Below are 60,948 nucleotides of genomic sequence, written 5' to 3'. Positions count from 1 at the left end.
GGGCTTCGCGCTGGTCAGCGCTCGGGCCCTAATAACACACATCGATTACATGTTCACAAGGTTCACCAGATTGATCAACTAATCGATTAATCCACTAACTGTTGCAGCTCTTCTGGTTGTAACTACTACAGTTTTAACTCGTAGCAATGCATCAAATTGTATGTGTTTTGTATTAAAATGAACAAGTACAAAGCAGCATAAAATGGAAATAAAGTACACGGAAACTGAACTTAAATACAACACTGGAACTCCTGTTATGAGTGTCCCTATTATTTTGTCCATCTTCACGGACAGTAAACGGGGCCACGCCGTACCCACTCTGCAGCCAATCAGCGCCTTGAATTCCGGATGACGTCAGAAAACGACCAACTTGAGGAAGCTGGAAGTTTGTGACAGTACGACTTTTGTTTTAGCGACACTTTTAATTAACGTAAAGAAACCGAACGGCGGGTAAAAATAATATTATTTTGTATGTATTATCTTAGGAAGGCGACTGTGTAGATAAACTTTGTATTTCTTGAAGAAGGAGGACAGACAGGACGTAAAGTCGCCACACATCCCTGAGTAACGATGTTAGCGCCGAGCCTACTGGTGAACCTCTGCCCCGAAGTCCATGATGACCAAGTGAATAAAGTGAGTACATGAATAAACACTCCAGTAGGTTTCCTTTAAGGACATTTAGCCTATCATGACGCAGCATTTCACCGTGTAGTTCTGTTGTGAGGAAGTAAAAACAGGGGTCACACAGGTAGCTCGTATACTAGCACGTATGAAGCTAGTGACGTCTCTACGTCAGTTCTCTCCCAGTTCAAATTTCCGCCCCAAGCCAACCTAATTATCATCACCTGTGTGCTTGGAGGTAGACATGTTCAGTTGCTCACTAGTGGACAACAGTAACGATCATTTTGGGCTCACGGGGAAGCCATTTTTTTGGATGGGGGGCGGGGGGATCTTGTTGCTAACACTTTCATTTTTAAAGTATTAGATAGGCAAAGTCAATTGCTTTGTCTTTACTTTAAAAGATACGTTTGATATATAGTGCATCATTCAGTATATTCAGTATTAAACTGGGACACAGCTGTTGCTTGAAGAATTAAAGACAAGAAAAAGGGAAAATGTGAGCACTTTGTAACTCACCAGACATGATAGTTCAGTGATGGCTGTGTGATTCTGATGCCTAAAACTGTGTTTACAACAAGCCTCAGATGACAGCCTTATAACAGTTTATCAGGTCAAGATCATGGTAATTAGTTAGTCACAGTCAGCTCAGAGTTTTTAAGTTAGAATGTAAAGTTTGTTGGGAGAGTTAAATTTGTGTGATCAGAAAACTTTCTCACAGATACACACAAAGCTGTATGGAGCCTGCTGGAAAGCCAGATTTAGCAGTTCCTGTTAACTCACAGGTCGTCGGGCCTGTTAAACTAAACATCCATTACACAAAATTGCGGATTGCTATCTGATTGCGGAGCATGCGATAAAACAAAGCTGTCAGCCATGTCTTCTTACACTGAGAGAATGTAGGAGGACATGGCTGTTAGGACAATAGGACCTGACATAAAAGCAGATAAGACATGTCGCAGTGTGAAAGGCACGGGTGTAAATAGTGTCAATCACTGTCATGATTTACTGGGGTGATTGAATAGAACAGAGCAGGGATGTCCAGATGTTTTTTCCCCCTTTCCTTTAGTATTGCTTATTTGTCAATACCAAGTTCAATCTGATACTTACATTTATGTAGTAAAATATGTGTCTGACACATTATGATACCGGTGTAATGTACTAAATTTGGTGCACCTTATTTTTCACAAGCTAGTACACTTATCTAAAGAGTTAATATTATTACTAACACTTGTGCTTGTCCTACTTTGCCAAGTTTGCTGTGGAAAACTGTCTGTATTGCATTTTACTGCATTGTCTGTATAATGATAATAATAATAATAATAATCCTTTGTATCTCACTTTTCATTTGCAGTGAAAATCAAAGTGCTAAAGCGTTTAAGCCTATTTGATACCATTTCATACCAAGTAACACAGTGACTCTTTCTGAGTAATGGTTGAATCGATCTCAGCTGCCAATTGATCTTGCTGGTTCTTCCTATTGTGTTCCTTTTTCATCAGTGGATTGGAGCATTCATGGTTTTCCTTGTTCAGGATTCTCCTATTCTTTCACAAAGCCATTAACAAATGCTGCGTCCTTGCTGCTTACTTACTCAATATACACTTATACACTTAAGGAGATGGTCTCATTTTAACCACTCATTTATAAACACAGTTCACAAAAGGAGGGTCTACCAACAACACGCAGGTTGTCTTTGTCTTGTTGTTGTGGACAGTACACCTGATGTGGATTTCAGTTTTTCACATGGTCTCTGCTGTCACTGTCAACTAGGATTTAGAAATCTGAAATAAGGCAGTAAAGACACAGATAATAGATTGACCTTTTTTTTGCACAACTTCGTTACATAAATAAGAAACAAAACATTGCCTTTATCCCTGTTCCTTTGGCTAATACCAGGCCCATATTTTCATCCACTTATTTCCTCACCCGTAGCTCACCTGCAGTGTCAGACAAAAACATGAACAATACTGAAGACCTCAAACTATGAAATGACACATCTAAAGTCATGTAGTAAAGTGTGTAAAACTAAAATATGTTTCATTTTTTAACATCCTAAAAGTAGCCACAGTTTGCCTTGCTTACAATGATAATGCTATTAGTGTGTAAACACTAATAGCATTATCTTAACCAGGCAGTCACCTGGAATTGGCTAACTTTCTGCACTAGCACCAGCTTTCCTTGGCACACTGGCACACTGTTTTTCACCGTACTTGGCAGGATGTTTGTTGGAGAATTTGCTGCAGTTCTTCTGTGGATTTTAGCATCTCAGTTGATCCTGTCTGACACTGACTCGCTGATGCTGAGATCAGGACTGTGTAGGGGCCACAGCATCTGTTGATTGAATGTCATTTATAGTGCTTATATTATATTTTTTCAGTGTGTCTCCTAGATACATAGTTCAACCATGAAAAGTCCTTTTAAATCCCTTCTTCAAACATTTTTTTCTCATCTTTCAGAGTAAACTGGTTAATGGTAAATGGACTGTATTTGCATAGAACCTTTCTAGTCTTCTCAGCATTCAAAACACTCTTTTACACTACAAGTGTATACTGTACACACTCTACCATTAACACACACACATTCATACAATGATGACACAGCCTTTGGGAGCAATTTGGGGTTCAGTATCTTGCCTGAGGACACTTCAACATGCAGGCTGGAGGAGCTGGGAATCCCATTAGTGGACAACCCACTCTACCTCCTGAGCTCTAACAGCCTTTTATCTAAAATGTTAGTCATCCTTTTATCTGTTCCATCTGAATCTTTTTCTCTAATTCTAACAGAGTCAGCCAAAACAGACTGTTGTCTCTTTCACTCTTTCACCAGCATCATAAAACAAAGTACAACCCTGAACTTTCAAAAAAAAAAGGAAAGTACTGTATAGAGCAGGGGTGGTCAGACTTCTGGAGCTGCAGAAAAAAAACCCCAAACAAACGTTGAAGTGCACCATTTGTACTATATTTCATGGGCGGACATGTTTCAATTCACGTTGGCTTCATTTAGCTTGGCGTATCTAAAGCAGACCCGGGCTAGTACAGAAAACCTATAAGCAAAATGTAGAGCAGGAACCCATCAAAGGAAAACTACAATTCAGGTTTATTTTCTCAATGCTGATGTCTTAAATTTAAATTTAATTTGTTAGTGAATTAGTTCATTTGGATTAGCACACAAATCCCTTTCACTTATTCACTCACCATACTGCTGTATTGCCATATAGAACTTATTTGTTCACATGTAACTGTTTCTCTTCTTAAATGCTTTTAGGTGGACAAATATCTGCACCGTCTACAGCTGTCTGATGAGACTCTGATGGACATATCAATAAGATTTCGGCGGGAGATGGACAAAGGTCTGTGCAGAGACACCAACCCCACAGCCGCTGTCAAGATGCTGCCCACTTATGTACGCTCCACCCCTGATGGAACAGGTAATCCCCCTTTCATATGAATCGTGAGGATCTAACAGGTCTGCTGGACACAGTCAGCCCACATTCCACTCATTCATATACCTCTTGCAGCTATACCGATAGTGTGATGGTCCTCTAATGTTGAGGTTTTTAGATGTTGCACGTTTTCCAATTTTCCAGAAGTGCACAATGCATGAAAGAGCCAGCCTCACACAGAGCAAAGTGGCAACACTTTTAAGCTGCGGGAAATTATATTGAATGGTGTTTCAGTCTTTTCAGTATACATCAATTCAATATTAATTTTCTGATCACACAGCCTTTGACAAAAAAAAATTCTCTTGACTTAAACCAGGAGTGCTGTGTGGTTAAAGGCATTTTTTTAGAGGTAGACACTGCTCTTGGCTTGAAGATGCATTAAATAGAAGCATTTAAACTTTTCATTCTACATGGGATTGATAAATGGGTCTACAGCATAGAAACAGTACAATGATACCACTGATCAAGCTACTTGGAAAATATAATGAGCTAAGCTACCAATTACTCTACATTAAATGAAGCATCACTACACTGAAGCTACCCACCAGAGAAATGTAGCAAGCTGAGCTATAATAAAATGACAAAAGTAGCTTAACTACATCAAAGCTTTTTCTTTTTTTTTTAAACATCGAACCAACTTCATTCCAAGTCATTGCTATCTAGTGATCAATAAAACTGTAAGACAAACAGCTGTTCTCTCTCTGCTTTTACTGCTACAAAACCATGGCAACAAAAAACATAGTCACATTATCACAAAAAACAGGTGGTGTGTATGTGCTACTGTGGGGGAAGTACACCCGTGTTTGCATGTATGCTTCATTTAAGGCACATTTGGAGGACTAATGACTTCAATAACTTGGTTCAAACCACAGGAGCAAAATAAGAAAGACCTGCTCCAAACAGTAACAGCCTGGCAAAAAATGATGAAAAGTGACATCAAACGTGAATTTTAGGAAATACATTCAGGTATTTACCAAAGCTAACAAAAACAACAGAAACGTGAACTTGTCAAGATACGGCCATGGTGATTCATGAGATGAACTCGGAATAAACTTCTCTCCTCCCTCCTCTCTCATCTGCTGAGCGCTTCCCAGCCCTACCCCCCGCTGCAGCAGACAATTCGCGGGCATCAGCAGAAGGATATGTACGTGACGTCACATGGAAAAGCGTCTGTCACCTAGGTTACTGTTTCAGACCGCAGCAGAAACTCCGCTGCATTTAAGGTTTAGAAATGCCTGTGGAAATGTAGCTTCTGTGGACGCTACTGCATTATTTGATCAGTAAAATAGCTTCACTACTGAAAAGCTATTTGATGTAGAACACAGCAATGTTACGACCACGCTACTAAGAAATGTAGTTAAAATAGTAAAGCTGCTACTTGTAACGCCGATACTGCCCAACACTGCTGCTGATTTACATTGATTTCACAACAGGTTGTTGGTTTTCATATGTCAATGATGTGTGATTTTTCTGTGACTGTGTTATTATGTGATTTTAAGGTACCCTGTGGAGAGGAAGATGAATAATCCCCCCCCCCCCCCCTTGCTTTTTGAAGGAAAGGCAGGAATAGAGCTATTTGACAAGTATCCCCTGATATACAGTCTTTAGGATTAGGATTGATTTATGTCTAAATGTTAATCTGTATTTTTCTTAGCATTTAGAGATAAATGTCTTGGTGGCATTTAGACATCAATGGGAATCTTCAAGCCAGTTAGAGACATTCATCATGGTTTTCTCTGATTGACTGTTGGAGATGGAATGAAATGTAATTATACAGAAGGTTTGTTCCTAATGTTGTATGAGGAAGGAAATGTATTCAACATGTTTTTTCCTGGATAATCTGGTTAAAGACCTTTGTGTAATAACCTTTGTTAAAATTGAACTTCCTTGTGTGTGAGATATGTGATGTTATATGAATGTTTGTTTGTTTTTATTGAAAGAACAAGGTGAATTCCTGGCCCTCGACCTGGGTGGGTCCACCTTCCGAGTGCTCCTGGTTAAAGTTATGGCTGGTGGCAAGCAAAAGGTGGAGATGGAGAATCAGATTTATGTCATTCCGGATCACATCATGAGAGGCAGCGGGTCTGAGGTTAGAGACATTATACATTACACACAGATAATATGCACTGTACACCACAAACAACAATACTATTGTTGCCAGTCACCTGTTGTCTAGGTGTTCTTCCACAGCTCTATGTATGTATGATTAAGTTCAACTCAGTTGAATTAAACTGACTATAACCAGACTATTCATCAGCAGTGGATATACAATATTGTGCCAGCGTTTTAGGTATGAAAAGTAAAGTCAGGATGCTTTTTAGAAATAATGCCACAAGTAGTTTCATGAGTATCGATTAAATCAACCTTGAAAATTGAAATAATTAATTGATTAATGAATGTCTTTAATATTGCAATATTGCATTGCATTTTTTTTCTCTTTGATTTCCTCTAAAGCTGCTGAATTAAATTTGATGAAAGAAAACATAGAGTGATTTGTTTGGATCTTTTACTGATGTTACACTAAACCGTAAACCCTGTTTTTTTTGTAAAAATCATCTTTTGTTTTACTGTTTGGGGAAACATTATATTCCACTCAGCAGTTAAACATGTGTTACTGCAAGAAACATCCACCTCATGACTCCTGTTTCAAAACATTATTGTTTACCCACTATTTCTTGCTTTCTCGATTTGACTCCATTTAACTTTTTTATTGTAGCAGTGATGATAATTATAGCATGTATGCATAGACACACATACACATATACACAGAAACTTTATACAGAAACAGTTCTTTGTTAATAAGAAAACTGACCTTTTCTCCTCCCTACAGTTATTTGACCACATAGCTGACTGTCTGGCTAATTTCCTGGAAAAGAAGGGCATAAAGGATAAAAAGCTTCCTCTGGGCTTTACCTTCTCTTTCCCCTGTCAGCAGACCAAATTGGATGAGGTGAGTGATTAAACACAAGCAAAGGTCACATTGATTAACCGTAACTTAAAGTTGACACTGTTGGTGACGAGTGCACATATTAATAACTTATTATCAAGTATTGTCTTTGGTGTCACCTGAATTGTCTGAAAAGAATCTTCTACAGATGACTGATTTTGTTCAATGCTTTTCTTTCACTTATATTCAGAGTGTCTTGGTGTCTTGGACCAAAGGCTTCAGGATAAGCGGGGTAGAAGGACAGGATGTGGTCAGCCTCCTGCGGAAAGCTGTCAAAAAACGAGGGGTAAGTGTTCAACAGATAATTTTCAAACTTGTGTGCATTTGCAAAACAAGCTTAAAAAAAGAACCTGGCAGGTGTCACTGAGAAGCAGCAGGGTGCACCACCATTCATTTATGGCTGACTTTAATCTCAAAAGTCTTTCAGTGGAAATGATGAACTCAGTCCTATTTCCAACTCCCACATGACAAGAGGAAAATTGCTGAAATGACCTTGATTGCGGAAAGGTTTCCTGCTAACAGCGAAAAGTGGCTCAATCACTGGTTCCTAACACTGTAAATATAGTTGCCAACCTTTTCTGGATTTTGGATTTGATTAGCTTAGATCCCTCTACTTTCCTTCTAATACTTTTTTATTATACACATTGTTTATTTTAGGGATGATAAGAATTGAGCTGGGTCGGCTATGCACTGCACCACTCTGTTATGTCTTCAGCAGATACTACACATGTCTAAATTACTGGGGATTAAGGTGAGCTGAGGGAAGGTGCACAGCAACTTGGCAATAAATTAAATGTACATTTACTACAGGGGAGGACTGACATTCAGATTCATCAACTACTCTGGAAAGTAAATGTTAAACATGTCCAGCAGAAAGCAAACATAGATGCAATAGTAGTTAGCCACTGGACATGATTAGTTGCCTTTGATTTTAAATTCCTGAGATAATGAAGATAGTTCATAGTCCAGATTCTTTCCCCCTGTGGCTCGCCTCAGTGCTGCCATTTTTTATAGGTTGACACAGCTGCTTTTGTATGAAGGCTGAGTATCTCTAGCCAAATCCCAGCAGGCATGTGTCTGCAAACAAAGAAAATGGTTCTAAGGAAAAATATTGACATTAAAAACAAAGCTGAACTTTTCGTCATGTTGTATGGTCCAACTCTTACACATTTTGCACCTGCTTGAATGTAATTACTAGTGACCTGCCTATTTCCAAATTTCCAAAACTGTGTAAAGTCTGTGCTGTTTTTTAAATGTGTACAATAAAAATGAATCTCATTGCAGGATTTTGATGTTGACATCATGGCAGTCATCAATGACACAGTGGGAGCCATGATGACCTGCGGGTACGATGATGATCACTGTGAAATCGGCCTCATTGTGGGTGAGTTTAGTCCAACTATCAATGTGAAACAGAAGTAAGCAGCAATTCAGGTTAAAAAAAGAAGCATTTTCCTCAGAGACTGCCTGTCAATTAGTGGCCATTATATTCACATTTCATACCAGCACCAGAATTGTATTAAGTACCAGTGTATTTCAGCAGAAGTACTTCAGTTTAAAAAATTGATCGGTCTATGTGGTTAATAATATTATGTTGATGGAAATAAAAAGGCAGAACTCAGCCACGAGGGCACAGCGCAGCACCTGGATGGAGCATGGCCCGCACTGCTGTATTATGCTGCATCCTCAAAAAAGGGAAGTGTTGGGGCGCCTTTTGGATTTAATAGTTTTACAATCAGCATTGTGAGACAGTAGTCACCCAGAGACTAAGTGAGTGGAACGGAGCACCACACTCCAGGACTAACAAAGGAGTTGACCGGCCACCACACACTGTAGTAGTTTATAAATGTTAAACTAAGTCTAAACTAATTATCATACAGGCAGAAGACTGTAGGATGTTTCCAGTGAATGTCTCTAAATAAAAAGCTGCAAACTCTCACACTCTTTCTCACGACTATTAGAATTGGGTGGCTGCGTGTGAACATTTCTCTAACATCAACAACTTGACGTTCACGTCCATTTAACAAAACAGGTGTAGCCAGGTGTGAAATCTATTCTATAGCTGACTGGGTGTAAAGACTTTAGAAGTGGAGTGCAGTGTATCTGCATAGCTATGATAGTCAACAGAATTTGACCCAGGCAGCATATATAGGCTGAACAGAAGGTGTCCAAGAACTGATCCCTGAGGAACTTCACATGTCATATTGCTACCGCATCCATAGTTCTGTCTAAATCAGTCCAAATGTGTGTGGTTTACTATCTTATTACTTAGTACTTAGTACATACTATATATATGTATATATATGTATATATATATATATACATAAGCATAAATTGGCCAAGGGGGGGGGGGGTATTAATATTAATATTAATATATATATGAGGTGGACTGTTTGTCCACCTCACCTGTTGTTTCAGCTGGCTCTGTCACAGCAGCATGTTGGATGCTGTCCTCCTCTCCTACTCTTTCTTCAATGCCTAACGAATCTATCTCTTTCTCTCCCTGACCCTGTCTTTCTGCTTGAGCAGCACTGGTTGAAACCTGAAAATATTGTAAACAAATTAATAACATAGCTAATTACACTGGTCGGACTGTTCAGCTCTGTTTCAGACTGATACCTCCGGTTCAGGCTGGTCCTCATCCTCAACACGTCTTTTTTTCAATCGCGGAAAATATTTTTCAATACTCATCTGGATTGAAGCAGCAAACATTCAGTGTAAGGGTAAAAAAAACTACATAACAGTACTTATAACAACTTTATTTGATTCACAGCTGCTAGTGTTTTGACCTCGACAACCCAACTACATTTTACCGCAAACTTCCGACTAATTAACTTTATAAAGAAGGTGTAAGGGTCGGGTCGGGGCGGGACAATATTGTATTGATGTGATTGATGTGTAAGTGATTTTATAAAGGTGCACGTGATACCAACCTTTCTTGAATTTCACCAGCCGTCTTCTCTGCACTAAGGCACAGCTTCCACGCTTCTAGGGATGATCTCGCTGATGGAGACACACGCGGTGTGCACGGAGGGGAGGGGCTGTGTGTGTGTGTGTGGGTGTGGGTGTGGGTGTGTAGGCTATGTGAGAGAGACGCGTGAGTGACAGAGAGACGCAGGGAGAGCAGGGAAAGGAAATGCAGCTTAACGAATACGATGCGTATTTTTTAAATAGCGTAAAAAAAAAAAATTAATAACGAAACGCAATATGTGGCGGCCGGCGTTGAATCTGTGGCGCACCGCCACGAATTAGTCTATGTGTGGGAAACACTGATATAAATATATATATATATATATATATATATATATATATATATGTATATATGTATATATGTATATGTATATATGTATACATATATATATATATATATATATATATATATATATATATATATGTATATGTATATATATATATATATATATACATATATATATATATATATATATATATATATATATATATGTATATATATATATATATATATACATATATATATATATACACATACACATATATATATATATATATATATATATATATATATATATATATATATATATATATATGTGTGTGTGGTGGAGCTGGTGCTCATGGACCTGTGTGATCACTCTTTTGGGATAAATTGCCTGGGTGCCTACAAGATGTATATCAAGTCAAGAATGAACTTTTATTTTCCTACTGATTGAAGGCCCTGCACAGTCACAGACCACCCACACCAATCTCTTCACTTATGTTGTCTGATTAGATTTATTCTCACAAATTCTTGATTGACATAATAATAATTATTATTGTTATGAAAACACCTAAGAAAGCAGTCAATACACACAGTCAACAAATAAAATAACACATGAAACCGTTAAAAGTTATTATAAAATAATGGATAAAAGTAATACATGAAAATAGATACTATAAATAACAGATAAACTAATTAAGAAAAAGCCATTCGGTTTCGAGAGATGATTTAAAAGAAAGAAGTAAATGTTTCCTCAGGTAAGCTTAGTATGTGTGTATTCCACCAACGCACTTGTCAAGAACACTGCTCAGGTGTTCGGGGGATTATTTGATGACTTGTCATGTAGGCAAAGCACAGGTGTTGCAAACAACATTAGTGATTCATCTGTTGTATTCAAGTGTCCTATTTAGCCATAACAGTGTGTCAATGAGCCAGCATACATTTTTTGAACCGTTATTGGGTATGATATTATGAATTGTAGAAGAAAAGAAAGAAAATTTGAATGAGAGCTAGTTAGTAATTAACATTACTGACACTTCATTCCTCAAGGAACGGGGACCAACGCCTGCTACATGGAGCAAATGAGGAACCTTGAGCTGCTGGATGGTGACGAGGGGCGGATGTGTGTTAATACGGAGTGGGGCGCTTTTGGAGATGATGGTGCCCTGGAGGATCTGCGCACTGACATTGACCGTGAGATAGATGCAGGCTCTTTGAACCCTGGAAAGCAGCTGTGAGTGTTTTAGAACTTCAAGTAGTGGCTTTATTTACTATAACTGCAAGCAGGCTTGTGTTGGAGGAACCATTAGTTCTACTTTGTTTTATAAGTGTATTTTCTTGTTGGGATTTGCTGTGAATGCAAAATGAATACCTTTTTTTAAGATTAATTCAGAATAATATACATTCATTCATTCAGGACTATAACATAATGATGCCATACTGACCACTATGTAACGCCTACATTACATTGTAATAGACATGCTGCTCTCATTCTCTAACTAATGACACCACCTACAACACACTTAATTGTTTCAATACTGTGAGAGAAATGACTTAATGTAAATATGTCTATCCATTCTCCCTGATCAAAATCCTTTTTTGTATCCACTGATGTTATAGATGGTATATTGGGCTCTTTTAATGTGAATACTCTGTTGGAGGGAATGACTCTGTTTTGCTCAGGATATATTGGGTAATGAATTATATTTTTAGCTGCAGTGATGGTGATCTGCTTAAATTATTAGAGTAGATTTTTATATCTGTATTAATGGGTAATATTGGCATGTAACTTGCACAGTGCACATGTTATAGCAGTGTTCATACAGTAGATGAGGAGATTGTTTCCCTGAGGTGACAGAAACAGCTTGTCCTAGAAAGAGATGTACCTTCAACTTATCTACTATCTATCTTTCTTGCATTTATGTTTGTATGTGCATGTATATATGTACAGTATTTTGCTAGGTATGCTACTCTAAAAAAAAAAACCATGAATGTGACATCTAGTTGCTCTTTTCTGCTTGTGGATATGCAGGTTTGAGAAGATGATCAGTGGGATGTACATGGGAGAACTTGTACGTCTCATTCTGGTTAAAATGGCCAAAGAGCAGCTGCTGTTCCAGGGCAAGATGACAGCACAGCTTCTTACCACTGGAAGCTTCAACACCAGCTACACCTATGACATTGAGAATGACAAGTAAGTTTGTGTTGAATCTGTGCGTTTGAGAAAACTCAGATGCAGTAGTGATAGTATCAGTATTTTAAGCAGTAGGTTTTAGTTTAATGAGTGCCCGCTAACACTGTGGTCACACATGGACTCAAAGTAGCAAACTCTCTCTTGCAGTGTGTATCTGGAATGTTATTTACATATGCAGCTCTGATTGTACTTTTTCCCCCCGCTGCACACTACACTGGGGTAGGATTATTGTTTGCATGGAATGTTTTTCTTATTTGATTGTTACGACCTGGATGTACAAAAAAAAAAAAAACAAATTGCTCCCAATGGCTGTACAAGTGGTGTGTGAGTGTGTATGTACATGATAAGGGCGGCTGTGGCTCAGGAGGTAGAGCGGTCGTCCTCCATTTGGAAGATTGGCCACATGTCGATGTTGCTGCGCCAACCCTGAATGAGACCCTGCGTGGTAGCCCCCTGTCATCAGTGTATGAATGTGTGTGAATGGGTGAATGTAATGTAAAAGTGGTCATAATGACCAATGCGCTATATAAGTACAGTCCATTTATATATATGCACAGCATGAATGTGTGTTTATGTTGTAGAGATTGAATTCACAGTGAAGGCAGCATGTTGTGATAAAACTCCATACTTTCAAGGTTATAATGGAAAAAATATCTGCAAAACACCTCCAACTTCACAGCAAAGGCCTGAGAAGATTAGTTGGCATTACTTGCTGTACACAAAGAAATAATTCACATGCTAAATGAGCTTAACAGCACCATTTTATACAGAGTGGCCTGATAATAATATTTAAATTTCCCATCCATCCATTAATTTGTACAAGTAATAACTGTCTATTGTGTTCAGAATTGCTGCAGGCAATCAAAGTTACAGCGATTATGATTTCTATTTTCCTTTACCAGAGATGAAGAAGGTCTGGCGAGTGCTGAGAAGGTGCTCCGGGGCCTGGGCCTGGACCCATCTGTGAAGGACTGCATAGCCACTCAGAGGGTGTGTCAGATAGTATCTACACGAGCCGCACACTTATGTGCTGCTACCCTAGTGGCACTGCTTCGGCAGATCCGGGATAACAAAGCCGCTGAGAAGCTGCGTTCTACTATTGGAGTGGATGGTTCTGTCTACAAAAATCATCCAGAGTAAGTCATCCTGAGCACCATCACATCTGTCTTAGTGTATTTCAGAAACACACATGTACAGCTGAGCAGTGTTAAGTGGAAGGATCATACTTTCCTTCTGAGCTTCGTTCTAAAGGGAATTTCAGTACCGATGGAGAATGGCAGTAAGATTGAATGCTGAATTTAATGTCAGCATCAACAATTGTTGAGAAATGATTGTGTGTGTGTGTGTGTGTGTGTGTGTGTGTGTGTGTGTGTGTGTGTGTGTGTGTGTGTGTGTGTGTGTGTGTGTGTGTGTGTGTAAAAGAAATCCATCCATCCATCCATCTAGATATATATGTTATTCTTTATATATTTTTTCATCCCTGCACATGTTCACTATTCATTCTGTATAACTGCTTTTTTGCAGTTATTGTATTTGGAAGAAAACCATGCCTATGCCAACAAGTGAAGACAATCACAATACTCACGTTTGTCCTTGTTAAAGACTTATGAACACAACATGTTATACATTCTCTCTTGCTCTACCGAGCAAGAGAGAAGGTCATAGTGTAGTAAATATATCTTTCAATAACTTCCCTCCTCTTGTCATAATTATAATAAAACTGCGTTTTATTTATAGGCGCCTTCCAAATCACTCGAGGACACACATAAACAACAGGTGCATCAAAGATAATAAAACAAACATAGGGGTGTGACGATACACTCAGCTCATGAGACGAGACGATGCACAAAATGTAAAACAATGCATGTGCATTTTAAAATGCTTTATCTAATCATCTTGTAGTGAATGTCACTTCAGTTCTACTTTTTAAGTATGAATTATGATATGCAGTATGTACTATGCTAGCACCTTAACAAGCCCCCCCCCACCACCCACCAGATAGATAGTTGAAAATAACAACCATAAATGCCAAAATGATATACAATACCATAAATGAAGTATGAAGAATAGAAACAATTCTAGCATAGAAATATAAATGAAATAACATATACATAACATAACATGTATAATCACAATTATAACATATTGCTAATAAAAGTATATTGCAAAAATCCTATAATAAATAAAACAACATACTTATAAATTGTGTGTTAATTTTGGTAATGTGACTAATGTTACTTTCATACTATCATTAAGCTGCCATAGCCGCGCTACACTTTCAGTGTAGAGACCTGAGGTCAACCTCCCCCTGCTCCTCTCCCCATCATACTTCTGACTGTGAGATCTTAGCAGGTAGAAGCTGCTAGTTCACAAACGAGTGTAACGACTCCAACAAGGTTAACTGATCCACACACTGACATTATAAAGAAGTCATGATGTGCAAATGAGCGATAGAAAACCCATCACCTTTTTTTTTTGTAGTAGTAAACACAAGATCTCGTCACACTCCTAAAAAAACATTGAAAAGGAGTTAGTGCACTTGTAAAATAGATAATATGAATGTGATTATGTAGTCTGTGTGTCTTCAGGCAGGATTTAAAGGTGGAGATAAGTTAGAAGTGCGAATGTCTGGTGGGAGAGAGTTCCGAAGGCGGGGGGCAGATCGGCTAAGGCTATTGACCCCATGGTGATTAAGTTGGCAGATGGGGCAAAGAGCTGGATGGCAGAGGAGGATCAGAGAGTGCGGGAGAGTGTGAAGATATGGACAAGTTCAGGGAGATACGATGGTGCCAGGTTGTGAAGGATCTTGAAAGTGAAAGGGATTTGATAAGGAATTAATGAAGTTGCCACAGGGAAAATAACTTAACTGTCATGATGACCAGGTGTCAGAGGACAATAGAATGGTAAAATGTTGAAATTAAGCTTTGATAAAGTAGAATTTTCTGATAAGGAACAGAAGCAGCCTAAAAACTAATTACAGCAAAAACCGGTGTATAAGTCGCATTTTAAACGCAATTTATTTTCATTGAAAAGTGGAATGCATCTTATACACAGAGAGAGGTTTGATCTGGATAAGATTATAGGTATGTAAAAGGCTGTCCACACTAAGAATGATAACTATAACTGTAATTATAAAGATAACGATGTAAGCATCCACACTTATGAAGTATAAAATCCTATAAACAGCTGTGCACGCTCCAACTGTGTCTGCAGCTAATTAAAATAGTGTAGTGATGACCTGTTACTGCTGTATGCTGTACAGAAACATAAGAAATAAAAACAGGTAGGTTCAAAGGCAGGTGCTGATTCAATGTGTTTCAGTATTTACAGACCAAACTGACCCAAATGACAGCAGCAGATGTTGAAGCGCGATGCACAAAAGCACACAGACGATCAGCTAGTGCTGTCTCAGCGATACACAACATAAGCACAGATCTGAAGTATAAAAGATTCACTAACTTTGTTGTTTTTCCACTGGATGGAACAGATCTGGGATTGACACAGTGAGCTTGGTGAGACTCACTGCGACTTGGGCCCAATAACAACACAGATACACACTGTAACAAATAAGTAAAGTTACTATGTTCTTTTAAAAGGTTTAATTGAAATTCAGCCTTACCCAAATCCAGTCTGACCGGTCCAGTTCAGTTAAGCAAATCATTACTGGACCATTAACCCAAACTCCGTGTGTTTTATTGTGTTTCTAATAAAAGTCAATTGAAAAAGCTTTTTGGAGTATAAACATGTGTTTTAAATGAATAACTACTGATGCATTCAAATAAACCAGCCTTTAATTGAAAATTAAAGATTTTTTCCCTGTGTGACACCCTCCAAAATAGACTGCAACTAATACACTGATGCGACTTATACACTGGTTTTTACAGTAATCGAAAGGTAGTAGAGCTATCTCGTTGCATTTGTTCAAGACATCATGTAAATTGGCGTTATTACACTTTAAATATTTAATAACCCTGCCTTTGCAAGAGTAAAATGAGTGTATCTCCTTTGGCTAGGTTTCCCAGGAGGCTCCACAAGATGGTACGACGGCTTGTGCCCGACTGTGATGTGCGTTTTTTGAGGTCTGAAGTTGGCAGCGGGAAAGGTGCAGCCATGGTAACAGCAGTAGCCTACCGTCTTGCCGCTCAACACGCAGAGCGTCAGGCCATCCTTAATACCCTGCGCTTGAGCCGCGAGCAGCTGCTGGAGGTCAAGAAGCGAATGAGTGAGGCGATGGTGCGAGGCCTGTCGAAACAAACCCATGAGCAGGGGACCATCAAGATGCTTCCCACCTATGTCCGGTCTACACCAGATGGAACAGGTAACTTTAAGAGAAAAACTGACCCTGCCCTTCACTTGGTTATAATTTAAGTTCCCATTTCTCAGATGCTTTCATTTTGGTATGGTGACAGCAGCATCAAAAGTCTTGAAGGATTTTAACGCATTTGATAACAGATCCTGTTTTATTGATTCATCTAAGGCTTTTGATATAGTCGACCATCAAATTCTTTTGAAACACCTGGAATCTATTGGATTTATGAGAAGTCTTGCAATTGCTTTGAAAATGATCTCAGTGGAAGAACTGAAGCTGTTGTTGCCAATGGCTATAATGTCAAGCTACAGTATAGGAGTGTTAAAAAAGGTGTGCCACAGTTCTTCATTTTAGGTCCACTGTTATTCACTATTTTCATAAATGAAATTGATCCTAAATTACTGTTAAATTCATGATGTAAAACTAGAAAAAACAGTATTGTAGAAGTAAATCTTGGTACACTTAATGGGACAACAGTTGAGTAGTATCTAAACATGTAAATTCTTTGGTTTATGGATACATGGTACAACCTTTTAGTGCTTCTATTCTTAAAACCAAGATTTATAACTGATTTTTGACTTTTAGCTGACTGTGGGCAGTGTGTGAATGTTTTAATTGAGCTTTAACTTTCATGTGTATATATTGCTTTTTATATATGCTGATTATTGTTCCTTGTATTTCATATTTGTATTGTAATCAGGGAATCTTTGAAAAAGGGAACTTCCTCTCAATGGCCTATCCTGTATAAATAAAGTTTTGAAATGAAGTGAAATCAATGTATTGAGGGTTTATCCCTTTGTTGTTCTCATCAGAGCATGGCGACTTCTTGGCTTTGGACCTTGGCGGCTCCAGTTTTAGGGTGCTGCTGGTGCGAGTGCGATGTGGAAAGAAAAGCAAAGTGGACATGCACCAAAAGATCTACAATATCCCACAGGAGACCATGCAGGGCACAGGGGAAGAGGTAAAACATCTTGTAAATGTACATGTAAATAGTAATTACTGTAAACACTGTAATGTGACGTGATGTGTTTTAACGCCTAAAGGTACTGTATCTTTTGAAAAACTGAGGGTAACATAACTGATAGAGAAACATATGTTTTTTGTGAACTGCTGTTTCTGTACATTTTGTATTCTCTCTATTCTACTCTTTTGTCTCAGCTCTTCAGCCATATTGTGGACTGCATGAGTGACTTTCTGGATTATATGGGCATGAGAGGAGCATCCTTACCTCTGGGATTTACATTCTCCTTCCCCTGTGACCAAAGCAAACTGGATCAGGTAATGTTTTATTCAAGTGTTTTATTAAAGTCGGAGCTAGCTATCCTACAATACGTCACCAGCCACAATTTCTCAAGAGAATGGGAAAGTGTGTCCAAACTTTTGACTGGTACTGTATGTTATAGGGAATCTACTTGTATGTTTGCCCATTGCCATGCACTTCACATTAAGTGTATGTTCTCAAGGCTGCAACACCTGCATTTATTCTCTCTCACATTTACCGCATATGTCTCTTGACCTTCTGTAAGAGAACATTCATTTATTTAAGTTAGAGAAAGCACTGGGAAGCATTATCCTTTATGAAACACACTGTCACGAGGAGCCCAAAAAAGCCAGCGTAACACCGGGGAGGAAAATAATTATAATAGTGTATGCGTTTGACGTGCAAGCTGGTGAGCAGAATGTTTAGACAGCTGAATTAATTGACATAGAAGCTTACGTTTGTCAGACATGTGACAAGGACAACTGAAAAATGCAGCTGAGACTCATTTTTTTATTTTTTTATTTTTATTTTGTCTAATCAGGGACAGTGCACAGTAAAACATTAACCCTGTATAAAACAAGGAGAGATACATTGCACCAGGTTTTTAGCAAATTGCTATTTTCCACCCGTAGTCCCGTAGATGGAATATACAATAAATTAAAAATCAATTACAGAATTCACAGTTGTGTTGCAATGACAAAATTATCAATACACACATTCTCACATCCTAAAAACACTTTTTTTTTTTTTCAACCCACCGCCAATTTTTATAAATATAAAATGTAAGTCAGAACAATTAGTTTATGGCGAGTATCATTTAGCATTTAGTCCAATGCAGCATTAAAATATAAGATTAAATATATACACGTAACACTGGCACACACACGCATTAGCCAAAACACATCCCACTCATACCCATGACCACATACATGTCACAAGTTTATTATTGCACTTGGTCCTGGAGTAGCAGTTCTGTCTGTCTGTCTGTCTGTCTGTCTGTCTGTCTGTCTGTGTGTGTGTGTGTGTGTGTGTGTGTGTGTGTGTGTGTGTGTGTGTGTGTGTGTGTGTGTGTGTGTGTGTGTGTGTGTGTGTGTGTGTGTGTGTGTGTGTGTGTGTGTGGTTCAAATAATGCATGATTCAGCCACTGGTTTATACAGAGTGATGGATTATATATGTCAAATGGAAAACATTTTTTTTAGATCAGCCACACCTGAGAACAGCCCACCACATGGCCCATACATCCAATCAAGTGAAGGAAATGTTAATTGATGACAGAGAAAGCACCTGTTATCTGTTATCTGATTTCTAAAATGTAACATCTGGGAAAAGCAGGTGTGAAATTTGTTACACTAATTTAGCAGAGGCTTTAGAGACATCACAGCTTTCTGTGATATTTTTGACACTTTATATTTCTCTTTTACTCTGCCTGTTTTTCCTGACTGTTAATAGCTTCTGGCTGCTCTAGTCCAGTCTGATTTGATTGAGGATACCAGTTTTTAAGTTGATCATGAAATTATTATAGTAGCTCAAGGAGTTCTCCCACAGATTTTACATTACTCACTCAGTCCAGTCTGATTTGATTGTCCAGTCCATTCTGATTTGATTGAGGATACCAGTTATTAAGTAGATCATGAAATGATTATAGTAGCAGGGGTGCTGTGTGTCGGTGACCTAGCAACACTAAGGGGGTCTGGGGGTATGCTCCCCTGGAAGAAAATTTAGAAAAAATAATAGGGCTGCAACTAACGATTATTTTGATAACCGATTAATCAGTTGATTATTTTTTAATCAATGAATCAGATAAAAAAATATATTTTAAATTTCCACCCCTTCATTCAAAAACAAAACATTATTTCAAATTGACAATGCAAAAAAGTGCTCAAACAACATGTTGCTGCTTGGACGTCCCTGAGTTGTTTAAGTAATATTAAATTAAACAAAACAACTAAGTAAGTTAATGTCTGATAGCTTTAACAAAATAACATACACATGTATGCTACACAAAAAGAGGTATTTTCTGTAAATAAAAGATAAATAATAATAATAATGGTTTATTTTTGTAGCAGCCTAACCAGTTTTACTTTTTCCATCATTAGGCTTCCATACAAACTATGTGCGCTAGATTCCCCTGCTGCTCTCCTCATCTCCTGCTGCTGACTGTGAGATCTGAGCAGGTAGAAGCAGGTAGTTCACTAACTGTAACCAGGGAGCACACTGCACCAAGGTTAATGATCCATACAGTGACATTATATCACTGATATGACGCACAAAAGCCATAGAAAACCCATCGTTTTTTGTGCACGCGCGCAGTCACTCTCTAATGCGCGCTGTTGCTTGCTCGCTCCAGATTCCGGGAGGTTGTGTCTCATTTGCGGGGGTCAAGGAGCCGCTATCAATATGCGGGAGAGTTGTGTTGTCTGGTGTTGTCCGCCCCCTACCTCAGTAGCTTATGAAGGGAGGGGGCAGGTTATGTTATGAATGTACATATGGGAAACACTGAGTAGCTCAAGGAGTTCTCCCACAGATTTTACATTACTCACTCAGTGACAGATTCTATTGTTCAGCTGACAACATCACGATATTTAACTCAGATTTCCCGAGACACAAGTGCAAGAATTAAAGTTCAACAGGGCCGAAAGGTCACATATGAGTTCAATGCAGATCCGATGACAATTACAAAGCATAATAATAATATAACGTTTGATTGTTAAAGTGGGGCCCTCTGCTCTGTGTCCGTGTCAGCTGCTCCGCCCCGAGGCGGAGGAGAGGAGCCACTAACGTTAGCCTCTGCTGCTGTTTGCTGTCATCACGCTGCTCTCCTCCGAGAGTCTGTTCACAGCAGGAATACTACTACTTTATTCCTCCTCACTGTTCTGGATAAACAGTTCGGACACTGAATGAGGGACAGAGTTGCCCCGCCACTAAGCGGCTACAGAGGTAATGTAGGACGCTGTTGTGTTAGCTGTTAGCTTCCCCACACACCTCCACTCAACCCTGCAGCTCCACCTCAAACATCTGTGTGCTGTTTAAAAGTACACGACAGCAAAGTTGACTGATGAGCTGCTAATTTGTATTTTTTTGGTATGTTTGTGCTGCCTGTCCTTGTGTGTGTAACAGGAAGAGTGTACACTCATTGTGCACCCGCCTATTAAAATCTTTAAAATGCGCCTTTAAATAACAGTCCAACACGCCCACAGGCACACAGACCGGTGATAGTGCATTTGCTAATTAAATAATGTGGCGGAGAAGCGCGAGAAAATGACAACTGCGTCAGTCTGAAATGAACAAAGACACAATGCATTGCGCCCGCCATCCACTGTGTGCTGAACACAAGATAGAGCCCATAGTGTTTCTCTTGTACAACCTGCAGTTCAGCTGGTTACATTTGTAGTCTTAGTAAATATAATTTAATTCAAATTTGAATTTGAATCACTTTTTGAATGTATTTAATATTCTTTATTTGTAGTGTTCAATATCCTAAAATAATCATTTCACTATTACAATGTGTACATTTATCACACTTCTTTTAATTGGACCTTTATTTATACAACGTAGGCTGGTTCAGCATACATGCAGCATACCTTTTTACAGTTAAATGAAATCACAAGGAAAGTAACAAGGATAGACAAAAGCATCATTAAAACTGAAATTAGACATGTACAATGTGCTGGCTCAGTTAAAGCAGTCACAATCAGAGGTTATTGTCTATTATTGACAGGTTCCTTGAAGTTACAGGGAGGTACAGGTGTTTAGATTTGTACGTGATATTGCATATTGCAGACTGTCATAGATCAGTTTGGGGTTTCCAAAGTGTCAGCCAGTCACTATAGCATGTTCATTATGTGCTGCAGTGCCAGAGATGACATCTAAAAGTGTTTCCCACTATTGGCTTTGGAGATGAATAAGTAACTATGTTTATGACAGCTCTTAGACAGGGAATATCAATCATCTTTATTTATAACAAAAACAATGCAGGGGTGAATGTTATAATTATCTCCAGTAATAAACCTGAGGGCAGAATGCTACATGGAAACGTGCTGCAGCTATTGCAGGTGCAGTTATTTTTCATACAAACACATGCTCAAACATAAATGAATACTGTCATTTTTCTTTCAGGGCATTCTTCTGAACTGGACAAAAGGCTTTAAGGCCAGCGGCTGCGTGGGACAGGATGTAGTCACGTTGCTCAAAGATGCTGTCCGCCGCAGAGGGGTGGGTACACACACATCAAATACATACTCAGAAAACAGGAATTGTGCCAGCATTGAAAATGTACATGTATACATAAGTATACACTGCTCTGTCATTTATTTCCTCTTTGTTTGATCTTCTCTATTTCCTCAAAGAATTTTATTTGAATTACAATTTCTTAAATGTATGCTACCGGTCAAAAGTTTCAGAACACCCCCATTTTTCCAATTTTAATTTAACATTTAAGAACTTCAAGTCAAGTGAATAACCGTAAATGGTACAAAGGTAAGCAGAACATTGCCAGAGGTAAGAAAAATAGATTTAGGTTACAGAAAACTGAAAAGTAATTTCAGAGTTGTATTAAAAAAAGGTCTTTTTCAGGGATGAAGTAATGGGTAACTCACAGCTTTTCACAACTTTTGTTGATTCACAGACTCTATGTCTGTATAAAAGCATGGAGGATGAGCATGATGGTCTGGGACTCCGAATAAAAGACAGTAGGCTTAAAATCATGGAATGGCCAGCACAGTCGTTGAGCTGGTTTGGGATGAACTGGACAGAAGGGTGAAAGCAAAGCAACCTGCAAGTGCAAACACATTTGTGGGAACTTCTGCATGTCTGCAATTTGATTTCCATCGTAGAAAGAAAACCACAAGTGTGTTCGGCTGTTAAACAAAAGGTTGCTACTTTAATGAGTAAAACAAGTTTAGATTAAATGTGTTAAATAATAATAATAATAATAATGATAACTTTATTTTGTATAGCGCCTTTCATGAAACCCAAGGTCACTTCACAATAACAAGAACACAGACAAAAACACACATTTAGCTGGCAAAAGCCTGCAGGAACAAGTGCCTTTTCAACAAGTTAAACAAAGATGAGATTAGATAATTTTTTTAAATCTCTAATTGTTTATTTGTTCTGTGATTTCATTTCAGATTACACTGAGGCATTAACTATGTACATTTAAATAAAAACTGGAAAAACAGCTTTCAAACTTTTGAGCAGGTGTTATGTGTATATTTATCTACAACTATATTCCCTCTCATTCTCTCTTTCTCCAATGAAATACATTTAAAGTTGCAAACTTGGAACTCTTTTTTTTAATCAATTGTTACACCTGAAACCCTTGCTTAGAAACCTCTTCTGATTTAAAAATCAATGGAGGGGCATTCTAATCAGTCATTCATTTGAGTTAAAGGATGAACCATTGCCATAAAAAGGGTTAAGTCAGCAGCCAGCGTTGAGGGTTACCATATTGAATCATACACAGAACCTCATATCACTCAGGAGATTATCTGGACCTTCCATGCAGGTTTCAGAATATCTTTCAACATAGACACTTTTTCTTTATTTATTTATGGTATAGGTATAGCAGGAATAACCTGAGGCCACCAAACTCTATGTAGTTATAGTGTATCTAAAATAACAACAAAACATCAACAAAACTATGTAAAATAAGAATTACAGTAATTTAGTGTGTTTCCAGCATAATTTTAGTTTTTAAATAGTTATTTTAATGTGCTTTAATAGAATTGATTGACAGTTGTCTGTTATCTCTGCCTCCAGGAATTTGACTTGAACTTTGTGGCAGTGGTTAATGACACAGTGGGAACCATGATGACTTGCGGCTATGAAGATCCCAAATGTGAGGTGGGACTCATTGTAGGTAAGTCTGTCCTCCTCGCCTTCCTCTTTTTTGTTTTTTCCTCTGTATAAATATGAAAGTAAATGCAAGAACTCTCCTGCCTTTTATTCAGGCACAGGCACCAACATCTGCTACATGGAGGAAATGGAGAACATAGAGGTGGTCGAGGGTGATGACGGTCGTATGTGTGTCAATGTGGAGTGGGGTGCATTCGGTGACAATGGCGAACTAGAAGACTTCTTCACCCAGTTTGATCGCGTTGTTGACGATTGCTCTAACAACCCCACGAAACAGAGGTATTGAACATGAAGAACAACCAAAAAGTGGCAGAACTCACATCAAACAGCATCACATGGAGACACAAAGCTCTGTATATAATGAATCAGAATAAAGGTGTCCCAAGATACAAAGATAGATTCAGCCAAAGAGACCGATATTAGCTGTGGACCTTCACATCATGTAATTTATATTTGACAATAAAAATGTCAATAACAGCAACAAAACATGTTGCAGCAGTAAAGGCTGTGTGAACTGCTCTTTAGAGGAGCTGTCTATTCAGCACCACAGGGCTCCTCCGTAACATTGAATAGCTTGAGAGAATGAGACAGTCTCAAAGCCCATTCGATTTAGTGATGCTACTCAGGCAGTGAAGCCAGCAGCTCTCATTCTTTACAGCTACACTGTCTTGTCAAATTTAACCCTGTAAAGTCTGAACCACCAGATAATTGCCAGAAAATGAAGTAATTCAAAAAATTGATTAAATAAGACGTTGCATCTATGATTTTTTTTTTTTTTTTTTGTGATCAACTTTTTATTGTCTTTAGTCACATGAGTTATTTGTACACATAATACATTTCCCAAGGATTTCACAGACAATAGCGAACAAACTAATCAAACAAAGAACTATGTACATACCACCGTTGCCTTGTAGAATTAAAATAAAAAGAATAAGAAAAGAAAAGAAAAAATATATTTAGAAATATAAATGACAGTACCATAAGTTTTCCAGGTAGACTAAATATACACACATACAAAAACAAAATGAAACCAGAATGGAAATTCAGACGGATATTACATCAAACCTATGACTACATGAACTTCCTGCATATATATAGTTAGACTCAGTGAGTAGACTTTTAGTTACATCAATTACTGGTATGAGATAGAGTGTGGATCTGAAAGAAAACCAATAAGGGTAGTCCAGGCCTCCACAGAGGATGCCCGGGCCTTGTGAATTACAGCCAGTGATTTCTCTATAAGGGCGATATCTCTGAAGTGGTTAATCCATTCCTTGATTGACGGAGGCTCGGTCAAGAACCATGAGTGGATAATTGTCTTTTTGGCAGCAGTTAAACCTGCAAATATGATCTTCCTGTGAGCCAGCCGTGTATTATCTTTAAGAACTGAATCATCATTAAGCAACAGCATACTAGGGAGTTTAGGAATTGGAAATTTCAAAGCCTTTTCCAAATTCTTAGTCACATTATCCCAAAAATCAGAGACTGGAGGGCATTCCCAAAATACATGAAGATAGGTACCTACGGTATTTTGGCTACACTTGCTGCAGTTAGGGCTGTCTATAAGTTTCATTTTAAAGCGCCGATAAGGTGTGAGATAAAATTTATGTACAAACTTGTAATGTATGAGTTGATGTGATGGGTTCTTGGAAGATATAAATATATTGGACCAAATATTGTCCCAGTCAAGTTCTATGCCCTGACCCTCCAAGTCATGAGCCCAGGCCTCAGTCACCCCAAGAGTTCGGGAGTTTTGCGTTGCTAGATGATTGTAAATATTTGATACTAAGCCGGCATAGGATGTTTTAGGCTCAACCCAAGTACTTAGTGGGTGAGAAGGAAGGGGTGTGTCCCAGGGTACTCCATGAGCACGAATTGCTGATCTTAGTTGGAGGTAGAGGAACCAGGAGAATCCGGGCAAAGAATAACTTTCTCTCAGCCTTTGAAATGAAAGTAGACCATTTCTATCATACATGTCCTGAAGAGTGCGGATTCCTCCCGAGAACCACTTATCATTAAAATAAGAACCAGAACCCTGTAGTAGACTATAGTTAAACCAGACAGGGGAATGATTACAAAGTGTAACGTTACAACCCATATGCTTCTGGACATCAGACCAAATTTGTAATGAGTTGCCAATAATGGGTCCGAACATTCGACGTGCCAGCTTAGGTTTCATTCCACAGAATAGTACATCTTCTAGCCTGTGCGGCTTTACAAATTCCTGCTCTATCCGTCGCCAGGATATATCTGCTTCTTCGTCGCGCCAGGCTGCCAACATCTTGATATGAAAGGACCAGTAATACAACTTGAAATCAGGTAAAGCGAGACCTCCCAAGGATTTTGGGCGTTGAAGGGTGCGGAGCTGAATGCGAGGTCTTTTGCCATCCCAAATGAAGTTGCATATTAGGCTGCGCAATTCATCAAAGTATTTAGCTGGTGGGGGGGCAGGGATCATAGAAAAAAGAAAGTTGAGTCGTCCTAAGACATTCATTTTAACTATTGAGACTCTGCCTTGCAGTGACATTTTAAGATTGGACCACCTGTGGATATCAGATGATATTTCCAGTTTGATCTTGTTATAGTTAGTATGTGAGATATCAGAGAATTGAGTTATAATCAAACCCAAATATGTGAAAGTAGAGTTATGCCACTGTATATGTGGAATAGCAGGTAGCGTGAGCTGTCTTGCTGCATTATTCAGTGGGACTAGAAGGGATTTGTCCCAGTTGATTTTATAACCGGAATACTGACTAAATTGAGTGAAGATATTCAGTATTTGAGGTAAGGATCTGCTGATGTTTGTAAAGTACAGTAATATATCATCCGCGTACAGCGAAATTTTATGTACTGTCGCTTTAATGCAGATAGGTGAAATACTGGGATTTTGCCTAATTGATTGTGCCAGTGGCTCTAGCGACAACGCAAAAAGCAGCGGAGACAGTGGACAGCCTTGACGGGTGCCGCGCTGTAGGGAAAATGGTTTTGATAGCACATTGCCTGTTTGTACCACTGCACAGGGATTAAAGTAAAGTGTTTTAACCATTAATATGAATTTGTTCCCGAATCCAAATTTCTCCAGAACCACCCATAAGTATTCCCAACCCACCCTATCAAAGGCTTTTTGTGCATCCAAACTGAACACAGCCGCCGGGTCCGCAGCCGATTCAGATGCATGTATAATATGGAAAAGCCGTCTGATATTATCCGATGCCAACCTCCCTTTTAAAAAACCAGTTTGATCATGATGAATTAACTTGCCCACAATTTTCTCCAGTCTTCTAACTAAAACCTTGGCAAACAGCTTTAATTCTGTTGTAATAAGAGATATTGGTCTATAGCTTCCACATCTCAAAGGAGGCTTACCTTTTTTTAAGAGTACTGTTATAAGTGATGTGTTTTGATCACGATGAAAGGAGCCAGTATCCAAAGCAAAATTTATTGAGTCCAGTAGTAGTGGTCCAATAAGATCCCACAATTCCAGAAACAACTCTGGGGGCAGGCCATCAAGACCTGGCGATTTGGCTCTTTGCATCGAATTGAGGGCTTCTTTGAGTTCTGGCAGGGTAAGCGGTACTTCGAGTTCTTCTGCCTCAGAACTTGTCAGTGACGGTAGATTTAGCTCTGACAGATATGATGTGAGGGCGGTCAAATTTGGGATAGATTCAACAGAATAGAGATGGGAATAGAACGATCGAAAGGTATCATTTATTTCATCTGGATTATGAGTAATGGAACCTGATATATTCTGGATTGCGTTTATTGTGGAGAGCGATTCATTTTGCTTTAACCTGGCCGCCAAAAGTTTGCTTGAGCTCTCACTCTGACTGTAGTACGTTACTCGAGTCCGATGGATTATAAATTCAGCTTTGGCCTTTAGGAGATTGTTTAGTTCAAATTTCAGGGCCAAAAGAGTTGAGTGGGTCTGATCAGAGAAGTTGCGCTTTTGGCCAGATTCTAGTGTTTGTATTTCATTTTCGAGTTGTACAATTCTGTGTCTTCTAGAGGTCTTTAAATAGGACGCAAATGAGGAGGATTCTCCCCTTATAAAGCATTTGGTCGTTTCCCATAATATTTGGGGGGAAGAGGCTGACCCAGCATTTATTTCAAGAAATATTTTGAGATTGTTTTTCAGACTCTCTAAAAACTTAGAGTTCTGGAGCAATGTTGTATTGAAACGCCATCTGTGTGTATGTTTACTGGGACTCTGTTGGATTTTAAAGTTATAAATCACTGGAGCGTGGTCGGATATTATGATGGGAAGTATATCGGTAGAATTGATCCATTGATTCAAGGCAGGAGATATGAATATGTAATCAATTCTCGAGTATGTTTTGTGTCTGGCAGAGAAAAAGGTATAGTTAACTGTTGTCTGATTACGTAAGCGCCAAGGGTCAATAAGACTCAAATCAGAAAGAAAGCAATTGATACCAGAAGGTGGTTCTTGATTCAGAGACCCAGTTGTTGATCTATCCAGAGTTGTATCACAAACCTGATTGAAGTCACCCCCAACTATGAGCTGGCAGCCTGGCACGTCCAGAAGTTTATTAGAAACCGTAGTAAAAAAGCTTGGGTCATGGATGTTGGGACCATATACTGAGGCAAGACATATTTTGACATTATTAATTGTAGTGCACACATACGTCAACCTTCCGGCATCATCTTTGCCAGAATGGTCAACATGGACGCACAATTTTCTGTTAAATAAGATAGCCACACCTTTCGACCTGTTTGCAGCAGAAGAGTAGGAAACACATTTATAAAATCTGTTCTGAAATCTATGGATATCATTTGTTTTCAAGTGTGTTTCTTGTATCAGGGCAATTGATACTCCTTTACGTCTGAGAAATTCCAAACATTTGGTACGTTTAACTGGTGAATTTAGGCCCCGGACATTCCATGACATTATGTTAAGAGGCTCATTCATAAATAGGCCCTCGGCATTGTGTGGTCTGGAGGATATGAACTACAAGTCTGCACCAGTGGGCACCTTTAGAACTTGGGGTACATGATATGGTATAATGAGTTTTACATAAGCGGCTAGGCTTTGGTGGGAAACAAATAAGAAACATAACCAAAACTTCCATCCGCAAGAGAATTTTACTCTTAGGTTGGAAAAAACAAACAAACAACAACAAAAAAACAAAACAAACAAGCTACAAAAATAGAATATCCACTAACTACCTGTGGCTTTCAAAAGTGACACACGTCCCTCATCCGAGTCTGTATCAGTCCAAAACAGAATTAGCCAGAAACATTGAGAAATAAGATGTGATGCTAGTCAGCATAAACTTCAATCGAACATATAGGAGCTGAGCCAGTACTACTCGTATGACCATTTCAGTAATTGCAGGGAATGGGGTGGAAGGTCTCTTTCCACTGTCTCATGAGAGATAAGGTCAAAGAGGTAATCTTACAAAAATAGGAGAGAAGAGAAAAAGGAAGAAAGAGAGGAAAAATAAATAAATAAATAAAAATGTATATATATGCGCATACACGAGCTACAAATACACACATGCACACCCACACACATACAAAATACTAGAAAATACATATACAAATAAAAAAAAAAAAAAATTGGGGGAAAAAGAGAAAAAAAAAGGGAAAAAATGTATATGTATGCGCCCATAAGCACAGATTTAAACACATGCACTCACCTAGAATAAAATGGATAAAAAATATGTAAAGTAGATAGGTGAATGGATGGACACATATAACCCAGTAGTAACCAATATCCAGTAGTAATCCAGTAGATACCAATCCGTTTACTCTGTCAGTAACGAGAGAGAAGGAAAGAAAGGGAGAAAAAAAAATAAGAAAAAAGAAAAAGGAGAGAGGGGGGGGGGGGGCACCATTTCTCCTATCAATTAAATAAGTAATATAGTGTAAAATATACATAAGGTCGTTTTTAGTCAACGAGAATATCTTCATTAAGTGCACATGACTCGCAGAAATCAAGAGAGATGGAGACCTCTAGCTCCAGTTCAAATCAGAATATAACCAGAAATAACCATAACTAAAAACGTATCAAACTAAATATCAGTGTAGCGCTGCCGGTCCTCATGTGAAGTAATCAAGGTTGTTTTTTGCGCTTACCAGTCAGACACAGTTTGCAAAGCAGTTTACGGTGTAACAGGTGTCTCCGTAGAGATGACCGTATCAGCCGGCGCAGTCAGTGCAGGAGAGCTGGGAGCGCTGGGTCTATCAGGCGATGAGTGTGGAGAGCGGTCAAGTGTGGACATGAACTTCTCGGCCTTGCTGACCTCCTCGAAGAAATGTAGTGTCCCGTTATGTCTTACTTTCAAGATAGCCGGGTACACCAGGAACGGACGCAGACCTCTGTTGACCATCTGTTTCCTCACGGTGTCAAAGGTTTTCCTCCTCCGCGCAGTTTCGTTGCTGTAGTCAGGGAAAAACAGCAGCCTGGATGTAAATGTCTGCCCCTCCTTGGATGTCTGATGTGTCGGTGGGGACGCTAGGGCTCTGACGCCGTTGAAGATTTTCTCCCTGTCCTGGTACCGGAGCAGCTGGAAGATGAGTGTCCGGGGGCGACTGGGCTTGACCTGAGGGGTGTAGATGCGGTGTGCCCGCTGGATTTCAATTTTCTCCCCCGCCAAGGAAGGTATCCAGACAGGCAGATTCTGCTGAAGGAACTGAATAGCGTTTTCGCCCTCTGCTGCCTCCGCCAGACCTACGAGTCGGATGTTGCACCTCCGTGATCTATCCTCCATCTCGGTGAGTTTTTGGCGTAAGGTAATCGTGTCTTCTTGGAGGGTAGTCACATCGCGTTTAGCCTGTTTCACGTTAGCATCCATAGCTACCACTCTGCCTCGTAGTGCTTTGCTAGCCTCGTCTTGGGTAGCAATGTCCTGGGAGAGTTTGGCAATTGCTGTGTTAGAGGATGCAATCATAGTCTTAAGGGTTTCAATTTCTCCGGTAAGCATCTCCTCAACAGCCTCCTTCACGGCTATCTTAACTTTCTTCGCCAGGCGGTCCTCTTGTCCTTCCAATGCTAACAGGATAGCTGTGTTAGACGGGTCCATCTGCGGTTCGTCCGTGTCTTTCTTCTTGGTTGTATGGTCTTCTTGGGTCGGTTTGCCTCTTGTGGCTCTAGGTCCTGACATCTTGCAAGTTCTTAAGAGTGAATTACCATATAAGTTTCTGAATTAAAGGATAATTTGAAGATATATCGGACTTTTGAGACAGAGCTCGAAGTTACACGTGCATCTCGTATGAGCAGCCACCGGAAGTCCATGATTTTTTTTTTTTGTATCATATTTGATACACTGGGATTTTTTGCTATTTATTTTACATAGTATGTTTTTTTAAAGACACAAAAACATATTTAATACAACATTGTTTAAGGTCCTGCATAAAGCTCATATCACCACTTCAAATGATTTTATGCATAATAACACACAATGCATGAAATGCAATAAAAGGGAAATTGACTGATTCAGAGATGAATTACCTTCTATACCTGCTGTATCTAATTTGAAACACATTCTCAACATGAATTTACCATAAACGTAGCTACAAAATATTTGCTTATCCAAACCTGCATTGGTTTATCAGGTTTTTCAGGGAAAAAAAGATCACACTGATGATTTAGAGGTCTCTAAAACTCATGTATCAAATATGATTTTCACCTGGCATTACAAGGTTAAATTGTCACAAAATGTTGATAATGCCACCTCTCTTGGCAGCTATCTTTTCTTTTTAAGGTTCCTACTTTTATCTTTCCTCAAGTCTCAGTGTGCATTGGTTCTTGATATGATACTAATTATTGTCCACACATTTCATTGAACACAGTATGACATCTCCATGATGAAACATATTAAGGCAAAAAAAACCTAACCCTAACCCTAACATGTGCCCTACATATCAGGAATTATGACCATTATTGCCTAATGTATATTAAATGAAAATGGGGTCAGACTGTCTGCCGCAGTACTTAATTGGTTTGAATCCTACTTTAAGGATGGAAGTCATTTCTCATCTGAACAGAGAAAAATGACCTGTGGAGGCTCTCAGAAGAAACTAAAAGCAGTTTGGTTTTATTAAATGAAAAGTTTCCCCTGTTGAAAGAAGCTGGCCAACACCATCGGGCATAATTGACGCTTGCTGATGATTTACATAAATTCCATAATCCATTCATGAAGAGAGCTTTCATTAGATGGGTTTTCTGGAGGGAAAAAGTGGTGCTTGATTGTAGAGTCTGTACAGTTAAATAAGATTTTATAATGTGATGAAAATTCTTAAGTAGTAGTATTATATATGTTGATATTACATTTTCTGATTTTATACTTGTCAATGTGTGGAAAGTTTTCAGTTTGTGTGTCTTTTTTGTCTTAGGTATGAGAAGATGATCAGTGGCATGTACCTGGGAGAGATAGTGAGGAACGTGCTGATCGATTTTACCACTAAAGGTCTGCTGTTCAGAGGCAAACTCTCCGACCGACTCAAGACCCGAGGCATCTTTGAGACAAAGTTCCTGTCACAGATTGAGAGGTACGTGTTACAGAGGTAACACAGCTCACCACTGCTCACCATGGTAACTGAACCTAGAATGTAGAATATGCGAGGAAACAAACCTGGACATGAGTAATGTGTCAAAGCAAAATGGCAGTAAGTGCACAGACCCAATCACCTCTGTATCCCTAAATATAATTAGTATTTATATAGTAATATGTTACTTTAACACAGAATTCAAATACAGTTGTCTTGCCTTGAGTAAACCTTGATGATCAAAATCCTTCAGTTTTCCAATGAAGTGTGTTAAACATTTATGAGCATGCGTAGTCACAGCAGATCACTCATCCAAAAGGAAAGATGAGAGCAACTTTGTCTTGTGTGTCTTGTGTGTATCCACATTCTTTGACATTATATAAATGTTTTCATGGCTGTAGATATGCAAATCAGTTCAATAGATGAATAGATACATTTCAATAGAATTGAAAATAAAAGCCTGAGGCCTAAGATAAGCACGTTTATCTTAGTCTCACCCTCATCAAATCATCTGACTTCTCTAAGCTTCATTTCTAAACATGATCTCACCGAGTCTATAAAAAAATCAATCACCTCATCTTCCTCTTAGCTGCTGTGATAAAAGACATTTACAGAATCAATCTGTGAGGAATCCTGTCTGGAAGGAATCTGTTTCAGTTCATATTAATTGATTAAATCAGTAATATGACCTAACCTCACATTAGCAGTGATTCAAACATATTTAACTTGCTTCAAGTGACAAAGTCCTGTTCAGTAAGTGTGTCATTCTCCTGTTTTAAGCTCACCTCACCTATCGCTCTCTGTAATCCCACAGCGACCGTCTAGCCATGCGGCAGGTCCGCTCCATTCTACAGCACCTCGGTCTCACCACCTCCACGTGTGACGACAGTGTACTTGTGAAGGAGGTGTGTAGCGTGGTCTCTCGCCGCGCAGCCCAGCTCTGCGGTGCCGGCTTAGCTGCCGTGGTCGACAAGATACGACAGAACCGCAACCTGCAGCAGCTCTCCGTCACCGTGGGAGTAGACGGCACCCTCTATAAGACACACCCTCAGTAAGAAATGTTTTGAAAAAAGTGTTTTATTTTCAAGCATGGTCGGTGTCTGTATAAGTTCACTTCAATCCTGGGTTCAGAATTTTTCTTCAGTGTAATAGGAGTTTCCACAGTTACCGCCTGTGTTTCCATCTATTTTTAACAAGGTGTACATCGAAGAGTACAGACAAAGATTTTCAACAATGTTTCATATTGGTAGCCTTCACAAATCATTCCAATGTTCTGCTCTTTCTCCTCTCACATCATTTCCTACCCCTGCCACCCTCTTTCCAAAGTTTCTACAGAATCATGCAAGAGACATTGCAGGATTTGGCACCACAGTGTAAGGTGGCTTTCCTCAAGTCAGAAGATGGAAGTGGGAAGGGAGCAGCATTGATCACTGCTGTGGCCTGCAGGATCAAGAGCGGAGGGCAACACTGAATCCCTGTTGGTGCAACCCGAGCCACTACGACTGATCTTCTGCACCAGGTTACACTGAAGAGTCAAAAACACCTTTGATTGAAGTTCTGCAGTAATGTTTTAATCTGACTGATATCAAATCTTATTTTGTGTTTGTGGGTTCAACAAGCACATGTGTGAAATCCATATGTCTGCTGTGAGATAAGAAGTGAAATTCAGAAATGTGCAAAAAGAGTTACACCTTTTGTGAAATGTGACTGTTACAAGTCCGACTTAAACCCCCCCCCAGTTTCCTCTCAGCTCATTGTTAATATTTTAAAAGATGTCTGTGACCTGTGTTGAGTTTCTAGTAAAAAGCAGTAAAGGTCAAATATCACAAAGTGCCACACGATAAAAAACAAAAGCACAAAATAACATACCAAAAATTTAGCTGTAAGAACATTTTAGGAAGTTAGAGCTACTATTGGGCAACTTTCTTCTATAATGTTTTCATCTTTAAATTAATCATTTTTAGAATAACACAAGATTTGAAAATACATTTTTTCTCTCTGACGAGGACCAAAGATGTAATTAGAACCAAAGCTTGTAATTTTAACACAGGTCATGTGGTCTAATGGCTGGAACAAACGTATTCTTATACAATGAAAAAAGAAAGACGTGCCATCATGATAACGTACATTGATTTGGGGTAGATTTGAAGAGTCTGACAAAACACAGAGAGCCTTAATTGCTGACTTGGAGGGGAAGTTAAATGAACCACAGTGGTTAGAATGTAATGGGAACGATTAGTGACACTCCTGGGACTGGGTGGTTTGTTGGACTAGAGGTTAGCTAGGGGTTTGGTTTTACTATTTTAAGCCTTGTTTGCTTTATTATATTTATTTTTTTTCTTTGTATTAAATACATTTGTTTTATTTTTTTGGTAAAAAAGCAAAATGGACCTTAATCTACTGATGGTTCCACGAATGTGTGTAAAGATCTGTAGCTTCAAAGAGAAATGTCAGATTACCAAATCGGTTCAGTTGTGAGTATCTGTTGCTTTCCATAAACAACCACATCCAGTTGTACAGTCACAACACTCAGTCTTTCTTTGTAGAACATGATTTTTGGAAGATGTGTTACAAACATTTGCACCAGCTCCATGAATATCCCAATACTGTATCCCACTGATTACACCATAATGTTTGATTCAAATCTTTTCTCTGTGCTCTGAAATTAAAATAAGATTTTTCTTCTCTTAAAAGGACATTCTTTCTTTACAGTAATTACAATATTTCCCCTCAGCTAACAGTGGATTAATTTCCTTCTGTTCATTTAGTCATTATTAGTGTGCCTTTCTTTCCAGTGTAAAAGTACACTTATCCTCCATACTTAGTATTCTTATTTGTCTTCACGTTCCATTTATAATTGCTATGTACCAAGTGGAATGTTGAAGATTGCACCAATTCATCTACAGTATTCCCACACCAATTCATCTACAGTATTCCCACACCAATTCATCTACAGTATTCCCACACCAATTCATCTACAGTATTCCCACACCAATTCATCTATTCCCAGATCAAAATGTCGACAAATTTCTTGCAATTTTATATATATATATATTTATACATATATATACATACAGGAAACAGGGAGAGGGGGATGACATGCAACAAAAGTCCCTTGCCGGAGTCAAAGCAGGGAGTTTGCGATTACTGTATGTTTGCATTTACAGTAAGCACTCCAGGACTCAATATTCTTAATTCTTAAGAAACCACTCGAGAGCAGAGAGTGCTGTCTATAACTTGCATTTATCATTCATTACTGCTCCCTTTTTCTTGTATTTGGGTGGGTGCTAGAATAAAAGATTGTCAAGAGTACATCTCTGACTTCAGCTTTGTTCACTCAGGAAAGGCTGCAGATATATTTTCACACTTTTACATCTTCATTTAGTTTTTTTCCCCTTCAGTGCTCTAGCTTTCTTTTCCCATCACCGTCTGTGTTACACTCTGTTGCTCATGAGTCTTGTGGGTAAAATATGTACAATCACAGAGTGGGAAATGTTAAGGGTAGGGGGCTAACTTGTTACACCACTTTACATACCCCTGAATATCATAAATGATGCAATTTGATACTGAAGTCTTTCTTTGAACCCTTATGTTATTCTGCCTCTATTTCAAGATAATTACATTGATTAAAACCACAGGGGTCAGAGTGTGAAAAGCATGGATTGGTCTCCTAGGGCATACAAGTGGTTGAGGGAATACAAAAGGTAAATGGCAAGATTATATGATTATATGTGTTCTTCTGGTTTTCCCTCTTTGTTTCAAATTAAATATGTACTTTCTTTCTTAAGATGATGTGGACTTTGAAGGAGTTGCATCCAGTAGAGAGTTCTGCAAAGGTGTGTAAATCACCTCCACCTCTATTCCTGAGCCAGAGGGGGATTATGTGAGAATCTGTTCCCTCCCTTGAAAGTGTTGAAGCCATAAACAAGAGCATCCAAGTGTAGAATCACTAAAACCAGTGTGAGTTTAATACATTTTAATCTGCTATGCAAAATGAATATCTCATTACTGCATCCAAAGGCAAAATAGCTCATAAAATACAACTCCTTTTTATATATATATGTTATAATGAATTTACAGAAAATGAAAACAGGATTCAGCCAGTGAGCTTTGAACACGCAGAAGATTCCATGCTGTGGATCATAACACTATGATCGTTATGCAGACCTCCATAATGAGCCTCTGGTTCTTTGATTAACTCATGCCACACAAGGTAAACTAATGAGACAAACTTAATATGAAAATGAGTGAGATGCTTCGTCATTTGAAATAATGAGGAAACAATTCATTGCATGTGTGAGATAGTGTGGCTGCAGACAATGAGGGTCAAATTGGATGAGTGTGGGGAGAAAAAGAAGAAATGAGTGAAATTGATAAAGTAATGAGTAATTAAGGAAATAAAGAGAGGTGTTATCTGTCCACTATCCATGCACATGGACCATATACAGTCTGTTTTTATTACTATACTTACAAAAAAGGGCTCATAACTGCTCTCCTTTTATATTGATCATTCTATTTCCTCAGTGATCTACTCTTTGAGTTGGTATTCAAAACAATTCAGTTATCATGACATGCTTCTCTTTGACCATACATAGCCCTGAGTATTCAACTTGAAAGTTATTTTCTATATAAGTTAGTTTGATCTTCTTTTGTGGTTCTGTTTTATAAGGTAGAAGCCAGTCAGGTCTAGTTTTATTTTATTTTAATTAATTGAAGTTATTTTTGGCACAACAATATCGCTCATCCTCCTCCACATCTCTCTGACAACCTTTGCCATTGTTTAAAATATTGTGTTTTGCAGAAAAAAAAACACTTGAACTTTGTGTCCTTCAGTTTCTTTGGTTGTCATGTCATTGTCTCTTTCCCTGCATTTCCGCAGAGGTTGATATTTGTCGTTGATATTACTCGTCGTTGATATTTGAGTTCTGCCACAGATTTTGAGTTATTGTGGGTGCTGTGTTTAGTCCAAAGGTCATTGTACATTGTTTTAGGATATTAAAGGAAGCTTCAGTTGGGGTTTGCTTGCCTGATATCAGACAGAATTGAGAATTGAATTCGATTTGGTGGAGTGTGAGGATTCAAAGGTGTGGATCCAGGCAAGGGCTCTGCAAGGTTTTCTTTGTAAAATGTTCTCATTAAATATAGATATTTCAAGACAAAGTTTAAACTTAAACATTTTATGAATGTGTTTCCAATTTTTGCTCACAGAGCTGTAGACCTTTTTTTGTATGAATATTTTACTTTTTCCCCCATACCATATACATTTAGAGATAGTTTTTTTAATATAATTCTCTAAACTAGGTTTTTTGTATTGTGACAGGTAGCATCTTTAGTATGGAAGTATATTCATCTTTACCATGTTCACTCAGCCCCACAGAGATATAGGAAGATTTGATTATAATCTATATGTCGATCTATTGTAAAATCTGAAAATGCTTCAATGAATGAAAACTCATCTGTAGTATTGAGACAACTTCAAAGCCACTGCTGGGGCGCACCTTGATGGATATTTTACTAAGATTAACATATTTACCATATGACACATATGTGTCTAATACGTGCATATTGTGAGACCCTCTATTGGTACTATTCATAAATCATAAGATGCTTGTGAAAGATACATTTTAAGCCATTAAGACACATTTTAAGCAATTTCTCATGTACAGAGCCAAACAGCTCCAAAGAGTAATTAACAGCAATAAGATACTAACCCTCAGGAGAGAAGTTCCTTCTAAGGCTATTCACAGAGCTTTGCTAGTTTGTTGTGCTATATATCATAACCTCAAAATTGCTTCTAATAAGTCCAATAAGTTAACAACTGTGAAGAAATGGTGAGTATATTTCAAATCTTCTCAAAAGAAGGTTATGAAATGGATTCTTTGATCTTTACCACTTACCAAAGAGCCAGTGGCACATTAGAAGCTGGCAGGACATGATAAGCATCAGCCACACTAATGTGTTGGCTGATAGATGTAACAGGAGGCAGCATACCACAAGTATAATTAGACATTCTGACTTGACAACTTGTTCATGTAAATTGTGCAAAATGGAAATGAACTACATTACTAACCTGTATTGACCTACTTTTGACAACCATTTGTGCCTGATGTGATCTATGTGCAGATAACTGTATAGTTCCCATGGCAAACATCTTAGGTGCAACGTGGTGTAGACCCTCACAGTTTCACAAGTGCAATAATTGTTGCAGGGTTTTTCAACTGTGGACAAGGCACACATTTAGTGTCTGCAATTCTTTTCTATTGAAAAATGTTAAGCTGAGCAAAGAGGGAGTCCTGCTGTGATGGTCTTATTAAGATTTCATGGTTGTTGTTTGAGTACAGACACTATCATATCAAGCTCAATGGCACTCAGACACACTTTGACTAATGTGAAATCTGAAATAGTTAATGGAAAATGTATTCTGCTTCCCATGGCAGGGAGACATCATTCAGAGTAAAAGGTCATGATGGCTTATTTTTCAGGAGAATAATGAGAAATCTTTATATTATCAATGTTTAGTGATGAGACCATTTCTCCAGAGAACTGGATGTCGTCGCTTGGATAGACTGTCACATGGCTTAGATGCACTTTTGAACTCCATAACTGTCAGCATATCAGCCAGGTGTGGAGCAGGAGCACTGTCCAAGTTTGTCAACCCAGCTCACAGTGAGTACAAAGCTAATATTTGTACTACCAGGAAGATTACATTCTTCTGTTTACAGATGATGGGGAGCATCTCACAGTAAGCATGTAAACTGTGTTAGTAAGGACTTCCATGTTGGTGGATTTATGCTGCAACAAATTCCTTGTAGTCACATTACAACTGAGACAGGACAGATAATATCTAAGTTATCCGTGCTGCTTCACAAGCAGAACACATGAACATAAAGACTGAGTGAATCATTTATTCAATAGCCTTCACATAAGAAACAAAAGCATACAAAACAATACAGATAATAGACCTATTACACATGAACATACACAATAGATTTCTGCGTACAGTCTGACACGCGAGACTAATGTAACTAATGTACGCATGACAATTAAAAATCCAAGCTGTGGCAAGATAGCACACAGTACAACATTTAATGGATAGTTTAGCAGCTGTGTAGTAGCTAATGGATAACAGCTATGTGTCACATATTTTGCATCTTTACAGCTGAATGGTTGTTTCTCTGCTCCTCAGCAACTCCCTCAAACAAACACAGCAGTGTCTCCCAACCCTGCATACATAGTTTGTGTGAGATTGAGCAGAAAGTGAAGACCATCACCTTAAGAGTGATCCATCCATCAACGTATTTATGAAGGAAACAGCAGTGCTCTCTGGAATTTCAGTACAATGAACAGTACAAATATCCAACGACAACAATAACTCAATAGTTCAGCATTGATTTCTGCTGTTGGTATCAACAAAAGCAAAATGGATGTATCATGCTTCAATTTATTCTGCTTGTGAGGCGAAGGATGTTGGCATGATTCTTTTTGTGTGCACTATGGGCCTGATTTAATAAAGGTGTGCATGGGTAAAAACGTGAGCAAACTTGACATCACCCACAAAAAATGTGCAAGCTGATCTACTAACACAGGGCACTAAGGTTTGCATCTTGCAACTGTGCAAGATAGTACACGCTGTCCATTCAGTACATTTGCCATAATGAATATGTAATATGGGGTGTTTCAACCCCAGTGTGCAAAATACAGGGAGGAGAAAATGCAAATTTGTTATTTGCAGGTGCATTGTGATTTACCAAACCTGAAGGTGTTATTTCTGATGCTAACTGCGTCTATAAATAAAACCTTTGAAGGGCAGGTACTAACCTTCTGAGCTCTGCGCATAGATGACTTTTGTCATGGAGACAGAGACTCAATGATGCACAGTACAGGACAGATTTTTTTGAAGTGGAATATTTGTGGTTTTACTAACAGCATTGACTTTGTCACAAATAATCTCCCATATGTGGGTTTTTCTGGTAATATTTGTTTTTGTTATAACTCAATATATTTTATATATTATTATATTTTATATATATTAACCTTTTCCACTAGAACCTGATCACATTTCATTTTGTGCTTGCAGCTTTCTGCTCATCCAAAACTTATTCATACACAAAACCCTCATTTAAATACTGCTGTCTCCACCCTGCTGCACCTGTTTTCATTTATGCAGTTATTCTTAGTGGATCACCCATTTTATGCAAATCCCAACAGGATCAGATGGTAGAATTCCTAAATTTGGGAATTCAGGGACAAAATATCTTCTCTACAGTGAAATAAGCACCATATGATATTAGCCCATAATCACTGTTGGGGAGTAACTAGTTACATGTCAAATTAAATTTTTTTCCAAATGTAATAATTTAATTTTAAAAAACTGTGTCATTAAATTACAGTTGCGAAAATGTTGATGATTACAAAGATTTTGCTCAGGAGGGTTTTTTCTTCATTTCTCATTTAAAAACAATAAAACGATCTTCCCTCTTCATGTTTGGTCACTTCATCTCATAGTTAAAGCATAGACAGGAAAACAAATACCAAAATCAGAGATCAATATAAGAATAAAAAAACAGGGCTTCAATACAAAATTAGCAATATTAGAATTGTCTTTCAAAACAAACAAAAAAAACTAGAATAGAGACAGAGCTACAGTATTACAGCCAGTTACACAACATGAGAAAGGCATAAAGAACAACAATATAAGTATAGGCTTTGCATTGCAAGCCACAAACAACATCTGTTTTGGTTCTTCTGACATGACATCAGGCAACACGGCATCATTTCAATAAAATCATTAATGCTGGGCTTTCTCTGCATTTAAATGAATTCAACAGGGACAACAAAATTCTAAACTAATACAACAAACATTCTTTGTCCACAACACCTGAGCTGGCATGCTTCACATTCCCAGTGCACATTTAAAGACTTCCAAATAGCACATGTAAGCATTTAATTTTCTGCTGCCACCAACATCAGTATGGTTGTATATGTAAAGAACAAGCTTGATTACTGCTGATAAAAGGCTTCGTCAAGGCGCTTCTAAAATACACACGGAACACCGTCAGTTTTCACCACACTAGTGACCCTGCAACAATAATAACACCAAAAACACAAGAATCCCAGGGATCAGGTCTTTTAATATACAATATGTTTTGGAATAAATCCTTTTTCAATAAAACCCAGATCTTTGGCTGTGGCTCTTATAAGTGAAGTTAGAGAGCGCGTCTGTGTAATTTTGAGTTTATGAATTTGAATTAGTATTTTATTTGGTAGTGGTGGTACAGTGTATCTCTCCTTGTCATGGACTGCAACTTTTTAATACACGTACCAGTACTGTTTGTTATTGACTCATAAAATAGCTTTGTCTCTTTTATATTCTTATCAGGAGTGAGTATCATAGTGTAGGATTTATATTACAGTCATTGCCTCTAATCTTTAAGGAACATTGTATCTTCAGACAGCTACAGATTTAAAGTAGAAAGATATCACAAGCCATTTACTCATTACTTTTTATAAACCATATTAAACATAAACCTTTACATGCTGTTCATATTCTGACTCTTAATTCGTCTCTATGCCAATTCACATTCATAAATTCCCCATCAGTCAATAATAAATGTTTGATTATATCTTCTGTTTGAATAATCTTATAGAAAATATTCACAATCACTAAAACACTTTATGGTCCAGGAGAACATTTTCAACATGTTTGAATGCTGATTTTTGAATTTTTAAAATAAACACAGGTCAAATTTGTGCTTTTCCATATATATACACATTTCAGCTGCACAAACATGAAAAAAAAACATGCATTTTATTTCCAATGTTGTATACTGTGGGTCACATGAAGAAACGTCCAGCTAAAAGAAATGTGTATATGGTGTTTTTACAGTTCTCCGATGTTAAAATGGATCACATTTGACCCTGAACATTATATAAGGGTTATTAATAATAATAATAATGGGTGTTATTTATATAGCGCCTTTTACAAACCCAAAGACGCTTTATAATAAATTAAACTAGCATTGACCGGCAATACTTACAAACCCCTGCTCATAAATAATGGCTTTTTAGCTCAAAGAGAGAGTGACTTATGACTAATGTACGCATTTATGTGTTGGGATTGTAACATATTAGTTTTGGATTTGTTTACTTTGCATTGCATGCCGCTTCAACTCTATAAAGGTGGTGTTGCGGAAATATATTGTCATATGCCAAACATTTTTCTAACTGGAAGTTATTTATTCTTTGCACAGATGGAAATCGAGGTAGTTGGCCAATAGCTTTTGTGTTAAGTTACCTTATTTTATTTTACATTTGGAGAGTGTAATATGGAGAGTTCACACTGATCATTGTACAGTTATAATGTTGTGGAGGTAGATTTTTATTATTATGTGAAGGCACAGTTTTTTAGTGACTGCAGGATGTCCTACATTATGATATCCATCATTGGACTTTGCTATAGAAACATCAACTTGTATAACTGTGTTTGCTCTATAGTCATATTGAAGGTACCAAATGAACTATGCAAGATTACTCCAGGCAGGACAGGTGTAATGTATCTGTCAGACTGAAATAATATGAGGCATGGCAGTTAAAATTAGAAGTATATTGTCTAATGATATACTGTGTATTTTTACTGCATTGACAGGGAACTGCTCTAAAAATGTTGCTAGCACTAGAAACATGTTTTACTTTAAACGTCAATCAACATTTAATTTTCCTTCCAGTAAGAAAATGATTGATTTTCCTGATTACATTGAATATGATGTTGTTTTTAGATAATGATAACTAAAATATTAAGATACATTTGAGGGCCAACATAAAGTAAATATAATAAAACAACTATATACATACATTATATGAGCTAAAAAAGTATAGTTGTTTTTTTGTACTTATCTCCCATAAACGATCTTAATGATTGATTGATTGTAAAAATTGTTAATTGATCAGTCATAAGCACTTATAAACAAATTGTAAATTGCAATAAATAATGCAAAAGGAGGCATTACAATTTGATGTATATGGTATATATGGCTCTGCGCTTGGTGCCACTCTTGTAGAGGCAACCCGGTACAACAACATGAACACAACAACATGGTAAAGAGCATCTTAGATAATTGCACATAATCCCTTCATGCTTAGGTATAAAGTATGTGGGGGAGACAGCAGCAGCATAGCACTTGTCAGCCTTTAAACAGGCCACAACTGGTGTGCAGTGAAATGGGATCGGTGATGCTATGCTTTGTCAAGTGACAGAACATTGTGTGATAAAATGTTGTGCTTGGATCATATTACCTCTGTATTTAAGCAAGTATACCTTTTGCAACCCTTAAAACCATCTGGAGGTCAAAGCAGTGCCACCTAAAAACCAAGATCTGACTATAACAGCAATATTACATCACTTCTGCTGTACAGCTCAGAATGCTTTGAGTGTGTAGATGAGAGTAACATGAAAAACATCAATGAATTCCACGGTGGAGGTCTCAAGAAGATATGTTGCAGCTTTCTGCCAGTAAAGATGTACAATGAGAACCTGCACACGAAAAAAAGTTTCCATGTAGTGCTGGAAATTAAACATCGGCCGCTCCAACATCCTCAGAATGGAGTAGCCTTGTGACAGCCTTTACCTTGAAAGAGGAAACCAAAAATAACCTGGCAGAGAACTGTTGCCTCGGAATTGAAAATCTAAAATGATCTTGGGGCGAGGCACAACATACTGCACAGGATAGGATCTGATGTAAACAGGTAGTCACAGTTCCACAGGGAACAAAAATGTTTAAGTAAGCAAATAAGGACAAATTAGTGTTCTTTCCTAAAATTACAGTAAGCCTTAGGTATAATTTATAGCTCCAATGATGCTAGCTGTGCTGTTCCTGATTGGCTGAACATTAGCATTAGCAATTTTCAGTGCTTATGTTTGATGCCGTCTAGAACTTGCAATGTGTAACCATCCCTCCAAACAGTAGACACATTACATATCAGATCATTGATCCTTTCTACTTTATTAGTTTCTGGATAACTTTATCAAAACTTAGTTATAGGATAACTAAGTTCACCTGATACACCTAAACTCCCAGTGAACTAACCTTCCCTGACTCTTGATCACTGCTTTTCTGATTCATAGCAGCCATTTCTAACCCCTGATCTGAAACACTTCTCTCTGGGCGGGCTGCCACACATATCACCCTTGCACTCCTTTTCATCTCAGCTGTTTCAGTCAAACTGTTGTCATTGTGGACTCGATTTCTCAGACCCAATACTAGGCGATTTCTAGTGGCATCTTTAAAGTCAGCACCTTCACAAGGTGCTTGGACAGACCTTCCTTTCCTAAACAACCTGGCAATCCTCATCCACAGCTGGCACTGCATCAGACAGCAGAAAGTCTTGGACTTGCACACTGCCTGGAAGCCCCTCTTAAAATTCTCATTGTAGTAACCATAGATAATTGGGTTGACGCTGGAATTGGAGAAAGCCAGCCAGTGGGCAAAGGGAAAGATGTAGCTGGTCAGAAGGTCCAGCTGGTCTCTGTCCAAGCCTGCATAGTCTGTCATCATCATGAGGGTCCAGAGTGGTAGCCAGGACAGCATGAACAGCAAGGCCACCACGATCAACATCTTTATCACCTTGATCTTTTTCTGTGATATCATTCGCTGACCACCCCTTCTACCCCTGACCTGGACTGTGGCATTGGCCAACTGGGGATCTCTGTTTGCAACCACAGTCGAGAACAGTTTAACTCCAATGTTTCCATACATCACTGTAATGACTGTGAGGGGCACCAGGTAGATGTGAGTGAACAGAACTGCTGTGTAGATCCTTCTCATCTGTGGGTTGGCAAAGTCTTCATAGCAGGTGTAAAGGGTGTATGTATGGTTGAAGTCACCATTGTACACCATGTAGTGGAAAGGAACTTTCTCTACAGTCAATGCCACTGCAGCAGGACACATGATCACCACTGCTAGCACCCAGATTAACACAATAGCCGCCTTGGCAACAAGTATAGTTGGCTTGGGTTGTAGAGGGTACACTATACAGCGAAACCTGTAATAGAAAAGTGTAATTAGTCAAACTGAAGTAGGTTAGTCATTTTCCATAAGAACATATTTTTAAACTTATAGTATCCAGTAATTTAACATAATCAACATGCAATGACATCATTAACTTGTTCATATCATATGTTTTTCAAATGGTCAACAAAGTCAGAATGTTTAAGAGGAAAGCCAATCAACTATGGTATATTTTATAAGCTGTAGCCACCAAATATTTGGTATGTTTTACTTCATAAGTGACCAAAATAATATTTTTAGTTATCATTTCAGCACCATTATAACTGGTATTAGGTACCAAACAAGAAAATATATTAACCTTTCCACAGCAATTGCCACCAGGGTGAAGACTGATGCAGACACAGATACGCCTTGCACAAAGCCACTCATCTTGCACACTGTGTTGGAAAAGGGCCAACCTGTTAAAAAAACACATATATCAAGCTAGGGGCTGGACCTCAGTGGAATTGCATGAAATTAGTATCACTCTTTATCTGCAGTTCACAGCTATCAGATTGACCATAATGTGCATACATAAAATTGTTTTTTTAAGGTATATTTTTGGGGGCTTTTTGCCTTTAATGTACAGGTTAGTAGAGAGAGACAGGAAACTGGAGGCAGAGAGGGGGGAATGACATGCAGGATAGGACCGCTCAGTGTGAGATTCAAACCGGGGTCGCCTGCAGCGAGGACTATAGCCTCAACACATGGGGCGGGTGGTCTATCCACTGAGCTATGCTCAACCTGCATAAATAAAATTGTAATAATGTAAGAAGCTTTACATTGGTTTTCAGTTTCAGGCAGTCCGTGGATATTCTTAAAATTGTAAATTTAAGTCTGGAAATGGAAGAAGATTGGTTTTGAACTGGTATTTAAAAATGGGCCAGGTTTGTATCATACTTACTGTAGGTTTAGTAGTGACATCTTCCCAATCACTTTTTATAAGGAACAGCAAATTGCTTTTATAAGTGGAAATGGTAAATGTACTGCATTTATATAGAAAAAGCATTGTAGACTACATATAAATAAGTATTTCAAAATGCTGACAAAAGCAATGAAAAGGTTAATAATATTGCCCTTTATTGAATACTCAATACTTAGACCAGATGGTATGTGGTATGTGTATGTATATATATATATGTATATATATGTATATATGTATATGTATATATGTATATGTATATATGTATATGTATATATGTATATGTATATCCAACTCAATGCAAATGGATGTAGTGCAGGAGCAGTAATGCTGAACCATTATGCTGAACATTTATATTCAACACTTGTGTATACCTTGATAAATTAATTTCATTGCATTGTACCACCCAGGCTGACATTGTATGAAGAAAATCTTTTGAATGCTTGGAGGAGAGCAAACTTATTCAGGACGACCTATTCAATAATGAGGAAGGTAGTAAAACATTCATGATGACTGATGACTGAAGAGTATATGTTTGACACCACACTGATTGTGGATGGTGATGGAGGAGATTCTGGAAGAAGAGGTTTAAGATGATGTGTATAATTATTGCATTATTAATCAAGTGTAGCAAATTGAAATATCATAAGGACCATAAGTGCATGTTTGAACTAATTTACAACAAATAGAAAGAATAAGACTCTTATGGATAAACTCACATACTTTGAAAAAATTTGGTCTCCTCTCACTCATTATCTCACACCTCCTATAAGAAATTGGTATTTCCCCTTCACATCAACAAAGTAGTAAACAGACGGAAGAGTAAGACTGGGTAGTGGGGGGGGGGGGGGGGGGGGGCTCTCTATGTATTTTTGTTTTTATTTATTTGAGTTTTTTATTCTTATCTATTTTTCTTTCTTTGTATTTTGCATTTTATATCTTTTTTTCATCTATTATGTTCTAAGAAAACAAAAAAGTACACTGTGACCTGTACTATATGTGCACAGATGTGTGTATACTGTAAATATGTAACTATATTTCAATGTGCTCTAATATAAAACACTTGAAACAACAACTAATTAGGTGTACTAACATTAAAATAATTTGTTTGCAAATCATGATGTTTTTCCATCTTTACAAGTATTGTTCTTGTCTACCTTCCAGACACATTATGATTACCAATTATTTCTATAGTATATGACATTTGGTAAGTAGGCTCTTGAAACATAAAGGGTAATTATCTTAGAGTTGTATCATTATGTCATTGGATATGTATGATATGAAAGCAGACTTTGGATGTTCACTATGATGTGTACTCAGTACATTGTCTGGTAAATGCGCACAAGTGAAGTGAAATCGGTGAAATCACAGGAAGGACAAACTGAAAAGATAAAAGTTGCATAACCATTGTTTTGATGGGATGGTGATTATGTACCACAACTGTACAATGTTCAAATCAAATAATTAAACCAGCAATAACTTATTTTTGGGCCATTTGTGGACAGGAGAAACACACTTTAAAATCAACTTTTACAAGTTCTATGGATGAAATTGATATATTATCTTTTTCTTTTTAATCGTTAGCAAAACATTTCTTATTTACACATCCAGCAGATATGAGCCAACTATAGAGTCTACAGGTCATCATTTCCTGTGGGCTCATTGTGATGAGTGAGCCTTTTTCACACACAGTACAAGAAGTCCTCAAAGTGTTATAGTTAGAGTTGTAGTATCACACTGCTTATTATTTTTTCAGCTTATTCATGAACAACGATACGATATGTTAACAGAGTAACACTCATTTTCTGACTGAGCCCTGCCAATCCCTTTAAAGCAAACAGTAATAACCTTGCTTCATGCCTGCATTCATGTGCAGAATGCCTTCTGCCAGGTTTACAAATAGAGGAGCTCAGTCTACCACAGTGATGCTGAGTCAGTCTGACATTATTCATTCCCACTGGACACACGTGCTGTAAATATAGTAAAGTAGTACATTGAAAATATGACACTTGAATTTAAATGGCATGGCAGAAAATGAAACTGAGGATACAACACATATACATTTGATAGTCACAGTTTCTCTTTGTTGTTTCTAATGAAAATATGACCTCACTATAAATGTTACACTTTGATATTTGAATTTTTGCTTTTAAGCCCCAAATCATATCATAGTCTACCTTGACATTTATATACTGATATATTGCCACAATGTTCATGAAAAACAATTGTGAAAAAATCTTTATTTTGTCATTCTCTCCATCACTGCTCTAGAGTCTATAATCCATCATGATCATATATGACAGTGTGACAGCTCTCCAGTTTATTATTTTTGAAATCGTATAGAAATACTCAACAGCCCCTTTTTAGCTTGAACACACCCCCTCATATGTTATAAAATCCCAGTTTATATTAAAAGGTAACCCTCTCTCAAATCTTCATTCAGAAATGAATAACAACTCTTCCAACAAAATGCCTTGTAATTTCAGTGACTTGTGTTATCAGATGAGGTGAAATGTTGTTGTTGTTTGTTTGTTTTTTCATAACTAATCTTTATTTTAATCTTTATTTGTAGCTGGTTGACACACACAAGATACAGATTTCCATCTGGAACTCTGACTCTTCAAATACATACACCTTGAATCTGCTGTGGATAGTCAAATAAATTGCTGCTCCAGCCTTTAAACAGTATATCAGCCAGACAACATTGGAATAACATTCCTGAACACTATATCATGTTCACAATACAAAAGCCCCCATCATGATCTCTAGGGAAAAAAGACTAAATAGCCTAATATCAATAATAAATTAATATTAATGAGCAAGGGAGGAAGGCAAATGGATTTCAACATGATAAATGAATGAACTGTTTATTAAAGCAAATGCTACTATAATTAATATTACTGTATTAACAATAGATGAAAAAACTACAGTGCCTATAAAAAGTATTCACCCCCTTGGATGTTTTCCACATTTATTGCTTTTGTAATTTGAATCATGGTCAATATAATTTGGCTTTTTTTTTATTTTTATACTTTACAAAAAAAACTATTTAATGTCAAAGTGGAAACATATTTCTACAAAGTAATGTAAATTATTTAAAAATATATAATATATGATTGCATAAATATTTACACCCTTAAAAGTGACTGGCCTAATTCAATAGAGGTCCAGCCAATTATTGCTATTTTCACAAATAGTGAAATGGAGATCACCTGAGTGCAATGAATGTGTCTCAAGTAATTGCAGTGTAAAGACACTCAGGGGTCCAGTTACTGTTTAATCAGTATTCCTGCTATAATTACACCATGAAGACAAAAGCACACTCCAAGAAACTCCATGAAAAGGTTACTGAAGTGAGGGGATGGATACAAAACTAATTCCAAGTCACTAAACATCACCTTAAGTTCAGTTAAATCCATCATTAAGAAATGGAAGTATGGCACATGTGTAAATCTACCTAGAGTGGGCTGTTCTCACACACTGAGTGAAGAGACTGGTGAGGGAAGCCACTTACAAACCTGTGACTACTCTGAAGGAGTTAAAAGCTTCAGCAGCTGAGGAGGGAGAGACTGTTGCTTTATGGGAGAGTGGCAAAGAGAAAACCACTGTTGAAGAAATCTCATATTAAATGACTAGAGTTCACCCAAAGGCTTTTTGGCCATCAGACTAGATACAATGTTTGGCCAACACCAAACACTGCACATCACCACAAAGGATATTATTTTCCAGCAACAATTACACGAAGCATACAGCGAAACCTACAGAGAAATGTTTTAAAGACAACAAGGTGAATGTTGTGGAGTGGCTGAGTCAAAACCCCAGACTTCAATCTAATAGAGAATTTGTGGCTGGACTTGAAATAGGCTGTTTCATCTTGCAACATGACAGAGCTTGAGCTGTTTTGCAAAGAAGAATGGGGAAAAATTGCAGTGTCCAGATGTGCAAACTTGATTGAGACCTATCCACACAGACTCACAGCGAGGGGTGCATCTACTAAATACTGACTTCAAAGGGGTGAATATTTATGCAATCACTTATTTTACATTATGTATTTTTAATTAATTGACATTACTTTGTAGAAATCTGTTTTCACTTTGACATTAAAGAGTTGTTTTTTGTAAATTATTTTTTTAAAGTCAAATTATATTGACCATGATTCAATCTATAAAAGCAACAAAAGGGGAAAAAACGTCCAAGGGGGTGAATACTTGTTATAGGCACTGTATGTGTAAAATGACGTCAGTGGCCTGTAGTGAGAAACCCACAGATAATTATCAACCAACTCTGACCTGTGTGTCCTGTGTGTGAGAGCTAGTCCACACCGCCTCACAGTGTGGTATGTGGAGTGTTCAGCGGCTGTTCAGAAAGCTCTACAGAAGGTGATAAAATCAGCACAAAAGATCATTGGCCGCCCTCTCCCCTCACTTCAGGATATTGCTGACACCTGCTACTTTCCAGTCACCTCTATTTTCACATTCTGCCTTCAGGGAGGCCGTACAGATCAATAAAAACATGCACCGACAGATTCTTGAACAGTTTCTTTCCTAAAGCTAACACTCAATAAACACACACAGTGACTCTCCAACCCACTTTAAAAAAAAAGAAAAAAGTATCTAGTCTCAATACCACTGTAATGGACACTTACAACTCATTGTATTATGAACACAGGGACAATAAAGGCATCTTATCTTAACTTATGTTACTGGTTGTATCAAATTGCCAGTGAACTTTTACACCTGGGGCTTGTTTCAGAAAGCAGGTTTAACAAACTGAGTTCAAACCTGAACTCTAGTTTGACTCATTCTGAGCTGTCAAACTCAGTTTTTTCAGTTTCATAACAAGTGATAATAATTCATTTAGTCAACTCTGAGTTAAAGTAACTCTGAGTAAACCTAATGCCTGAGGAGATAAAAAGCCAGCATCAATAGAACACAGATAAGGCCTCCCTCACAAATCCCTCCATAGACGTCAACTGGTCCAGAACTCAGCTGCCTGTATTATTACTCGAACCCCCTCCATCCACCACATCACTCCTGTCCTCCAACAGCTCCACTGCCTCTCGGTTTCAGTTCCGTATTCAATTCAAAAGTTCTTCTGTTAACATTCAAGGCCTTCCACAACCAGTAATTCTATATTATGTCCTTAAGTGCCAAGACAGGCGCCTTTATATAAAATGTATTATTGTTATTATTATTATTATTATTACTATATCATGATTCACCATGGCAACAAGTGAAAAAAAGGGCTCGATCCTCCTATTTCTCTCCAGTGGAATGCAGCAAAGGAGTAGCAGCAGCAGCAAAAGAACATGAGCTGGTGTAGCAGAAAATTACTGACCAAATAAATGTGTGAGTATTAACTGAAAAAAAAAATAACATTTATCTCAATTGTTCCACTTATCAACATTCATCATACACTATGGCCCTGATTTACTAAGATCCCAAATAAACTGTACTAAATTGCGTGTGCAGTGCAATGGATTGAGCGTTTAGTTAGTGTGCATTCTGCAGTTGATCTACTAAGGATAACTGTGTAAATGAAATCAGGTGGAACAGGGTGGAAACAGCTGTACTTAAATGAGGGTTTTGCGTGTCTTATGGAGGGTTTGGAAGAGCAGGAAGCGCACAAGTGCAAAATTAAATTTGATCCCATATAATTAGACATTCTAGTGGAAGAGGTTAAAAAATATATTGAGTATATATATTGAGAATATATTGAGGCATTTCCTCTAACCCTCTGACCTAGAAAGAGTCATCCATGCACGAATATCATCTAGATGAACTACTGCAACTCGCACTACCTAGGGATCTCTAAAGCCTTCTCATCTCTTACATCTTCCACATCATCCCCACATCCCTGCATCCTTACACTGGCTTCCCCGTTCATTACAAGATAACCAGTGTTGGAGAACGTTACTTTTGAAAGTAATTTGCTACATTACAGCATTACCTTCTGAGAAAAGTAACTTTTGAGTAACTAAAAATGAAAACCCCTTTGTGATTCCTCATGCAATTAGTCAAGACCTCCTTTAAATCTAATGACTCCACCACCATCATCACACAGCCAAGTCTGTATGGAGCTAAACTAGGGTCATATGTTTTATTAACTCAAAAAAGTTATTTGAAACTGAAATTACAAGTTTTGATACTGAAATATGAAGAGAAAAAAAAGTGTTTTAAAATATATATATATATTATTGTAATTTGAATAAATGATTTGTTTCCATGCAAATCTTTTCATTTTTACAGTTTCAAAATTTTCTTTTCAGTTTCAAATCCTTCTTTCAGTTTCTACGGAAGCGTATTGCTGCCACACCAGAAAAAAAAGGGATCAGTATCATGTTATAACGTGATAGTATCATGTTAAGCTTCATTTTTTCCATATTTTAGAAAGGGGTACAAATCTGCTTGTTGCATCCATGGGTCCTTGGCAAACTCGTGTATGATGCAGCATCCTTTCTTTGAATGATTTTCATCATAAAAGTCCCAGAGTGGTTGTTTCTTGATGGTCGCACCACGATATTTCATAAAATCATCATTGTCAAACAAAGTTTGTTTATATGCCATGACGGAAAAATAAATACAAATGGTTTGCAATTTTGTACAGTACTATAAAACACTAACACAAAAACACAAATTTGAATAGTTTTGGAGTAATTTCAAATAAGTTTTCATAACAGCAGTCATGGCCAGATGGTCGCACTTTATCACTTTAAATAAAAGAAAAATGACTAATAACTTGTGTTTTTGAAAACTTAAAGTGAATACATATGAAGGAAAGCCACTACATATATATGGTATTTATTTATCCATTTAAACCTTTTTCTAACTATATAAAATGCAGTCGGACTGCAAATGTAGGCGTCACGTCATTGACCCATATACATTAAAGCTGCAGTTAGTAACTTTGAGGAGAGAGAAGACTCACGCCTGGTTCACACTGGAGGCGGAAGCGCCGCGCCCCGAATTTCTCGCGCGACCCTCAACCCTTCAGTTCACACCAGACACGCATTTCTCCGCTGGGCAAGCTGCTCTGCTCCTCAGCTGTTCTGTATTTACACTTTGAGCTGTTTTTTCACCATGGGTAAGTAAACAATTATAATGCCATGTTATCCTAACAACTGTAAATGTATTTCCACTTCATAGATTATTTTTCTACTTTTTTATACTATTTTTATAGTACACACACACACACACACACACACACACACAACCACACACATACACACACACGGATCATATACCAGCCTTGTGTGTGTTTTTTATCATAGTTTTCAGTGTCAAACATTTATTAACAATGAAATAATGTCCAAAACTATACACAATGCAACCTAACACTTACATATAAAATATTAAAAAAAAAATATATATAAGAAATTAACATGTAAAAATATTATATATAATATATAATATATAACAACAAAGAAGATTTCTTTACAAACTATGGAATGCTGTGGAGGAGGAGGGGTCTTCTGGGTCTTCCAGCTCTTTCAGCATTGACCTTTTTGCACCTTTTTGTTTTTGTTGCTGTGATGGTTGTCCTTGCTGATGGTGGGACACTGGGGGGTAGTAAATAGTAGGGTGGGGGCTATGACACACAGATGGGGGTTGTGCTTGTCCTTGATATGAAACATCTCATTATCATACAGGTCAAACACCACCCCCGGTGTTTGACCTGTATGATAATGAAATGTTGATGGATACGTTGCCAATGTTGTGGGTTTGATCTTGTTGACTGTGTTGCTTGTGTGAGTCTTCTTCTTGTTTTTCCAAGTCTGTCAGGTATTTCAAAATATGTATTTGTGCACTTGCCTGGGTGCTACGGGGCAGTCTGTTTAATCTGAGTACACGGCTGAGTGCGAAAAAATATATTTCCTCCTCATCTTTAGGCACAGGTTGTTATGCAATATTAGAAACAACATAATGAATTAATATGAACAACAACATAATGAACAACATAATGAACTGCATTGGGGCCATATATGAAAAATATATCCACATCACTGCCCCACCAAAATCTGGAAGCTTGTATTTCAACTACAAAAAGACCTTCTCCATTGTTCTGCTTGCGCTGGTAGATGCTGACTACCGCTTCATCAATATCCAAGCAGGGGACTTTTGGAAGAGCAAGTGATGGAGGAGTACAGTGGGTCTGACCTGGGAATTGGCATGGAGAATAAAACTCTGCACGTTCCTGCAGACTGTCCCCTACCAGGATCGGGCCAGCAAGGGCCAATGCCATTCACCATGGTGGGAGATGCTGCCTTCCCACTAAAAACAAATCTGATGAGGCCACTTCCTGGACAACGCTTTGGGAGATGGCAGAAGATTTTTAACTACAGACTGTCAAGGGCATGAATGGTTGTGGAGTGTGCCTTCAGAATTCTGGCAGCAAGATGGAGAGTGCTGTACACACGGATCTCAATAAAGTCAGAGCATGCGGACACTCTTGTGATGGCTGTGTGCATCCTCCACAACTACTTAGTTAACACATCTGAAAACCAGAGGTGGTCGGAGGAGGCAGAAGAGCGAGGGGAAAGCCTTGAGGATGCAAGAAATATGGGTGGCAATAGAGGATGCAGGGATGCATATGATGTCAGACAAAAGTTGAGTGCATTCTTCATCTCCCCTGAGGGAAGTGTGCCCTGGCAGGACCAGATGGTCTGAACTGAGCTGAACTGAACTGTTTAATCACACCTACTTGTACATAAATGTTTATTTAAGGGGCCATATGTGGGCACATTGTTCTGCTGTGTTTGTTTTCTCAAAATAAATTTGAATGAAAAATCATTTACTACTAGTCATTATTTTAATAATTACACATCTTCTACAAATAGGATGCATTTATAAGAGTTAAAGTAATGTCCTTATTGAATTATTTATGCATTGCTTCTATATATATATATATATATATATATATATTTCTGACTATACTACAAACAATGGCTACATAAAGAAAAATACAACATGCATAGAACTTGTTGATTCAAACAACATACTTACTTGTTGATTCAATTGCTGTGGCAACAGCATCCCAACATTTATCTTTTGTTACTGTTGTCCTTGGAGAATATATGCTGGTGGTCATACAACTCCCTGCACATCTCCACTTCAACAATTAACTTGACATTATCCATCTTCAACAACTCCAGCGTCTCTGTGCCTCTCTCTCACTCTCTCTGTTTGCGTGTGTATGACACCCCACCCCTTATAGCCAGCCCACTCTGTGTCCCTCTATCGTTTGTGTGTGTGTGTGCGCACCTGCCTATGTGTGTCCATCTCGTGTTCTGATTTTACTTACACACACACACACACACATTGCATTCGTCAATCGGGGTTTTTAATTATTGACAATAGTTTTATTTTGAAATGCTTTATTTTTCAAAATCGACTGGATTCTCTCATTGTTGCTTTGTTGACTTCCTGCCTGGCTCGACAAATTCGGCCGCGGCACGCGGAGAAAATAGACCAGATGCTGAAACGATCGCTGCACGACACTTCCGATGTGAACCACACAATTGATTAACATGGGCGCAAAAAGGAAAATGGCTCTGCTCCTCGGCGCTTCGCAGCTGTGCCGCCTGCCTGCCAAAAAAGTAGTAATGATGCAAAGTTGCATCAGATTTTCTTTTGTTGTGGCAAAAAGGAACAGGAATAGTTGGTTAAAAATTAATAACAGATTACCTTTTTGAAAATGTAACAAAATAACATAGTACTTAATTTGCGGACCTAACGCGTTACATGTTACATTAAAAAAGTAATCCAAGTACTCCCAACACTGAAGATTACATTCAAAATTCCTGTAATTGTCTACAAATCCCTAATCCTAATAACCCTAACCCTAATTTATGGGAACTGCCTTGTCACCAATAGAGAAGCCCTTCAGCGGGTGGTTAAAGCCAATACATCACTAACACCCTGGCTGCACAGCGTTGAGGAAGATCCATCAGAAACTTTTGTGCACACACTGCCTGTACAGGGAGAAGGGCATCATTAAGGACAATTCCCAACCCAACCATGATTTCTTTACTCCAGGGCTGTGGGGAGCCAATATAGAAGCCTCAGCTCCAGTATCAGCAGACTGAGGAACATTTTTCCTCTACTGCTGTTTCTGTGCTCAACTTAAACTTCTGCACCCTCAGTACATCTCATGGGATCAGTGCAGACAAGAGAGACACTGCACCCACACTTCCCCAGTATTGCTTGTAAAAAACACAAGTGAGGGAAACGTGGCTGCAATTTAAGAGACTTTGGATGTCCCCTTAATCCTGGCTGACAGCTCCGCTAGATGATTTATTTTATTATTTTCAAAAGAGAGCCAGTTCTTTGATTGTGTGTGATGGTAGCTGTGGGGGAAATATTCATATTTCTCAGTTATTCTCTGGTCATTTTATTTCCTGGGAGCAGTAGACGATGACTTGTCTTGGCTGGTGTAAGAGGCTGTTTCCATAAGCCTGTCTGTATCCTATGGTAACCCAGGTCAGGTGGAGATATGTGGGGATTTGTACAGACTATGAGAATGAACAGCATGTAACCTATGTACAGATTTTGTAACTTCAGTCAATGTCAGTTAGCATAGATGTGTGAAAGAATAAAATCATTTGGAGGTGGTAAAGGTAAGAATTTAGTGAAGGGATTAAATACCTTTGTCTGGAAGTAGATGACAGAATTGAGTGGCATTGCACAGTGTTTCATTGTACTGTTCTCCTTGATTGAGCTTTAATAAATGTCTCTGTCACTGTCATGTCTATATTGTGTTTTCTGGGTTTTTGGTTTAGTGTAACCCTAATCCTAACCCTCTGTGCATACTTTTCCCTCCTCTGCTCATCCACACACCTGCTGTCTAACAGCCTCCTTTGTCTTGCTCAGCTTCTAGTGTTTCCCTCAGTCTGTCAGCTCCTTGCTTGTTCCTTGTCTCGTCACCTGTTCCCCATTACCTCATTAGTTCTATTTGTGTGCAAGTCCTGATTTTCATTTCAGTCTTTGTTGGATCTTTTGTCCAGTTTGTTCTGCTCTGTTTTGTTGAGTTTTGTTTTTGCTTTCATAAACCCAGAATAAATGTCTTGCTCTGCCTGAGGGCTTTTGCACAAAACCTAGATAACGGATTAAGCCGGTTATCCTGAGGTTAACATGAGTTACTGTGGAGATTTATTCTGTGCAGCTGGCCTGCTCCAGACCAGGCTAACAGCGAGGCTTGATTAATTCTGTATGTATTTTGACTCGTTTTTATTTGCCTGCATTAAAATACCACAGATACATTGTCATTCAGTTATTTTAATTGTAGTTAACGATTCTTTATAATCATTGATGTGTCAGTCAGTTATTAATGTTAGGTGCCCTGTCATATAATTTTTATGAAGACTGTGGTTCATGTTGCTGTCAGAGGATTGATAAATACCTATATTACTGCAGTTTTTGAGATGATTAGAAACAGTTGATGAAGCAAAGGTGGATTCAATGAAGTCAGTGACAAGCGCAATACATTAAAGACTGTGTAAAGTGAATTCAGACATTTTCTTCTAAACACATTAAATAGGTCATAAATGTATTTCTAAAAAAGGTGTAAAAAGCATTTCAACCATTTAGATTTGAATTGTGGAGCTAGGCTTCACAAACTGTGTTTCAAGATTTCTGTGTTCAGGATTTAGTGATTAGCATAAACACGCCCCTGCTGCTGTAGAGGTATAAATACATTCAGCGCACACTACTACAACTACAGTCTACAGTTAGCCAGTTAGCTGAATTAGCCGCCGAGCTAGCAGCTAAGTTAGCCGCCAAATTAGCAGCAGAAAGCTCTCAAACGTAGAGTCAATGGCTGTGTCTCAAATGGCGCACTTGCACACTTCAAGCACTATGTTTTAGGGCATAGTGCGTTCACACTGAAGAAAAAGCGAAAACTCAGTGCTCTGAAAGTACCCGGATGGTGCACTTATAACGGACAAAAAATCCAGTGTGAGATGATGGACACTACTCACACTAAACGGACGCCATTTTGCCTACGTCGCGGAAGGGGAGGGACTTTTTGCCCAGTTTTCTGATTTCAATAATGGCGGCCAGCAGCGACATGCAAGCCCGTCACTTCCGCTAAGTGCAAAACGCCAGTGCTCCATTTCAGACAATACTTACCCACGACAGTGTGCACTACAGAGGTAAGTGCTCAGTGCGCACTACGCACTACATTCTGGTGCACTCACGTAAGTGCTCCATTTGAGACACAGCCCATGTTTCAGGTACAGGTGGTGAATTTGATTGACAGGTGACACTTGGTAGGGGGCGGGGTTGGCAGGCACTCCCACAGCGCTTGGTAACAGAGAAAGAGGCTGAGTTTTACACAACTTTGAAGCCTAATTTCATATATTTGGCGATTTTTTTAATCATTCAAATTTGTCACTTTTCTTTCTTCTTTTTTTCTTCTTAATGCCATGCTATTGTATGGATGTTAGATGTTTGGGTGCTGGATCAATTGATTCTTCGCAAGAGGCATGTTCTTAGATTCAGTTAGAAATGCTGAAAATATGAATGAAGGCACTATTTGCTGTGTACATGTGTATTTATCATTGAAATCATTTGCACACATCCCTTCACCTTCCCTAATATAATTCATACACCTCAAGAAAGACAGAAAGAGCGAGAGAGAGAGATTTGTGCATATGGTTGTAGTCAGGGGCACATTAACATCACTGGAGGCCCCTGGGCTACAGAACTTTATGACCCCCCCCCCCCCCAACCTCCGCTACAGGACTTTATGAGCCCCCCATCCCTGACAGTGGTTGACACACTATATTTTGCCTACGAAAACTTAATACAAGGTCATCTTTGGCTCTGTGCCATTTATTCGTACCATTGTATGTACCAATGTATGTACCATTAACTATGTGCATTTCACTTTTGCAAATGAGCCAACTCGTCTACACACACAATTATATCAGCACAATACTTCACTTAGGCTAATTATAACTGTTCCATAGGCTATGCAACAAATCAAACATATTGCTTTGTGTGCTGTCTACTAAGCTGCGTGTTGGATATATATGGTGTGATTTTATTACATTGTATCAAAATGAAAGATATGGGGGGGGGGGGGGGGGGGTTCTCGCTGTTGCACCATCCCCATCACTTTTACCACCAGATGTCACTGTAGTGCAGCGTCATGTGCGTTATGGTCGAGTGTTCATTAGCCTACATAACTATTCTCAATTTTTAGAGGCCCCCCATGGTGGAGGCCCTGGGGCTGTAGCCCACGTTAGACTGTTCATTAATGCATCTTGCATTGTAAAGTGTTTGTAATTATTCTTTATGGTAAATTTCCTGAGTACCATTTACTTACACTACTCACATATATAAAACAAAGTGTACAGCGCAGCAGCCAGACAGTCTCATAGGACACACATGCGAGAATTCATCTGTACTTCATCTTAAAAAAAGAAGCTACTGTAGCATTTTGATTGAATGACTACATAATTACCTTTGCGAGACGATCGTGTTAACTGTGAACTTTCAACACCGTCACTCAGCTACCGCTGACGTTAGTGGAGCGTCACAGCTAACAGAAAAGCCAGCGGCGGAGTGAGGCCTTGAAATCCATCTGGAATTTTTTCACCAGCCCAGGCCCCGGTGTTATGTCCCAACTGGTTTCCAATTTAACTGGTTTCCTTACCGAACAGCTCCAGCTGTGTTGTCCATCTGTCAGCAGGTTTGTCACAAATTCATGAATATACATAACTGCATATTACTGGAGATTTTTAAGTAGCAGTTAAAAAGTGCTCACTTTCAGAAACACATTAGCTGCAGTAGATGTGAACTGCGTCTTGAAAATCGCCATAAATATGTTGTGTACATTTGTGAATTGCAGAGGTGGAAAGTAGCGAAATACATTTACTCACGTTACTGTATTGAGTAGTTATTTTGTGTATTTTGTATTTTTTAAGTAGTTTTTAAAATTGGTAATTTAAAATTTACTTGATTACGTTTTGAGTGAAGTATTGTATTTCGCTACATTACAAATCGCATCCGTTACTGAGTAAAAAAAACCTTTTTTTTGATGTTGACGTTGACGTTGAAAGCACTTAAATGATCAGCATCGGGCGCCAAGTCTTTCCGGTGGAGATTGAGAAGATGGAGGACATGGATCAGGCGAGCGAAGATGGCCCAGAGAGTGTTTCAGTCGAAATTCAAGCTGCCGACGAAAACCCTTGGCCACATTTGAACGAATGTTTTACTTTTACATCCAAAAGGGGCAATAGTTTTGTTATGCAGTGCCAAATGTGCCTTCCAAAGGTGACTCAACTGGCAGCGTTTAATAACTCGACATCCAATCTGCGGAAGCATGTTTTGGTAAGTAGCCTACACAAAGTTTTTTCATGACTAGCAAATTTCACTAATAATTAGGGAATTGGCCTCATGTTTCGTGCTTTCTTTTACTGTCTATGGTTTCGTGGCATTGCTAATTTTCGTCTAGCACTAGCAACTCGTAGGACAATGTAGGCTATGTAGTACGCTAACGTTAGCTAAATTAATTCAAAGAACGTAAGCGAGCCTTTGAGTTTAGTCACATCATATATCAGCAGTGTGAATTGTAAGGGGAGTGCTCAGTTTTTTTGGCGAGGATTGTAGCAT

The 60,948-nt window shown here is 38.3% G+C and overlaps 2 protein-coding genes across 2 annotated transcripts in view; one reads left to right on the top strand and one right to left on the bottom strand.

Moving 5' to 3' along the window:
- The first annotated feature begins 380 nt into the window (after positions 1–380).
- hk2 (hexokinase 2) lies at positions 381–35,034 on the top strand. The gene is made up of 18 exons (XM_053324867.1): positions 381–633; positions 3,884–4,046; positions 6,002–6,150; positions 6,892–7,011; positions 7,199–7,294; positions 8,293–8,392; positions 11,291–11,474; positions 12,273–12,434; positions 13,337–13,570; positions 16,448–16,752; positions 17,556–17,704; positions 17,902–18,021; positions 22,121–22,216; positions 23,765–23,864; positions 23,956–24,139; positions 32,216–32,371; positions 33,183–33,419; positions 33,695–35,034. The coding sequence occupies exons 1-18, from the start codon at positions 571–573 to the stop codon at positions 33,837–33,839; spliced, it is 2,763 nt and encodes a 920-aa protein (XP_053180842.1). The 5' UTR covers positions 381–570; the 3' UTR covers positions 33,840–35,034.
- A 9,396-nt stretch (positions 35,035–44,430) lies between these two features.
- Positions 44,431–60,948, bottom strand: part of npffr1l2 (neuropeptide FF receptor 1 like 2) — a 25,540-nt gene continuing 9,022 nt past the window's right edge. The window contains exons 2-3 of the mRNA XM_053325277.1: positions 45,731–45,830; positions 44,431–45,406 (exon numbers count right to left, since the gene is read on the bottom strand). Coding sequence (XP_053181252.1) covers positions 44,431–45,406; positions 45,731–45,830 — 1,076 coding nt within the window. The remainder of the gene's footprint in view (positions 45,407–45,730; positions 45,831–60,948) is intronic.

Source organism: Scomber japonicus, chromosome 9, assembly GCF_027409825.1.
Source record: "Scomber japonicus isolate fScoJap1 chromosome 9, fScoJap1.pri, whole genome shotgun sequence".
Taxonomy (NCBI): domain Eukaryota; kingdom Metazoa; phylum Chordata; class Actinopteri; order Scombriformes; family Scombridae; genus Scomber; species Scomber japonicus.
This window is presented reverse-complemented; position numbering and strand designations above follow the sequence as displayed.

Excerpts from the sequence above, each read along its gene's own strand:
- hk2 (XM_053324867.1), top strand. The coding sequence starts at position 571 with ATGTTAGCGCCGAGCCTACTGGTGAACCTCTGCCCCGAAGTCCATGAT. Across the intron at positions 634-3,883 it reads ATGATGACCAAGTGAATAAA|GTGGACAAATATCTGCACCG; the intron begins GTGAGTACATGA and ends AAATGCTTTTAG. Across the intron at positions 24,140-32,215 it reads AACAACCCCACGAAACAGAG|GTATGAGAAGATGATCAGTG; the intron begins GTATTGAACATG and ends TTTTTGTCTTAG.